This window comes from Rhineura floridana, chromosome 1, assembly GCF_030035675.1.
Source record: "Rhineura floridana isolate rRhiFlo1 chromosome 1, rRhiFlo1.hap2, whole genome shotgun sequence".
NCBI classification, from domain to species: domain Eukaryota; kingdom Metazoa; phylum Chordata; class Lepidosauria; order Squamata; family Rhineuridae; genus Rhineura; species Rhineura floridana.
Genome location: NC_084480.1, coordinates 121921828 through 121993544, shown reverse-complemented (window position 1 = coordinate 121993544; position 71717 = coordinate 121921828). Strand labels below are relative to the sequence as shown.

The following is a 71717-nucleotide window of genomic DNA, read 5'->3' as shown; positions in this document are numbered from 1 at the left end:
TTGATAATCCTTGAACAAGTTCAATGTCCTCATTATCAACATTGAAGTTACACAAATCTTCTGTTGTCATTACTTTAGTCTTCTTGCTGATCAGCTGTAGTTGTGTTTTCCTTTTTAACTTTCATCAGCATTCATTTCAGATCATTACTGGTTTCCACTAGTAGTATGGTATCGTCTGCATATCTTAAATTATTGATATTTCTTCCTCCAATTTTCACACCTCCTTCATCTTGGTCCAATCCCACTTTCCATATGATATGTTCTGCATGTAGATTAAACAAATAGGGTGATAAAATACACCCATCCTTTCCAATGGGGAACCATTTGGTTTCCCCATCAGCTATAGCTCTCATTATCTAACCCAGGAGTGAGGAAACGTTGGACCACTACATGTTAATGAACTACAACTCCCATCAGTCCTAGCAAGCATGACCAATTTCCATGGATGATGGAAGACGTAGTTCAGCAACATCCAGAGGCCCAAATGTTCTCCACACCTGGATTAACCATTTAGAAGCCATTACAGTGTGTAAGTAGTATATAAATTATTGAAATCATCGTCATCCCAAACCATTGGCTATGCTGGCTGGAGCTGATTGGAGTTCTAATCTAAAATATCTGTAGGGCACCAGACTGGGCAAGGCTGCTGTAGACCTAAAAAAGGACATCCATAGGTTAGGATGATACTGCCCCACATGTAATAGAATAGTCCGGCATTCTGGACACCCTGGGGTCCTTTTGGGAGGAAGGGCAGGATACAAATTAAATTAAATTAACCATTAGCTCTAAATTATACAGCCACAAGTGTGGCTGTATACTATAGCCAGTATGGATATTTGACATTCCACAATGTTAAATGGAAAATGATCCCCATGCCATTCTGCTGCTTCCCATAAGCTCATTTCAAAATGAAACCTTACAAAACTTATAGTCCTGAACTCAGAAACACTTGCTTAAGTTTTCATTGCAATACACAAAACAGTCAAAGAGAATCGAGAGTTCAGAGTATAAAAGAAGAGGGGGGAAATTCAGACCCCTGTTGGACTTTCTTCTGTCAGTGGTCTCATAATTTGTTGAAATTAATTAAAAAGCCATGTTCACAGAGTACCTGTAATCCTATTACTGACCTTGCTCCATACTCTGACCTTCATCTTATGCAGTTTAAAAGGTTTTTAAATGCCTGATCGAGTTTTAATTAATTTAAGAAATTTAGCATTGAACTGAATGATAATGTTGGGCATGCTCAGTAAGAACCAACTGTCACTGTTCTAAAAGCCAGACTCATAGCTGTTTGGCTTGGCTATAATCAGGTGGCCATACCCTCACCAGACTTTTATTTCACTTTAGACACTCATGGCTTCCCCCCCAAAAAAAATCCTGGGAAGTGTAGTTTATGAAGGGTGCTGAGAGGAGACTCTTATTCCACTGACAGAGCTCCAGTGGCCAGAGGGGTTTAATAGTCAGCTGCTCCGACTGAAGGTCTGTGAGGGGAACAGGGCATCTCCTAGCAACTCTCAGCAACCTTCACAAACTACACCTCCCAGGATTCTTTGGGGGAAGCCATGACTGTCTAAAGTGAAAAAAGGTCTGGTGTGGATGTGGCCAGGGACAGCTTTGGTTTAAATTTGGGTGGGAGGCTACATGTGCTTGCTGTAGAATGAAAAGGTGGGGAAAACCTGAAAAACAATGATACTGCTCATAATGTTTTCCTTTTGGAAAGGAAAGGGGCTTCCCCTCTGCCCAGAGCCCACCCAACCAATCTTCTCCCCCCCTCCCCCAAGACAGTTTCACCTATCCAAAGCGTGATTGTACAGGAGTAAATCCCACTGAACTCAAAAAGCATGCAAATGATGGAACCTGTTTTCCCTTCCTCCTCCTCCCTCCTATCCCCTCCCTTTTGCCCCTCCCCTTCCTTTGCCCCTCCTTCCCCATCCTCTCCCCCCTCGCTTCCCTCCCCCTCCTTCCCCTTCCTCCTTTCCTCTCCTGTTCCCACCCCCTCCCCCTCCTCCTCCATGGTCACCTTTACCTATTCTAAGCATGATTGCATGGCAGTAAATCATACTGAACTCAATAAGCATGCAAATGATCAAACCTGCCCTCCTCCTACCCTCCCCCTGCACTTCCTCCTCCTTTCCTCCCCATCTACCTGTAGTCAGTTTCACCTATCCTAAGCTTGATTGCAGGGGAGTAAATCCCACTGAATTCAATAAACATGCAAATCATCAATCCATTCTCACCAAACTTGCACAAGAACCCATTTCTTACCTCCCGGATTTAAAAGCAGAGAAATTCACTAATAATGGGGGGAGGGGAACCTTGCGGTTTAAGAACATACCAACAGCCAACAGATATTTCTATCAAACTTTAAAAAGTAGGGAAATTGGGCAGCTACAGTGAATGCACTAGGGGTGCAGGAGACCTGATCTCCTCTCTGAGCTATTGTACTGCACTAAACATTTGTAAAAATGCAAACACAATTTGGGTTGGTCTTTCACAGTCCAATCCATTTCCTGTGTAACTTGGAAGCATTTGGTAACATGTGCCTCTGAGCATATGGTGAGTGGTGGCAACAGCTGCAATCAGCCCAAATAACAGAAACAAGACATGTGTTTTAGCAGGGAGGAAGCAACATTATTAAAACAGTTTATATAGTTCAGATAGTCACTTTAAATATGTTTGCTTTACTTTGCAATTTTAGTGATGTTTCCTATAGTAAATTATTTTCTTTTGCTTCTGTTTCTGTGAATATGTGAAGTAAAGCAACACCTTGCAAAATTTACAATAAAAAAATGCCAAAAACAGTTGTGGAATAATGGCACTGACTGTTCTGCAGAATAGTCTCCAGTGGACATGAAGAGTGTCTCAGTTTGCACAAGATATAACAGTGGGAGGTGAAATATATTCTAGCAAATTTCTAGGTGTGCTCTATGTTTTTAATTGACCATGTTCACCTTTCCTTAAGTGCAGTGGTTTAAGCACAGCAGGCTGAAAACATGCATCTTGGGCAGGCCAAGTTTGTTTTTTCCAACAGCTAGAGTCAGTGCTGAAGTAGCAACATATTGTAATCAATCTGATTTTACATCAAACTGCAGTTTCAGATTCAACTGTTAATGCACCCAAAATAGAAATAGAACATAACCTTTTCAAAACACAAAAGGCTATCTTCATCATCACACAAGCACAATGGGACATTGGAGAATATGTTGTGGATATTGTTATAATTGCTATGTTTGTTTTGTTTTGTTTATTCTGTTATTATGTTATGTATATTGTTGGGATTTATTGTTTACTTATGTTTATTTAAAATGTGATGTATCATTTTTCCTTTTAATTGTACCAAATATGAATTGTATATTATATATTGTACATTGATTTTTATGTTGTAAACCGCCCAGAGAGCTTCGGCTATGGGGTGGTATAGAAATTTAATTAATAATAATAATAATAATATGATATTGACCAATAAAAAGGCTTTGAAATTAATAAAAATAGATTTGACACAGATTTCTAGGATGAATAATGAAAGAATTATAATTTCTAGGTTAGATTCTCTGTAGAAATAGTAGTAACACAGAAAAGAAGCAAAGTAAGAAGAACACCAACAAACATACAAAAATGTAATTCTCCATCTTCAGAGATGGCAGGCGTTGCCCCCACTCCCCATATGCTCAGAGGCACGTTACCAAATTCTTCCAAACTACACTGCAAGTGGATTGGACTGTGAAACACCAACCCAAATTGTGTTTGCATTTTGACAAATTTGTAGGGCAGTACAATAGCTCAGAGAGGAGGTCAGGTCTCCTGTTCCCCTGGTGCATTCACTATAGGTGAACAATTTCCCTGCTTTTTAAAAGTTTAATAGAAATATCTGTTGGCTATAGGTACATTCTTAAACTGCAATGATCTTTTTGCCTGTTAGTGAATATATATTTAGATGTAGCAGTAAATAATTATAAGGGCTCCTCCACACTGGTGGTTTTTTTGGTGGGTGTATTCTGCAACATGTCACTGATGCAATAATAGTGCATTAGTGGTGGATATATACTGGACTGTCTAGACATCATTCTGCTTTATTTGTTGCTCTGTGATGCTTCCTCAATCTTACTGAATTATGTATTGCCATCTTGAAAAGCATTCTCGCACCTCAACGACTTCACTTAAGAAATAGTAACAGTGCCTCTCACAAGCAGATTGGTGACTGAGTATGCTGTACACACAAAGGAACCCCTCATTGAGTACTAATCTACTAAGTACTGAACCATTCTGTCATGGAACTGCCTCTGAAGGCCTGCACCTGGTGTCAGGCCAAGGAGACGAAACTAGGGCTGCTGCTGGTATACCATCCACCCTGCTGCCCGGCAGCTTCTCTGACTGAGCTGGTGGAGGCCATCTCAGCTGTGGTATTACAGGAGCCCAGAATGATAGTCCTGGGTGATTTCTAGTGTTCCAGCTCAGGACTTCATGCCGTCCATGACAACCATGGGGCTGACTCAAGTTGTCACCAGCCCAACGCATATGGCAGGGCACACCCTCAACTTGGGTTTTGCTCCAGATGGAGGAAGGGGTGGTCTGGAGATTGAGGGGTGGATGTCACCACATTGACATGGTCAGACCACTTCCTGGTGAAGTTTAGACTTGTAGCTCTGATCCTTCCCTGCAGGGGTGGTGGACAGATTAAGATGGTCCACCTCCGGAGACTAATGGAATCCATTGCATTCCTGAATGCCCTGGGGGAGTTCCCAGTAGATAGAGCAGGTGATACTGTTGAAACCCTTGTCACGCTGTGGAACAGTGAGGCGCATCAGGCTCTTGACACGGTTGCCCCCAAGTGCCCTCTCCAGCATTGTGCAGCCTGGTTTGCACCTTAGTACACTAGTGAGTTAAGGGCAATGAAACAGGCTGGATGATAGCTAGAGCACAAGTGGCGAAAGACGTGCTGTGAGGCTGATTGGGCACGAGTAAAACATCATAACCGTGCCTACAGTGTGGCAGTGAGGGCAGCGAAGAAGGCCCACTTCTCTGCCTCCATCACATCCTCAAGTAGCCATCCGATGCAGCTTTTCCATATTGTCAGGGGTCTGTTGACATCAACTCCAGGAAATGGAGACTTAGACCCTTGGGAGGCCCACTGTGAATTGTCTGCAAGGCACTTTGAGGATAAAGTTGCTCACCTCCGTAGCAGTCTTGATGTCTCATCCACATCTACTGTAGTCCCAAATGATGTGTCCAGTGCAATATCTGCTGCAACTTCTTGGGAACGGTTTCAGTTGATGTGTCCTGATGACGTAGACAAGGTGCTTGCGATGATGCAGCCAGCAATGTGTCCTCTAGACCCTTGCCCTTCTTGGCTTATTAAACTTGCTGAGAGGGTTTGACTGAGTGGATCCAGGGTGTTGTTAATGCATCATTGTGGGAGGGAGTGGTTCCAGCTGCCCTGAAAGAGGCGGTGATCCAACCACTCCTGAAAAAGGCCACCCTGAACCCACTGGTCTGTGACAATTACCAACTGATCCCAAATACCCCCTTCTTAGGAAAAGCGATTGAGAGGGTTGTGGCACAGCAATTGCAAGTGCTCTTGGATGAAACAGATTATCTTGACCCATCCCAGTCTGGGTTGAGGCCTGGTTATGGGACTGAATTGGCCTTGGTCACCCTGATGGATAACCTTTATCAGAAGAAGGACAAGGGGAGTGCGACCCTGTTACTCTTACTTGATATCTCAGCGGCTTTTCATACCATTGACCATGGTATCCTTCTGGGCCAACTTGGTGGGATGGGTATTGGAGGCATTATTTTACAGTGGTTCCGATCGTATCTCCAAGGTCATTTTCAGAGAATAGCAATGGAAGATTGTCTTTCAGCCCCCTGGCAGTTGTGCTGGTGGGTGACGCAGGGTACCATCTTGTACCCCATGCTATTTAGCATCTATATGAAGCCCTTGGAAGAGGTCATCAGGAGATTTGGGGCAAGGTGTCAGAAGTACACTGATGATGCCCAGCTCTATTTCTCTGTAACATCTGAATCGAGAAAGGCTCTACAAGCCCTGCACCACTGCCTTGACTGGGTGGTGGGCTGGATGGGGGCCAATAAACTGAGTCTGAATCCTAGCAAGACGGAGGCGCTGTGGGTTGGTGGTTCCCGAGTTCAGATAACTGGTCAGTTGCCTGCTTTGGATGGGGTTGTACTCCCTCTGAAAGAGCAGGTCTGTAGTCTGAGGTGCTCCTGGATCCATCATTGTTGCTAGAGGCCCAGGTGACCTCAGTGGCTAGGAGTGCCTTTTACCAGCTTTGGCTGGTAAGACAGCTGTGGCTGTTTCTGGACCAGGATAGCCTGACCACTGTTGTCCAAGTACTGGTAACCTCCAGGCTGGATTACTGTAATGTGGTGTATGTGGTGCTGCCCTTTTGGTTGGTCCAGAAGCTGCAGCTGGTGCAAAATGTGGAGGCGAGACTACTCACTGGGGCAGGGTATCGCCAACATGTCACCCCGCTGCTGAAAGAATTGCACTGGCTGCCCATTTGCTACCAGGCCAAGTTCAAGGTTCTAGTTTTGGTGTACAAAGCCCTATACAGCTTGGGACTAGGATACCTGAAAGACCATCTTACCCCTTATATACCCAGTCGATCACTGCGTTCTGCAGGTGAGGGGCTCCTGCAGATTCCATCTTATAACATAGGAAACATAGGAAACGGACCTTTAGTGTGGCCACACTTACCCTGTGGAACTCCCTACCTTTAAATATTTGACAGGAGCCATCTCTGTTATCTTTTCAGTGCCTATTGAAGACCTTCCTCTTTCAACAAGCCTTTTAAGTTGAGACCTTATCGCAGTCTGCTTGTGTGTTGGAATTTTTAATATGCTTTTAAACCTTTTTTCAAAAAAACAATATGTTTTTAACATTTTTAAGTCTTCAAAGCTTTTTAAAATATATTTTAAAGTTATTTTGTTTTGATGTATTTTAATATCTGTTTTTATGAAGTTTTAAAGTGTTTTTAGTGCTTTTGTTTGCCATCCTAAGCTCCTGCTAGGAGGAAGGGTGGGATATAAATCAAATAATAAATACATAAATAAATAATCCCAAAAGTAGTGAAACCCCCACCATCCACTGAGATGGGCTATGGAAACACTTTACTCCTCTTATTAGTACTGCAGGGAAAGAGAAAAGGACAGTATTAAAACACAGGCGTGCACGCACACACACACACACACACACACACACACAGGATAAAGCCCCCAAATGGTGCTGAGATTTGGAGGAAACTCTAATCAAACGTAACTGTACACGTACTGCTTTCAAGTCGATTCTGCCTTATGGGAACCTTGTGAATAGGATTTTCATGGTAAGCAGTATTCAGAGGGGGTTTACCATTGCCTTTCTCTGAGGCTGAGAGGCAGTGACTGGCCCAAGGTCACCCAGTGAGCTTCATGGCTGTGTGGGGATTTGAACTGTGGTCTCCCAGGTCACAGTCCAACAACTTAACCACTACGCCACACGGGCTCTCTTAATCAAACATACAAAGTGCCAAACATGTTTTGGTGTCAGCTGTCCACAGGGGCAAAGAATATATCATTCATTAGAGTACCTCAACAAAGCATCACATTTCAAAGGTTGGCTAAACAATTACCTTTCACGTACTTCCTTGTAGGATAAGAGCCAGACAACATGCAGGACAACAAACAGAGGGTGCAGGTGGAAATGCGCACAGGAAAACATACTCCCTGCTACAGCGGTTTGCAAGCAACATGCCTCCTCTTCTCCAACAGGCAAAGTTACCATCTATCTGGTAAGAAAAAAAAGAAAAAGAAAGACTAGCCTGATCTGTTGCTATGCCTTTAGCAGAGGTTTGATCTGAGAGTTCAGTAGTCAGCTTTTCAAGGCATGCAGTGCAATGTTGTTATCTGCCAGCTGCTCAATGCAGAGCCAGCCACAGTTAAAGTGCCAGGTATACAACATGCTTCAAATGTTGGCAAACATTACAAGGGAAATTCCACATGTAGGCGGGCATTGACAAGGACACCAGGTGAGTACATCCCCAAAGGAAGAGCAAGGGGCTAGGCTGAGACAGAATGGAAAGCACCCACAAGATAACACAGCACTCAACAACTCCTGATGAGCATCTGTTGCAATGGCTACCCATTACTCGACAGAGATTATCTGTATGTTTATCCTGTCTTCAAAAGCACCTGGAGACATGCACAGAGGCAAGCAATGATACCCACCTCCTTTGCTAGATGAACCACACACACATACATGCACACACCCGATGCTTGGCAGCAGTGACCAGTAGGAAGCTAGCTGATCTTATGTGGGGCTGCCATCTCTATCATTACTACTTTCAGAGCACCAGAGACTCGCCCGCACAGTGGTGGAGAATCTGTGGCCCTCCAGATCTTGCTGTGCTACAACCACCATCATCCCTGGTCATTGGCCATTCGGGATGGGGTCGATGAGTGCTGGAGTCCAGCAACATCTAGAGGGCCACAGTTTCCCCATCCCAGTTCTATCAAGCCTCTGATGCCTCTGAAAGCAGTCATATTGACAGTATAGAGGAAGCCATTCTAGGTACCCTGTTAGTCTGCTGAGGTCAGTCATTCCTCTGTAACGAACTCAGAACTCTCTCAATTACTAATTATGTTAAATAAAAGTTCTGGTTGTTTCAGCTGTCTTCCCATATAATATTTTGTAAGCATTCACGCATAGCATGATGCAGTAAGGAAGGGCAGCAGTGCCTCTGCCACTGCCACCACCGCCCACTCGAGGCACCCAGTGGTGGCAGCACACGTCGTGCAAGTTGGGTGGTAGCAGCGTGTGAGGCACCCAAATCAGGCGGCGGCACACAAGGCACCCAGCGGTGGCATGCATCGCGTGGCATGAGTCAGGGGGTTGGACTTGATGGCCTTATAGGCCCCTTCCAACTCTACTATTCTATGATTCGATGAGTCTCCCGGTGCCCGGTGGCAGTGACAGCAACGGTGCCTGAGGCACCTGGTAGTGGTGGCATCTGTGGTGAGCAGGTGAACAAGCGAGTGGGGCTGGTGACCCATGGGGGAGGGAGAGAGGGCTGGCAGGTGACCCTGGGGGGAGGGGGAGTGCTGGCAACCCATGGAGGTGCACTGGCAACAGTAGGCGAGGTTGGCAAGCAAAGCGAGTGGGGGTGGAGCCTCTAGTATATCTATACTAATGTGGGTTTAGCAGAAATGGACTTCCTTGCTTCTTACTCATCTAAGTACCTTCACATAACCCACAACACCTGCATGTCTGCATTTTATCCATCTTATCTGGTGCAAGGGTGGGGAACCTCTAAGCTAACAGGTATTGGTGGACTATAGCCTGGACTATTGGACCTGCTGGCTGGGGCTGATGGGAGCTGGAGGCCAGCAACATCTGGAGGCCTACAACACCTCTGTTCTAGTATAGCCTTTCCCAACCTTTGGGTCCCCAGATGTTGTTGGACTACATTATCCCCAGCCAGTGTGGCCAATAGTCAGAAATGATGGGGATTGTAGTCCAGCAACATCTGGGGGCCCAAAGGTTAGGAAAGGCTGCTCTAGTAGCTTGCTGCAGTAAGAGTAAGGGAACACCAAACCCCACCCAACCCCTTTTCCTCCAGTGGGGGTAATGAACCATGCAGTTGGTCTGTATTTATTCATTTATATCCCACCTTTCCTCTGAGGAGCTGAAGGTGGCATACATGTTTCTCCCCCTTTCCATTCTATCCTCATAACAACTGTTGTGAGAAAATAATGTTCGTTTCTTGCTCTGGTCAAAACAAGATGCTAACAGCAGTTTAGGATAAAAACTTTAAAAATAGTTTATTTTAAAAAAGCAGCACTCACACCAGCAATTCAGAGTGAGTGCGGTAGACCCAGACTGTCTTGTTCCCCCGATATTTATACCCCTCAGTAAACAACTTACAGGAAGCTTACAGTAGGAACTCCATAGGTAATATTACAGTGTGTTACATTGAACTGGTCCCACCAGTGTATTCCCTGAGTCATGCTTCCGGCCATAGTGCATGATCAGCTTATATTACTAAGATGGCGGATGCAGGGCATCGGTTGCAAACTGGACGTGCTAAGTTATAACAGATGCCATCCTAAAGGTGGTGCTATACAGTAAAAGAAATTAACCCTTAACACAACCCTATTAGATAAATTAGGCTGAGAGACTGTGAACGGCCCAAGGTCATCTAGTGAGCTTCATGGCCGAGTGAGGATTTGAACCCTGGTCCAACCACTCTAACCACTTCGTCACACTGGCTTTGTATGAAGTGAGGGGGACACTAAGGAGGTCTGCTGGGGCAATAACCAGCCGTCGCTGGTACTGTAATCCACCAAACAAACATGGGGAGAGGTACAGCTAAATGGGATGAAGGGGACATGGTGAAAATTAAAAGCAGCCAAGCCAGTCTGTCTCTCGCTCTGGTCATTTGTGAAAACAACAGACAGCAGTCCAGGAGTAAAACTACAAAAGGCCCAACTGAACATTGGGAATAGATGGAATAATTCTTGCCCTAGCTGACACAAGAGACAGGCAAGTTTGATTTTATTTGGTTACATCTTACAGACAAAGGCAGAAGCTTTGAGTAAAAAAACCTCAAGGCCTTGTCTGTTCTCCTGGAAGAAGATGAAGCGTGTAGTTCAGGGAGCATAGTTTCTGCTAGCTTCTGAACCCTGACAAAGGCTGTATATTCATAGAACTCTAGAAACTGACTACACAGCATAAGGTAGGAATGATTCTGCAGCATATCATGGGGCAAGTCCAGGCTTGCCCTGAGAGGGTTCCCTGTTATGGAACTTACATCTAGGCAAGCCTAGGCTTGTCTAGCTAATAGTACTCAGTGTCTGAAATGAAAAGGGTGACAAGTAATCTTGTCCCTTAGAAATCAATGTATCTAATCAGATTCAGATGTACAGAGGATTATATGTAATTCCTACAAATATCAAGTCATAATCTTAAATCTCAACACACAGGCATTATTCCCATACTGGAAGCCAAACCCTTCTCTCCTGGAGAGTCGAGGGGCTCTCTGTGCATGTTTTCTACACCACGCGTTGTGGAGCTGTCCTTCTGTCTTGTGACCTTGGCATTTCCTGTAGAAAATGGGCGGCTGTCTGCAGAATGCCTTCATTTGTGCTTCTAGGGGATTCAGGAGGGATGTTGTGATTAGTGGGTGGGGACAACATTGCTAGGAACTCTGCAGGTGTGGCTGTTTTGCTTTGTTTGCTCTTTTTTCTCCTACTGTTATTGTGCTTTTGAAGTTGCAGCCGGGAAAAGTATCAGAGTACTTATATTAGTGTAAGCACTTGTGAAGCTCTGGCTTTTTGAATCTAAACAGTAAGACTGGCCTGCCCAGTTTTTTAAAGCAGACTCCCTAAAAATGTAAGATGTGACCATAATAAACAAGTCTTTGGAATCAGATGCATCGCAGATCAAGAAGCCAAGATGGGCTGTAACTCCTTATGGCAAAGGGTGACTAACTCGTAAACCTCCAGATGTTGCTGGATCACAACAGCCATCATCCCTGACTTGTGGCTATGCTGGCTGGGGATGATGGGAGCTGGGGCTATGGGTTAGCTGAGGGGGCCATACACCAGTGGTGGGTGGAGCAACAGGTATGACACCTTTGTACAGTAGGCTACAATCTACTACACAAAAGTCAGAAGATTCTACATACAGCCACACTCCACACAAACATCTCTCCATCCATGCAGGCAAGAGGCATTATCATAGTTCACAGAGACATTACAGCCAGGTAAAAGCACTTGAGGAGGCCGTTGAAGGGTGTAGCTTAGGGAGGGGGGGCATGGATGGGCATCACCTGGGAAGAGTCCTCATGAGGATCAGATAAAAAGGCCTGGAGGGCCACATTTGATCCCTGAGCTTGGGGTTGCCCAACTCAGGCTTATTCATCTGGAGGACCACAGTTTAGCCACCTTGGTCCCACACATTCAAGACAGTATCACAGCACTAAAACAATACAGTACAAAACAGACTAGCCCCAAAGCAGAACTTAGTCCTCCTTGAGTATACGCCCATGACAAAAACTCCTTGAGGCTTACTAATGCACTTACTAGTGCCTACATGCCCTTGAACACAATGGGACTAACTTCTGAGTAAACATGTCATAATGGGGTCACCCATGTGGTGCCCATGGACACAAAGTCTCCCTTGAGGACTTCCCCTCTGAAGCTTCTGAGCTTCCTCTTCTACTCACTGCCCCCTTTGCCATGAAGCGGCAAGAATGGTTCCCTTTTTTTCTCCCTTGAAAAGTAAATAGAGCTGAAGAAGGACATTAGAAAAGAGACACTCTTTCACACATCTTCTTTCAGCTCTGTGGTTTTGTGGGGGAGGGGAACTCCATGTAAAATCGTGCAAATTCAAGAGGATCTATTTTAGTTCTACTGCATCAAACCTTTTCTTAGACCCCATGGAAAATCAAAGGGTGTAAGAGAGATCTACGACAAACATTTAAAGCATATTTAATGTATTGGCATTGTGGGAATACAACTCGAACTGGGTTGGGGTTTGCATGTTTGAAGGGAGATAAAGAGGAGACCTCCAGGTTCCTAGGTTATACCTGTCCTTTGTTCTTCTGCTAATCTTCCTTCCTGAAAACTGATACCACTTAGGAATGCTGAACACACTTTCCAGCTCCGCCTTCCTATTCTTCATCTCTGGAGGAGAGAAGGCATATTCGACCAAAACAATGAGATTAAAGACCGTGCCTGGTCTTTGCACCTCCATAGCTAGTTAGCTAGAACTACAAAACTCTTTACTGTCAACTATATACTCTCTTAAATAAACAAGCTTTTCTTATTTTACCAGAACGTACACCCTCAGTGATTGTATGCAGAGTAAAAATCTGCTCCTACAGATAGACAGTGCAGTGTAGTAGTTAGAGTGTTGGCATAGAACCTGGGCAACCAGGGTTCGAATCCCCACTGAGCCATTTGACTCACTGGGTGACCTTGGACTCGTCATTGCCTCTCAACTTAACCGACTTCACAGGGGTTTTGTGGGGATTAAATGAGGAGGGGGAGACCCATGTACCACGAACTGCTTGGAAGTGGGATAGAAATGCAGTTAATAATAACAACAACGTCACACACTTGTTCACCATTTCTCTGGGTTATTGCTCATCAGCTGAGCAGTACTTAATAGTACCAACATAATGCACTCTTAAATCACATGGTTTCCCCATGGCTGGGAACCATTGTTTACCCTTCACAGAGCTACAATTCCCAGAACTACACTTCCCAAGATTCTTTGCGTTACATGAAGCAAGCGGAGGGAATACCACACATGGTCCTCTCAAAATTCCAAATGCGCCCACGGGCCGAATAATGACAACCCTTGAATTGTATGGGAATTGTTTTGTATGTAGAAAAAAATTAACCTAGCAAGGAGCCAGGCTTTCTGCTAGTTTGCTTCCAGCGGGGAGAAAGAGGCATACAAGAGAAGTAGGGTGCCTAATAAGTGTACAAAGAGACCCTGAGGCTGGCGAGTTCCACCGAGAGACCGTTCAGCAGCCGAGGGCGTTTTCCGAGTGACCGAAGATTCATAGCGGAAATTCAAGGGTAGTGTTGTGGTCTCTGTTGTGCGCATGCGCTCCGGCTGCTACGTTCCGTCCTCTTAAGCGTGTTTTCCTTCTCGTGACATTTGGCTACCGAGCGGGGGAGCCAGCGATCGGGCACCAGAACGCGTACAGACCTGCAAGCGGTGGTGGAGGACGAGCGGAGACTCTTAACGCAGCGAAGAGCTCCTCTAACTGAGAAAAGGGTGCCCGCGCTCTGCGCCCAAGCGGGGAAAGTCCATCGAGAATCGAGAAAAGAATGAAACCAAAAGAGAAGAGGAAAGAGTGGAGAGATACCAACGAGTGAAACCGCCGGGCAGGAGAAGGGCCACGGGCGAAGGAGACAAGATCGCCGTCTGGTCGCGCGCCGCTCGGGCGTACTTTGGATCCCTCCCTTCCTCCATCTGAGCATCTGGCTCCTAGACGGGGTTCGGAGCCTCCAGCGCCCAAGGGCTGCAGGGACTGGAGGAACAGATGCTTCCCTCCCCAGGAGTGCTGCTGGCATTGGTGAGAATGGATCCTGCTGCTGGCTGGAGCGCCGAACGAGGTGGGGACAACAGCAGGACACACCAGCTGGCAAACGCAGCTGCCCGGGGAGACTTGGAGGCCGTGGGCAGGCTGCTGGACAGCGGGGCAGATCCCAATGCGGTGAATTTCTTCGGCAGGACCCCGATCCAGGTAAGGCCTTCCAGGGTGCATAAGGAGGAACGTCAGAGACTTAGGTGGGTGCGAGAGACCGAAAAGGGGCCGCGTTGAGGTTTTAACGGCGAGGTATAGAGACTCTGCGCGGAGTGAGTACCGATCGGGGGCTAAGGTTGCAGTCCAATACACACTTACCTGGGAGTAAGTCCCATTGAACACAATGGAGCTTACTTCTCAGTAGACATGTTTTGGACTGCAGCCTATGACAGCTTCCTCATTTTTGGAGATCTGGCTTTGACAGTCCATAGTCAGGCAGCATCCAGAGGCAGACCCGAGCCGAGCCAGAGTTCATTTCGATTTTGGCTTCAGTTCTGTACATACTTAGCTGGAAGTATAAATGCACGGACCCGGCCCAAAGTATTCTTACTGGGGAGCTCCGCTTGATTTCAATGGAACTTACTTTTGCGGCTCAGCCTAGGACTGACCCTACGCATTCTGTCCTTCCAAACGCTTTAATAGGGGACTGACAGTCACACACTCTTACCTCACACACACCCCAAAAAATCCCAAGTGGAGTTTGGAGCAAAGCTGCTGCACAAATGCGTGAGAAGCCTGGATTACATCCAGGTCCGAAGTGGCTTTGGGTGTGCTCACTGCCTTAGCGAGCGAGCAAGCCATTTAGTTGCCGGGGGTGATATGGGGGCGGGGGAGGCACTTTTCGCTCACCCCTGTTGCCGACAGTGCTGAATGGATCCCTCGAAAGTTAGAAAAGTTACTCTGATGAACCCAAAGGGGGAAAAACTGGGTCCATCCCCACGCCCACGCTTAGATCAACCTTGGCCAACGACTAAAGCGATAAGCAAAGGATGAGAGCAGAAAGATCCGAGCAACCGCAAAAATAAAAAAAATCGGAGCAACCGAGGACAGTGCCAGACCCTTCTCTTCCCCCCTCCACAATATATATAATGATACATTCTATACCAGCCTCCAGTCTCTTGAAACCCCTTTCTGAGGCCCGGCTCCTCAGCCGCTTCAGTGCAAGCATTCAAAGCACATTCCCCCCCCCTAAAGAATCCGGGGAACCGTCGTTTACCTCGCCGAGCTACCATTCCCAGCATCCTTAACAAACTACAGTTCCCAGAATTCTTGGGGGGAAGCCACGTGTTTTAAATGTATGGGGTGTCCGCAGCCACCGGGGCGGGGAATTGCTGCAAGCCCAAAACAACTTGAGACATTAGACTAAAATCTAGAATTCATCGTCAACTTCAGTCATATTCATATCATCTTACTTAATCTCAGGGCGTTGTTTAACAACGGGGAAAGCTGGCTTCAACAGAGAGCTGGGGCCAAATCTCTCGAAAACGGCCTTCCTTTTTTGTCCCCGGTGGTATTGTAACGTTTTGCCCCCATAATTGGAGGCTGAGGGGTCAAGTTCAGATTTACTGATCCCAGCGCCTTGGAGTTGCTGAGAGCTACTTCAAGCGCGGCTCTCTGTCCAGAACGAACGAGCAGAACGGAACAGAGATCGTGTATTAAGGTGTGCAGTTCTGCGCAGAAGTAGATTCCATCGAGTAAGCGGCTATAGGATTGCAGGCTTACTGCACTACAGTCTAAGGCCCGATCCTTATATCCCGGTAGCCCGATTCTAACCTCTTCGAGGTGAACTCCTCAGAAAGTATGCGTTACAAACAACATTGAGGACTCCTCAGAATAAAGGGAGGGTGTTACTGAGTTGTTCATTGCGATAATAACTGAAAGGAACCTGGATCGGTATAGGAGCAGCTGGTTGGTCAAACTCCCGCTCAGAACAAGCTGTTCCCAAAAGGAGAGGTTCCGCGTTTCCTCTTCTTTCTGATCCGCTGCAGAGCGTTGTTAGGGAAGGCTATATATTTGAAAGAGTGTCCCGTTTCCTCCCGTCCGCTTGACCCCTTCCCTGGAGTCTTAGGCCTGTCTACTCAGAAGTAAGTCTTGCATTCAATTGGGACTATTTATTCCCAGGCAAGCGTGGGCGGAACTGCAGCCTAAAAGTCTTTCCCTGGAAGAACTGGGATTTGACCTTTAATCCTAAATCGACCCCATTCAACGCAGTGGCACTTTCTTTCTTTTGCAAAGGGCTGGGCCGTTAAAAGTGCCTCATTGCACTTGGATCATGTCCTGTCTTTTTCTCTCCGTTTTTATAGGATGCTTCGTAATGATTTCACCAGTGTTCTCATAAGAAAGGAAGAAAATCCATAGTAGATAGCACTGGGGCGAGGGAGGGCAGTTCTATGTTACTAGATAGAGAACTATAAATATTACAGAAAGGAGATCATAGAAATGTGGGGAAGGGCGGTAGCTCAGTGGCAGAGCATTTACTTGGCACCAGAAAGGTCCCAGGTTCAATTCCTGGCATCTCCAGGCAGCGCTGGATCTAGAAAGCTGTTATTATACATTTATAAAGCAGAGTTCACCTTTCATCTTTTGTCATCCCCTACTTCCTCTGTCTTCTGGCAAGAGCTATGTCGGTCAGCACTGCATGAGAAATAACTACAAATATTTTCAGCTGAACCCTTTGCATCACATGCACCAATTTCACAGTTACAGCACAATCTTATACATGTCTATTCATGTATCATTGTCTACTCAGAAGTAAGTCCCATTGTCTTATAGTGCAATCCTGGATATGTCTGCTCGGGTGTAAGCCCCACTGACGCCAACAGGACATACTCTCAAGGAACCCTGTACAGGGCTGCAGCCTTACTTAGGTTGCAGTCCTAATCCTGCCTACCTGGGAGCAATTCAGTAGGACTGACTTCTGAGGACATAGGATTCTCATTTGCTGGAAAGCTGGTAGCAAGACATGTGGAAATTGGCACTAATGGAGAAATTCACCCACAAACTTAGGGTACTGAGAAAGGGAAATGAAGCAGATAAGGTTTATGGAGCATGAAAAGGCTGGTCCAGGCCATATTAAAAATCAGAAAGATGGCAACTGCAAGCCTCTGGCCGCCCACAAGCACCTTTGACTGCCTACACTGGGTTGGATTCTGTAGAACAAAAAAGGATAAACCTTTGGCTTGAACCTGCACCCTCACCTGATATTTATCTATTCTGTATCTCTCTTATCTTTTACCTTTGTTTTTCCCCCTGTTAATACTATTCTCATTGTTGAATATACTGTGGATGCTCTGTGTATCTGTGTTAAAAACCAAATAAAAACACCTTTAAAAAAAAAAAAGACTGCACCATTTGCCACATAAACAGGTACAGATAGGATAGCAGCTTAAGGGTGCTTACATCCGCTGTTTTAATGCCAGTTAACTCCAGTATGAGATGAGTGAAGAAATCATAGTACCCCATTAAAATTTCCAGTCATAGAATGTGCTCTTTGTTATAAAACAAAGGTTTTGTTTTTGTTTTTAAAATCCTTCCTGGCTTGAAGTTGGGGGGTCTACCCTCTGTGCTAAAGTGGATTTGTTAGAAGACCAATGGGGCAACAGCCGTCTGGGACAAGATATCAGCTAAATGTTTTCTGCCCTTCCCCCTCCCCCTTTGGCTGCAAACTCTGAGCCCAATTCACTACCTGTGATGTGCCAATTCAATAAATAACTTTTTCCCCCTTGCTAACGCTTTGCTTCATATATATTATCTATGTCAGAGCTTAGAAAAGTTATTTTTTGAACTACAACTCCCATCAGCCTCAGCCAGTATGGCCACTGGATTGGGCTGATGGGAGTTGTAGTTCAAAAAAATAACTTTTCCAAGCTCTGATCTATGTAGATATGATCCTGACAGCCTCCCCTTAAGGCAAATTAGGCAACACTAGCTCTGACTGGGCTGGTGCTGAGTGGAACTTTCTCCCCTGTAAAAAGTGCATAGGACCGCTGCTTTCACTTGCAGTCCTAGCCACACTCTCATGGGAGCAAAGCCGCCGACGCCCGCCCCGCCTGACGTCTTTAAACACAGTGGGGCTTATTTTCTAGCGGATATAGAGATAAGGTGGCGCTCTTAAACCGTTTTAAACTGGTCTGCACGCAGTTGGCAGGCAGGATTGTTAGTCTCTGTCACCGTTTGTTTATTCATTTAAAATAAACAGACTTTTTTGAATTGTGCCAGTTTACCACAATCAACTCTATACAATTCCGTGTTTGAAGCGGGCCGGGGAACCCATCGCCTTCTAAATGTTGCTGGACTTGTCATCATCATCCCCCATCATCACCCCCATCATCCCTGACCATTGGCCCTGCTGGCTGGGTGTTGAAAGTCCAGCACCACCTGCAGGGCTACAGATTCCCCATCCCCGGTGTAAAGTCTGTGCTGCAGGGGGGAAAGGGGTCTTCAGGGTTCCTCCCTCCCTTCCTCGCCTCTCATTGTTTCCTTTGGGAACAAGAAGCGCAGGCAACCAGTCGCGATTTTTTGTTTTTAAGTGCGCCTCCTTTAGAAACAATATCCCGTTGCTGACGCCTCTTGGCCGTTTGATTGGCACTTCCTTAATAGGTCTGAATGAAAAGGACAGCCCTAATGTTTCCAAAACCACGCCTCCAAACACACACTCAAAGTCTGAGCCACATTTCAGCCTGATGCGTCGGTGTAAAAGCGATTAAATCCATCTACTCCTCCGAGACTGCGAACAACACACGCACGCGCGCACACACATATATCCCTTTAGGGTCCAAGGCAAAATTCTGTTCAAGTTCAGATTTTATTTGGATCCCTCCAGCCTCCCACTCCCCTCCGAGATGGCCGCGTCATTCTTCTAACCCTGAAGACAAACTTATTGTTTTTCTTCTTAAAAAAAAACAGTGTCCAACAACAACAAAAGAAAACCACCCTCTGCAGATCCAGGCCTTCGGTAAACATTTATTTTTATAACACTATAAATGTCAGCATCTGGCCTTGATAAGAGCCGCTTTGCGCTCCGGTTCTCGCTCGCCCTGTTGCTTATTTGCTTGGTTTTCTCCTTGGCTTCGTCTCCTTCATTTTCCTTTCCCCAGCAGGGTCGCTTCCCTCACTGTAGCCTATCCGCGGCTTCGCAGAGTGTTTGGGGCGTCACTGGTCGCTGCAGTCTCCTCGGGGGCATCCTCAACCAAAGCAGACGAGTCAAACTTATGAGTGCCTCGGGATACAGAGAACCTCCTGGCTCCTGTTATCTGAATGATGTCAGGGAAAGAAAAATCAGCTTTAAAAAAAATGGGTCACGCTTCCAAATAAAAATAATACTCATGGTACATCTAACAAACATAATCACTATCATCGTGTTTTATTTGGAAGCCCGTCCCATCATGATCATGAATGAATGAATGAATGAATAAATTTATTTCGGTCATAGACCAGCCAGTATAATGTAAACACCAAATACAGAATAGATTTTACAATAAAACCACTAAATGAAACATATAATATATAAAACATGTAATATATATATATATATATATATATATATATATAAAAGAAGCCAACAATTAGACTATTTGATCTATGTCTAAGATCTTCTTCTTTTACATCATGATCATTTGGGGACTAGCTTTCAAATAAACAAGGGGTGATATACAAAGTTAGTCATACTCTAACTTAGCCAAACGTCACCTTTTTTAAAAAAACAAATGGTCATGATCATTAATATATTACTATTTCGTAAAACAGAACCCTTGAAGGAAATGTGCTTTCTGGGCTGATTTGCATTGAGAAGGTTGCATGAATAAGGCCTTCTCTGGGGTAGCTCCCTAGTTCAGGATTCGAAGGGGGACACACAAAAAAACTCTCCACCAAAGGAGATCTGGTCTACCCTCTCCCTCAAAGAAATGCAGCAGGTCTTTCCTTTTCTGCTGCTGCTGGGTCGGAATTTTGGTTAATTTATCCACAATTCATTTTATCTATACCGATGAGCACTTGAGCAATGATAGGACACTCAGAAGTCATCTACCTTGTACTAATTGTGTTTCGAAAGTGGTTTCTTCCCAACTAAATGTGCGCATAACCATGTCGACGGAGAAGTCAATCCTACTGCATTCAGTGAGGCTTACGCCCAGGTAAGTGAGGTTAGGGCTGCGACCTTAGTGGTCGAAAAGAAAGGCACTGTTTAAAATAACGCGAGGAAAAAGATTCTCGGGAGGAGAGAGGGGTCTCACTTTCAGGAGCTCTTCAACGAGGCCAAACACCCCAGACAGAGAGAAAAGGCCAACTCCACCACTATGCAGAAAACCAACCGCTGGCGTTGAGGGGTAGGGAATCCGTAGGAACGATCTGGTCCTACTCGCTGTGAACGCTGTTTCGCCGCTCCTGGAATAGCTGCCTTTGAGCATCCGATCTGACTTCGGTATGAAACGCGGCAGCCGCTCTCCACGGGCCCGTAGGCAGCCTAAAGGTTCGGAGAGGGGGAGGCACATAAAAAAAGTCGAGGGCAGGGAAAAAAAACATTAATAATTTAATTCTTTTTGATTAAAAAATAGAGGGGGCAAAAAAATGTTAGGACAGCGGGCCCCCTAGCTTCCCAGTTCGAGCCCCTCTATCGGGGGTGCGGGGTGGAGGTGAGGAGACAACCGCTGCTCGAAGTCTCCAGTCCCAGGCGTTTCCGTTTCTGGAGCGACCCTCAAGACGACTTCTTCGAAGGCCGCAGGATTCCTTCGGCGTCCCGGGGCTTTTGGCCAGGTCGCCTAGAACTGAACCTCAAGTTTTCCGAGATGTTTGTAGGCTACTTCGCCTCGCGTTAAGACCAAGCGCTCGCTCCCGTCGGACGGCTGACAGTCCAGCAAGCATGGCCAGTAGCCAAGGATGACGGCCGTTGTGGTTCGGCAACGTCTGGAGAGCCAGGGATTCCCCACACCTGGGCTCCTTGTTTTATTTTATATTGACGTTTCAGAGACCGAAGGGCTCCGCGTTGCTTTAAAAAGTCAAATTTGTATTGTCGGTTTGTTTTATATATATATATATTATAATGCTGTAAACCGTTTAGAAACTTCTTTGAAGGGTGAATCGGTATATAAGTCACCTCAATAAATAAATATTTTCTCAACTTTTACTTTTTCACAGAGCACATTTTTAAGTTCAGATCAGTTATGTAGGGCAGAGTAATTCAGGGAACAGTACACAGGTCTCGAAAACAAGGAGTCCCTGAATAATCCTGGAATAAGAATGATTATGAATTAATCCAGAGTGACTCCGATTAAGCTCAGGATCTTGGCTATTCCCGCCAAACCTGGCAGCTTCAAAGGGGCAGGCTGAAGCTAGCTCTACCGCTGCTTGACTTGGCTTTCCTCTTCTTCAGGTTATGATGATGGGAAGCCCCAGGGTGGCTCAGCTGCTGCTGCAAAGAGGAGCGGATCCCAATCGGCCGGACCCCTCCACCAGCACATCACCAGCTCATGACGCGGCCCGCGAGGGCTTCCTGGATACGCTACAGGTGCTTCAGCAATGGGGCGCTCGCTTCGACGTGCGGGATCAGTGGGGCCGTCGCCCGCTAGACCTGGCTGAAGAAAGCGGCCAGATCCACGTGGTCAGTTACCTTCGAGAGGTGTCTGGTTGAAACGCTTTGACTTGGGATCCAGGTTGGTCCGGATCCCTAAAAGGACAATGCAGAGAATGTCTTCTAGGCGGGGAACTTCGAATGCAAATAGCACTAGGCAGGGGTGAAACCCTGGGTTTGGCCTATTACAGTATGGTTCTTAAACCCGCAGGCCAGAGTCAAGCTGGATGGAACTGAAGGAACATAGACTATGGGCAGATCCAAACCATATATTTAAAGCACATGAGCTCCCTCCTCAAAGAATTCTGGGACTTGGTTTCCCTTAACAGAGCTACAAATTATCAGCATCCTTAAACTGCTGTTCCCAGTGTTTTTTTGGGGAAGTCACCAGCTTAAATGGTGTGGACCCACCCCAAACCTGTGCCTACTGGACTATTCAATACTACTTCACCTACAGGTGGAGGGTTATACATTTGCCTCCTTCCCCTGTAAAAAAACCATTGCACATGGAGAACTGTGTGTCATAATCTCACTCCTACCCATGTTAGTTTTCTATGTACAAGGATTAAAAAAAGAAAGAAAATTGAGGTGACAGTCCAGGGATTGGGGATCTGTGACCCTCCAGAACTTGCTGGGCTACAACTATCATCCTTGGCCATTGTCCACAGATGATAGGGCTGATGGGTACTAAAGTCCAACAACATCTCCAGGGTCTCAGGTTCCCCATCCCATGTTAGTCACACATGCAACACCCATACCCGCACTACATTTGCAAGCCCTGGCCTGGTCATTCCCGATGAACCTGCATTGCTTCTCTTTTTAAAAAAGAATTTTAATTTATTGTTCTTCTGGGGTGTGAAAGGTTTCATGGTTGAAGTGTAGATAGTACTTCGAAATATAGTATTGGGAAGAATGAAGGTGCCAACCTGTGATCTCCTGACAAAATGCACTCCATTGATGTTACATTGGTGTTCATTTGCACCAACGTGTACAGACAGCAGCTGTTACTTGAAGGTTTTAAGGGAACAATTAATGGTGGAAGGAAAGGATGAAGGATGGCCTTTGCAAGATAATTGTGAGGCTAATGCTCATAAACCCCCTTTTTCCCCTTGCATTTTTTTTGCCTCTGCAATTTGCTCAAGACCTCAAACTGATGCTTTCCCACTCTTTCCCTATTAACATCATGTGACAGATTTTCAAGGAAGCAACGTCTGGATGAATGTGAAAGAAAGTGTTAACTATAAAGTTTGGGCAGTCCTAGACAGAAATTTAATATTGCAAACACATCACTGGCAACAGCTTGTGTGTATTTTTTCAAAACTTATTTGATTTTTCCTTGAAAGGAATTGGAGGGAGGGGGTAAATATAGGCTGTCATTCTGATGCCAACAACATTGTGTGACCAGTATGAAAAGTATGCATTCGTGAGGTGCAGCCATGCCACAACACACCCTTTTGGAAGCACCCTTGGTTAAGCTGCCTGAACCAGGAGGCTGTAATTTGTTTTATTTATGTTTGTATCCCTCCTGGGGTTTAGGCAGATAACATTATAAAAACAATGTAAAATCCAGAGAAAGTTCAAGACACCTAAGTTCCACTGAAGTAAGGGATCATAAGCACATTCAGTCCCCACTGATTTAATGAAGACTGGTGCACACCTAACTTTCAGGGAGTTGTGTCTATGAAAGACAACATTTTAATAACCTGTATTGTCTCCTCTGAAAGGAATTTAGGCCAACAGCTATTTTGGAATATCTTTTGATTCAGGAAACATATGCAAGGCAGTAAATGCTATCCTAGGTACCTCCTAGTCTGGAGCTAAGTTCTCAGCTGCATGCATTTCAAAGTAACGCTCCACAAAAGGTTGTGGTGCTGTCCCACAAAAACCCTTAAGGTGTAAGTGATGTTTGGAGGATGTTTAAGTATTATACCAGCCTGGTAGGAGTATGTTTTCTATAGTAAGAACTACCACTGTACATTCTGCCTGCTGAATAAGAGAATAAGGTTTTTTCTGCCTCCTTACTTAGAGAACACACTTTATTATGAAGATGCAGTGGGAAACAGTGAGTTCTTCCTTCCCAGGTGATAATCTAAAGAACATTTCAAATAGATGACTGGCAGATTCCAGAATCTGGACAGCCATTGGCAGGGCCTTGGAGATTCAGACTTTTGGTAACTGATTCTTCTGGTTCAGTTCATTTACAGCAAGTGTTGGGAACCTTCAGTTCTCCAGATGTTGCTGAAAGACAACTCCCATCATCATTGGCCATGCTTCCTGGGGCCAGTGGAAGAGGCATAGTTCAGCAACATCTGGAAGGCCAATGGTTTCTCATGCCTGATTTCCAGCTTGCAAGTTGTTAGCTAACCACGATGACACCATTTTCTGCAACATCAGAAAGGTCAGACTAATATGTGCTCCTGCTCTTCAGAGTTTAGTTGGAAAGGACACAATTGGTAGAGAGGAATCAAGTACAAACAGTCTGATCAGTATATAATCAAGGGATAATCTTCTACATGAAGGAACGGTTGGATCAGGGAGTCCAATTGTGATGAAGTTTACAGCCATACCTATCTGAGTCCACTGAATTGACTGGGACTGCTGAAGGACACATAAAGTGAAGCCATCAAGTACTTGGATTAGTTAGTATTCTTAGCCTGTGACATATGATCCTTGTGTTATGCTGCTTTATCCAAGTTTTACTGCTGTTTACTATTCATGTGTGTATTTAAATTAAAATATCAGTTTTGAAAACCCTCAAACAGTGTACCAAAGAGGTGAACTATACCAACCAGATCATCATATGTGGCACTATGTTAGACTATGGACCACCCTCACAAGAATCCTAATTGGTTTTTATCCAGACCTGTTCCTTTCAAGCAGCCAGGCAAATAAATTCAGGGTGGAATAACAACTATAAAATCAATTATATTAGTTAACAAAGAAGTTTATTAATTAAATGCAGAACAGAAAGGCAACAAGATTACCCAGCTGTTAACCTGTTTAGCTACAGCTTCACTTTTTGCTGTTAAAAGAAACCCTCCAATTTTCAGAACAGCTAACCAGAGATCACACACAAGCTTCACAATACACCTAAAAGTTTAGTATGTTAAATTTGCAGTATGGATCAGCATCCCCATGGCAGGGCTTTCACTCACCAGACATGTTGCTCAGTGCCCTTCACAGCATGAAGTCTTGTCATCATGGCATGACTTCCTCTGCTCCCATTTCACATCATAACTGGCTGCTAGTGGGAAAAGGACAACTCAACACACAATGCACAACATTCATGCACAGAGCAAGACACACAGGTTATCAAAAAGGGCTACGCCTGCAGTATAGGAAGCATGCCATGGGGTGCCGATATAATATGTAGCCCAGGGGTTCCTTAACATTTTCCCCCCATCACACCACTTGAAAATTGCTGAGGGTCTTCACAGACCACTTAATAGTTTTTCTGCCTGTTGTAGCAATTGTAATTCCATAGAATTACAATCCAATTCAACAGAGGGGAAATTCCAGTGCATTTGATAAAGTGTTACTCTACTTTGCTTGGGGTGGAGGCTCATTTCATCACTCAGCCCAATCTTTGGGGTGGAATGAGCTACAAGCATTAATTAAAACTAAGGGTTGTATCTAACTACATTATACTCAGATGAGTCCCATTGAAATCTGTTGGAAGTGGGGCAAGAGCAACTCCTGTTTGGGTTCTGTTTGCATTCCAGAAGGAAATTAGAGTTAGGGTCCTCCAGCTGGCTAGGCTTGCCTACCTTTACCTGTGCTCTTCTCTACCCAATTTCCTTCCATTGTAAACTGATACTCTCAGGGAAACTGACCTCACTTCTGACCCTCCTTCCTGTTTACCTCTTCTTCAACTCTCCAAGGAGAGAGGAGACATCTGTCTTTGTTCTCTTTCCTGAACCATGAGGGCAATATCCAAGTCTGGGCACTGCACCTCCAACTTAGTAAGAATTAGGTATGCCTTTCCCATCTACTGTATATTTCTATAAATAAAAAGGCTTTTCGTATTTTACTGAGTCTTATGTCTCAGTGATTTAAATGCAGGGTAAAAGCCTGCTTCTTAGGTAAATACACACACTGGGACATGCAGCTCAGAATGCTGAATTAATCTGCATATGCATAACAAAATCAATGGACCTAATTATGTCTGTTAATTTCAATGGGTCTACTTCAAGAAGAATTAATATTGGATACAATCCTATGTCTCAAAAGAAAACCCTCCCTCTGATTTAAAAAAAAATTCTAAGGGAGATTTTCTTCCTCTATCCAGACAATGGGCCAAGCCTACGGGCTTTAGGTTTAACTTCAGTTCCAGCATCTTAATATCTGCCAAATGAGATTAGTCATCTTATTCTTTAGGTTATATCAAGTAGATGGGTAGCCACTCTCAGTCTATGTGCAAAAGAATATTAGTGTGTCATGAGAGATAAAATTAAGTAAAGACTTCTGTTCAGAGCTTGGAAGTAACTAGTTACAAGTAACGAATTACTTGTAATTCATTACTTTTTTGAGTAACGAGTGGGTAATTCCTTTACATTTTGATTGTAATAGAAATAGGAGTAGGTTTTCTACTTTTGTGGAGTAATTGTAACGTTTCCAGAATTACTTTTGGGCATTACTTGGGGGGGGAGCAGGGGAAGTCTTCTGCTCCTCTGATTTGTGGGTGAAAATCATGTGCCTCAAACTGGGCTTCTGTGCAGTGTCACTCTTTCCTCATGCTTTGTGGGTGGGTAGAAGGCGACGAGGGAGGAGGTGGAGAGTGAGATGTGGGTGGAGTGGAGAAAACAATTGTGGGGGGAAATGGACAGTGGTGGAGAAGAATGAAGGGAGAAAGGAGCCGGAGGGCAAGAACATGAATACAGGAGGAGAAGGAGGCAGCAGCAGTATGGAGATAAAGAACTGTGGAGGTGAAAGATGACAACATGTTTTGGCACACAAAGTGGCAACTGTGCTGCATTTGCAGTATTTTAACTTTTTTGCATCTCAGGAGAAAATGTTTGCTTGATTGAGTGTCCCTTAGTTTGTGGCAGGGCAGGGTTTGGGAGGTGGTTAAGTGAGAGAGATTATGCTTGCTGGCTGAGTGGGGGGGTTGCACTTGGTTTGACGTGCAAAGATCTGAGTACAGTAGGGCCCCACTCATACAGCGAGTTACATTCCAGACCCCCGCTGTAAAGCGAAAACCACTGTAAAGCGGAACCCATTGAATAGAATGGCATGCGATGCCCGAAAACCACCATGAAAGCGGAACAAGCGCTGTATGAGTGGTGCTTTAGTTTAATTGCATCTAATTGAGGCCGCTGTATTAGCAAATCTCTGTAAAGCAAAGCGCCGTAAAGCGGCGCCCTACTGTAGTGGCCTCTGCCTCCCTCCCTACCACCCTTACCAGCAGAGAGACCACCAGTGCTATCTTATAATAAAAATAATTATTCTACTACCGCTGTATGTGTTTGTTTATTTTTAATGTTGTTTCAGGCTACTTAGATGTACAGCAGCCAAGACCAGCACCTTGTAGGCTTTTTTAAAAAAGTAACTGATATGTAATTGTAGTGATTACTTTGGAGGAAAAGTAAAGTAATCAGTTACTTTCAGAGCAATTGAATTGTAACAGTAATTACTACTGTTGGGGGGGGCATGTAACTGTAACTGTTACTTTTTAAAAGTAATCTTCCAAGCTCTGTAATCTTCCAAGCTCTGCTTCTGTTAGTTACTGGCACCCATCCACAAGAAGAAGAGTCCTGTTGAATCAGAGTCCTGCTGAATCAGACCAAAAGGCCTAATGTCCAGCATTCAGCTCCCACAATGGCCAACCAGATACCTATGGGCCCCCCACAAGCAGGATATAAGCAAAATATCCTTCTCCTGCTATTGTTCCCCAGCAAGTGGTATTCAGAGACATATTGCCTCCACTACCAGAGGTGGCATATACAGCCATCATGGCTTGTAACCATTTCAGCATATTTTCGCTATTCTGCCTCCTCCTCAGCATTTCCACATGCAGAGGCACTGGATGCAACAGAGTGATCAAACCACCACAAAAAAGAAGCACAACAGGGGGAGGATGAGTAGAGTAGGTTACCTCTCAAATGCTAGCCTTTTACACTGTCCTTTTTTAAAAAAAGCCTTTCAACCAGTAATCTAGTTAGGTAATTTTAGCTTCTGGATTTAAATAGTTTCACAGGGCGGTATCCTCTTTGTGTGATAATGTGTGTTACTTCACTTACCTCAAAACATGCCAGCCCTGCAGCATTTGGGGGAGTCCTTCTTACTCATTCTGCTGAATGGCACCCTGGACATCTGCTCCAAAGTCCTGTCCGAATGCTACCATTGTGCTCAACATGCTTGATGCTACCCCCCCCATCTTTATCGCTGTGGGTGAGAGGACTAGAGCATGAGGAATACACACCATGAAGTGATCATGCATCAATTATACAAATTAATAATCCTGAAGGGAAGCTCCCAGATCTCTGAAAAGTCAACAATTCATTTTTGAAATCTGCCTTTTCCGCCTGACAAAGCACCAGTGGAGGCCAGTCCATTAGGGCACTGGCCCACCAACCCCAATCAGCCCCCACCTGTCTGTCTTCTTACTTACAACCAGTCATGTGGCAACTCTGCCTGCCATTGGCTCTGGCTCCACCTACTGCTGATCTCCTTGCCACCAGTCACAATGCTGCCACTGCAAAGTATATACATGGCAGTGCCGTGCCTCTGTCTCTCCCTTCTAGAAATCTCTCCTTCAAACCTAACTTTTCTGCCAGACCTTCGGCTTTAATACTTTCATCCTTGTTCCAACTGTAGCAAACACTGAAAAGCATGTAACTCTTCGGGGCAAAAAAGAAAAAGAGTCAGACAGATCCCTTCTTTAAGGAAGCATTTTCTTACACTCATCCCTGGTACCCTGGTCTCTTCCTTTTTGTTGCATTGCCCCATAATCTATTTCAGGGGCTCCCAAAGTGTGGTCCATGGACCACCAGTGGTATTTCAGCTTCCTTTAGGTGATCCACGGCATGTCTGAAAAAATACAATTAAAAACCATATAGCACCTAGCACAGTGCATTACAATTGCTACAACAAGCAGAAAAATAATTAAGTGGTCCACCCAGACCCTTAGCAGTTTTCAAGTGGTCCATGGGGAGAAAAGTTTAGGGACCATTGGTCTATTGCAGATTGAAAGCTTGGGGTAGGTGGGAAACCTGCCTATTTTCCCCTAAAAATCTGTAAACCACCATGTACATAAATGCTGCTATAATAAACCACTAGTCTCAGATTCCAAATAGATTTTAATATTAATCTGAGCACTTTCCAACCAGCTAGCCCCAATGTAGTCTGAGAAATAAAGCCACGTAGGGTTCAGTTCAGACACCAGGATTTTCTCCCAGTGAGTCATATACCAAAGACCAAGTACAGATCAAAAGGTACAGTCTACTTCCCTGACCTAAGGTAGGATCCTCTATACTCCAAACTATTTTCAGACAGTATGTCATGCATACCAAGAGATAATAGAAGTAATTGGCGGTGGCTTTGGAGGCACATCTGCCAGAGCTGAAAACCAAATTTTAAAATTGACAAAGTTAATTTGAACATTCAGACTTTGACCTCAAAATATAATCAACATCTGAAGCGTGTTTGCTTTGCTTTTGTCTCCCATTTAAAGGGATATTTCCTAATCTGTACTTATTTCACTCAGTCATTGTCAAAATCGGTAATTTAACACAATTGCATGCCAGCTATCCACTACAGAATGCTATTGCACATCACTTACTATTTATTAATTTAATCATATACACACTGTCCCTTTCTCCCAAAGACCTCAGGGCAGTGTCCATAGGATTCTCCATTTTATCCTCACTGCAACAGATGGCAATTTATCCAAGACCAGAATTTGCCATTTCTAACCAAGGCAGGCTTCCAGTTCTGCATGCTCCCAACCCCCAATAACCTGATATCACACAGATTAAAAGCAATAAACTGGGATATAATATATAACAGACACAAAGTTCATTTATTTAGATAATGTATAGATGCTTATCAAATTTAAATAAATTCTCAAAGGGGAGAAATTCATTCAGTACCAATAAATCAGCTCCCAGCTGACTTAACTATAAAAAATTAAAATCCTGCTTAACTGCCAATCTAACAGCACAATCCATTGTGCATTCACCCTAACATTGCAATCCTCTACCCACTCACTTGGGAGTGAGCACCATTTAACACAGTGGGACTTACTTCTGAGTAAGCATGCATTTAATTGTACTATAATCAGCCAAGCTCCTAGGTGGATGTCCTATTGTAAAGAATTTCATAAACATGGAACCACCACCATTGAGAAGGTACTACTTGTTCAGGATATTCTTACCTCCAATAGGACTGGCACCCATAAAAAGTCTTATCATTAGGCCCTAAACACAACCTTTTCCAACTTTTGGGTCCCTGTCTGCTGCTGGACTACAATTCCCATCATTCCTGACCATTGGCTATGCTGGCTGGGGTAGATGGAAGTTGTAGTCCAACAACATCTGGGGACCCAAAGATTGGGAAAGGCTGCCCTAGAGAGATACATACGAGAATGCCCTGGTTTAACTACCACAGGTGAATGCCAAACTATTTGGCAAAGAATATCTCATATAGAAGCACTCAGAGACTGTGGCTTTCTTCAGTATAGGTTAAGTCTACAATCCATTACACACTTACCCAGGGAATAAACTCCATTGAAAACAATGGGACTTGCATCTGAGTCAGCATAAGGTTGCATTGTATAGCAGCCATTGTGAGAAATGACTTGCAACATCTGAGGAGAGTTAAAGAGAAGACCTCTTGAAGGATAATGCCATTGATCCCTGCTCAGAATGCTACTGTTCTGGAATGCATCACAAACTGCAAGACAACTCCGAAATAGAAGAATTAGATCTCCCTGTTGAAGGCCTAACTGCCCAGCATTACATGCTTGATCCTGGTAGTGGTAGCCAGACTGCACTGGGACGATGATAATTTCAATACTCCCTCATATTGTCTTAACCCATAAATTACCAGAACCAATCATGGCAGGTAGAACAAAAGTGAGACATTCCCACCCCCAACTTCAATGCTGTGTTCATAGTATTCCTGCTTTTCCCAAGAAGAGACAGATACTTTAAGAGTAAACTACCACATACCAGATATCATATACTTCCATCTCATCTCACATGGTACATGGTGGATACATTTCATGCAAGGAGTGGACAAAGAGTGTTCCTTCTACCCACAGCAAGTTTCCAAACCCATCCGCCCCCCCCTTGCTTGTGTGTGCTCTGCTTATATGTCTTCTTTTCTAGTGGCAAAAGCACTGCAGATAGACTATGAATGACTTACTAGATTAATTCAAAAGCAGGAGTAACCGAAATGAAACATGGCCTACTGGTAAAGGAAATGGTGTCAGGCTGAGTGAGGCCTTCATTCAGCAGGAGAGCTAACATGGCTGACTATTTGTCAGCTGGTGTATACATATCATATGATTGCTTCCTTGTGTGTAGCTCAAAGTCTCACTCTCACTCTCTGTGCACCTATGAAACGTCTGCAGCCAGTCTGGGATCACAGACACTGTCCTAACTAACACAAGAGAGCATCAAGTTCTGCTTTACAGTTTTATTTAAATAAGTACTGAGATATAATCATCAGTGGAACTCACAGAGCTTCAGCTTGAGAGTCTATTTGTGCAGGAGACCTCAAGCTTGAAAATACATAATAAAGGATGAGAGTTCTTATGAGCATGAGCAGAATCTGTCTCTCACACAAGAGTTTTGCAGGCAGGGCCCTTTTTGTTTTGCTTCTCTAATTCTGCAAAGTACAAATACTGCAATATTTATTATTTCTAAAGCTCCATTCAAAGCACAGTACAATCCTTGAATTCAAGACAGGTTGATATGATACGAAGAAGGAGGGAAAGTAAAAAGGACATGTGAGTAAAGATGGTACAGGTGGGTAGAGGAATGAGCAGAAAGAAAGTTTAGGAGTGCAGCCGGCCAATCTTGTTTAAAGTCCTGTTCAGGCACCTAAACTGACAGGCAAAGCAAAACATCCCACAGATAAGAGAAAGAGCAACTTAGAGTTTGTTTCTGAAGAAAAAGAATCACTAGCACCCATAATCTGGGATCAGCAGGGAAATATCTTACATATCGTTGGTTACAGCTTCTGAAGGCCCAGGGTCCTACCCCTCTCATTGTAATAATTTCAAGTATTTAGAATATACTGCGTCAGAGTTGACAGCCGAAAGGGCCCTTAAGTCATTTCTAGTCTGAAAATCCTGTTTTCACTCATTGCTGTTTTGAAAAAAATCCCTATTGTGTACCGATCTGTGGTTTGGTTAATATAATTATTAGTTAGTGCTACATTGTAATAGTAACAGAAGGAAGGGCGGGTTCTCCATCATGAAGGAAATTTATTCCGTAGCAGTCATTGCCCTTGTTGATAATACATGTTGTATAAAAAGAATAGTATTATAAGGACGCACCCAGCTGGTTATACACGAGGAACAGGAAGTCCCTCTGCCTAATTCTAACACAAAGACGATCTGACTGACACCATACCAAAAGGATCTGGCTGTTCTAGAGTTTCACCCTGAACTGTAACTGACCAGAGCAGCGAAAACATAGGAGGAGCGTGGGCTTTCGTTAGCCTGGCTTTCCTCCTAATCAACTTGCAAAAACAGCAGCCTTTTTTTTTTTTTTTAAGATCTACGGAACCTTACGGCACCCGCTCTCTCCTTTCCTTAAACAAGGCTGGGAAGAATCGCTCTATGCAGCTGAGAAGACCTGGCGATCCTCCTGCGAGCTGCTCGGTCGACCCCGTCTCTTCAGACTGTTGCAGGTAGGTAGCGCGGCTTACTATCGAGACGAGGCTAACCCTCAGATGGATTGCCCGCTGGCCGGCCAGCGAAAAAGTCGCCGGTCAGAGAGATCTGTAACAAGCGCTTGTGAGCTTACCATCATAAACCTTAACAAGAAAACAAACCTGGAACAGATTCGGCTCTTTGGCGAGATGATCCGCCGTCTCTTCTGAGTGAGGCACACGCCCACTGGAGGCTCAGCCGGCATGCGCTGACGCGTTGTGATGGAAACACGGCTTGGCAGGCTGGCTTCAAACCGAAAATTAAAGCGAGCAGAGCGCCGCTTGTATCTCTCTGCTCAGCAACCGTCCTCGCGGATCCTGCCCCAAAGCGGCATTTTTCGCCTCAAACGCCTTGCAGTTCGTCTCTGAGAGTGGTCAATGACCCAAACCCGGGAAGCTCGAAGCAGCTTCTTCTGCCGCGCCCCCAGCTTATTGACAGCGGCGTCTCTACTCAGGCAGCCCCGCGATGCGGAAATGCCTCGCAAGCCGATAAGTTATAATGTGTCTCGTTCCGCGCGCAGCTGCCCGCTATTTGTAGCCCTTCGCCGATTGGCCCGGTCGCAGCCAGCCTTCCCTGTCCTATTGGAGGACGGGTTTGGTCAAAGAGTAGACCGCCTCTCGCCCGCACTGTCACTCGCCATGCGTGACTGTTTCCAATCAAATTGGGCAAACAGTAGAATCGCCGAAAGGCTTCGTTTTAAAGCAAACAAAAACTAAGAGTGGCTTCCTGATTGGCTGCATGCTTTAGTCAGATGTTTTTTTTCGCTTTTTGACTTTGCAAATTAAAACAGAGCTGGCCCGTCGCCGATCATAAACAGAGAATGGAGGGGGAGGGGAATTTTGAAGAAGGGGGAGGGGTGTAGACGGATCTCCTTCGCTTTTCCCTTCCACTTGCCATTGACATGGAATGGTATAAACCAGCTTGAGGACAGAGTGGGGGGGCGGAAAAAGAATAACTTTGTGTGTGTGAGAGACTTTGGGCAACGCGAGACCTTTTGGCAGAGTGCCACGGAGCTGAACCTGTTTGTGTAAGACTCTGGAGCCGCGAACTCCCCCTCCTCTGCCCCGGATGCCGTAACGATCACATATCCCGGGCGTCAAAGCGGCTCACCACGAGGTCTCCGCTCTGACCCCGAACAATTTGGCGGGGTGGGGGGGAGCGACAGAAGGCATGGGCATCCGAATCAAGTGCGCCGTCCGATGCGCCAGGCCCAGGAAGCTCCCGCGTCTCCTGAAGCCCATTTTGGTGAAGCTCATCCGGGATATCCTGAGGAACCCTCAGAGGAGCAGGCCTCTCCACCATTCGTTGGTGCTGATTGTGCGGAAGAAATGCTGCAACCCAGCCGAGCTTGGGCCCCCAGCCGAAAGCAGGTAAGGGAAAACCGACACCGTTTCGGCGATCCACCTCCATCCCGCCGGCTCGGCCTTTCGAACCCCTTTGGCACACAGTCGCTTTGAATCACTCCCGGGTACAGAGTCTGTAGGACGCCTTTTCCTAGGGAAGATGACATGGAAGCTCCCAGGAAATTATCATCGGCCAGGCTCCTTTCCCGAGGTGATGATCGCATTGTTTGAGCCCGTTGCATTTATTTTGTCTCTGATCGCAGGAGCTTGTCTGTTTTACACAGGTGACACCTTTAATTTGAAAATAACTGTACTGTATTTCCTCGTCGTGAGACGTGAAAGGAGATGACTTATCAGTAATTGTTCAGCTTTGTGTTTATTAAGGCTAATCTTTTAGTGAAATACCCGTGGGTATGCATGTGTGTGTGTGCCTATCTATATAGATAGATACACACACACTTACGTGTAGAAGGATATATATATATAAATATGTCATGTATGTTATAGAGAGAGAGAAAAGAGATGGCAATATATATATGTGTGTAGAGAGAAGGGGGTACATTTCGGTGAAAGATTAGACCTAAAGAGAAAACAAATTACAGATTGATCCACAGACAGACAGAGATATGGCATTAAATTCTACAAACTTAAATTGAGGCTAATCATTTTGGGAGGAGAATCTCACAGAAACTTCCCACCGTCACCAAGAATTCATATCGGGAAATCGCTATGAAACAATACAAGTAGGAATGACTAAGGGGAGAAATGAGATTACTGACTATTTGCATAATATTTCAATGCAAAAAAAAATAGACTGTGCCTCGCTATTTGTTTGTTTGTTTATTTATTGCATGCGTGCTTTCCTAGGCCTCAAGAATCTGGCCTGCTTCTTTATTTTCGGTTCCTAGATTAGGTAGGCCTTTGCATGTTAAAGGAGCCTGGCACATTCTGTAATTCTCGGTAGTCGTCGTTGGGCGCCACTAAATTTCGCCTCCTGGGATAATCACAATCATTAGCTACTATTCTAGAGGCTTTTTTTTTTTTTGGTAACATAATATTATAGGGCTCTGAAGGCAGAAAACCAAGCGAGCGGAGAAACCGTCCAGAGTTGAAAGTGGCTCTAAATTCTCACTGGGCAGCTGGAGAAATCCTTTTTGAAATCTAGCGTGTATCTGGACTCCATTTTCGAGATGTCCGGAATAGACTCTTCCTCCCCCCCATTCCTTTCTCACTGGTCAGAATTATTAATGCTATTAAATATAAACACCGTGCATTCTTTTCTAAAGAGTCCATTTTAATACTTGTTGACTTCCACTTTTAAAAGCTCGTTGTGGGGGGCAAGGAGGGGGAGCCCATACTGTCCAATCTGGGGTCCAAAATATAATATTAGGAAGAGTTTTGTTTGTTTTTTAACTAAAGATTTGGCATTCTTTCTGCGTGGTAACATCTGGGCGTTGGCAGTTCTAATACATTTCCTAGAACTAAACAAAATGTTGTCCTCGCCTGGAGTGTGAGGGCTCCTTCTGACCATGACCTGTGAAACAAGCGGCAGGCAATATATTGAGGTTAGTTGCTCTGGAAAGATGATCTTCGAAATTCACAGCTAGTAGCATGAAACTCTGGGATCGGAATGGAAAGATAAATTGAAAAATGCAACCAGAGGGCTTAACCGAGTCCCGCTTAGACAGAAACCGCCCAGTGTAACTGACAAGAGTTTATCACTAACACGGGATTTCAAGAAAGAATGATCAGAGTCTTTTATGAGGACTTCTTTTTTTCTTTTTGCTTTGTATTTCTATTCTAAGTTTAAAGGAGGCACCATAGATGTTCCTTGAACAGCAGTAAGATTTATAGGTATGGATAGATACATTTTACAGTCTCAAGCCCCCACCATGCCTCGTCTTTATAACTGCACTCCTTTCGGGTAACTCTTCAATAACCTTTTATTCCGTCTACAACTTCTCAACATAGTAAATCCCCAACCCCACCTTAAATAAACACACACACACTTTCTCATGCATTCACATAAAAATAGTTGTAATCGTTATGATCTTTTGCGGAGATTTCCTCCTGCAACTTTATGGGCCCGAGCCTGCCAAATAGGCTTATTTTTGGCAGTACCTATGGGCAAGGGCAAGGCAAAATTAAGTCCTTTTACCCAGTTTGGTATGTAGATTTAAAAAACAACAACAGCCTGTCACATTCCACTGACGTCATTGTGCTAAGAATTGCAAGCTAAAGATCAAAACAAAAGGCAGAAAATATTTAGCTGATAGTTTGCGTCAAGTGAATTTTATCACTTTTGTCGTATTTACCTTCTGGCAATTGCCATTTCGGAACAGTGCAGATTTCCCAGGATCAACACACTCACTTCTGTAACACATTTTATTTTAACACGAGGCGGCTATGTTCTCTTCCAACCCCTGCTAGAATTAGCGGGCACCAAAACACCAGATTTCCAGCCTATTTCCTATACATATCTACTCAGAAGTCAGTGCTATTGAGTCAATTGAGGGTCAGTAGTGTAGTGGCAAATTCAGAAGTGCAAGGTCCCTTCATGATAGGTACAGCCACGCCCCCCTCTTTTTTTTCTGCTGGTTTAAGAATGGAATTCTTGTTAATGCTTTCTCCCACAACAACAGACGTCCCTGTAAGCCAATAAGCACAAAAGAGGAAAGTGTTATCTACTGAAAATAATCTTCTCAATGGCTCACTCACCTCCCTTTCAGGCTGACTGATTTCAATCAGCAGCAAAGACAAGGAAGCATGTTAGAGAACTCTTCTCACACACTTTCATGCTGATTGGCTCATAGGATGCTGGAGATATAGGGACCCTGCTCCTAAAACAGTAAAGAGTCTGAGGCTCCCTGAAAACGGACGACTACATCACTGATTGGGGTTTACCTATGCTGATCATGCTACAATGCAATTGTTGGAAGTGGGGCAAGAGCAACTCCTGTTTTGTTCTTTTGTTTATGTTCCAGAAGGAAGATAGAGCTAGGGTCCTCCAGATGGATAGGCTTGATTACCTTTACCTGACTGACTTCCTTCCCTTGCAGACTGATATGCTTAGGGAAGCTTATCTGCCCCTCCTGCTTCCACCCTTTCCCTTCTTCTTCAACCGTCCGAGAGAGGAGAGACACTTTTGTCTCCCTCCTGAGCCATGAGGGCAACTCCCAAACCTGCGTGTTGTGCCTCCAACTTAAGTTAGACCTGGGTATGCCTTTCCTATCTACTATGTATTTCTATAAATAAAAATAGTGTTTCTTATTTTACTAGCCTCAGTGATCGAAATGCAGGGTAAAAGCCTGCTACTTAGGAAAACGCACACACTGGCACACATGCATCTCAGGCAGTTGACAATCTCTGCTAATATCTATACAAATTTACATAACACCAATTGCATCCCACGCCTGTGCACGCTTCCTTGGAAGTAAGTCCCACTGTATTTAATGGACCTGAGATTGCAGTCCTATGCACACTTACCCGGGAGTAAGAGCCGTAGAATATCATAGGCCTTACCTCGGAGTAAACACAGAGGAGTGCATTAAGTGTCATGAGCTTGTTCATTGCCTTTGCTGCAATAGATGGACAGGGGTTTTCCTTTGGAATATAATGGATTCCTGCTAAAACTGTTTGGATTCTTAGAATTATGACTATGGTAATCTTATGAGTAATAACGTTGGATGCATACCAGATAAATTGAAGAGAACCAAACGCGGCAGTGCGTCGTTTGGTACACTTCTGTCCGCTCAATTGTCTGTAGATTGAGGCGCGCCTAACCCCGCAGGAATCTTGGACCCCGCCCCGTTTTATTGTTTTACTTTTGCATTTATATGCCGCCTTTCCTCCAAGGAGCTCCCCCTCTCCATTTTATCCTCACAGGTTGGACTGAGAGACAATGACTGGCCCAAGATCACCCATTGAGCTTCATGGCGCAATGGGAATTTGAACCCTGGTCTCCTCGATCACAGTTCAACACTCTTAACGACTTTGCCACACTGGACCTGATCCACGGATTTAGGCAGCAATGATCCCACTGTGTTCAATGGCATTCACTCCCTAAGGTTGGATTGGCCCCCTGTGCACTCTTACTGAGAAGTAAGGCAAGCAGTTTTAACCCAACTTTCCTGGGAGTAAGCATCATTGAATTCTAAAGGGCTTACGTAAGAGTAAGAGTAAGGTTAGGATTGCACTAAGTGCCCCTGATGCCTTCTGAGTAGGCATGCAGAGGATTGGGCTGCCTCGCCTCCGCATTCCAACTGAGGGGGGAAATAGCAACAGGATTGGTTTTGATGGATCAGCTGGTTCAAGTAGCCTGCTTAATAGTCCCGATCCAAAGTTGCGTGTTGATGCGCGCAAGTATCTGCTCTCCAAGAGTGTTTGGAGGACACGCCCTGTTTGAAACAAACACCCCCTCCCCCAAATTCACTTCAACGGGGGATCGGATCTGGTGGAGAGTGGGTTTCCCTTCTGACGTGAAAGGGTGATGCTCTTTGCCGGTCTCAGAGGGATGGGTCCGTGCGCCAATGCATAGCTCAGGTATCTAGAAGAATCCAGGGGAGTGGGGCAGAGCATTTGGGGTGGGGAGAAGGAGAGGGGAAGAAGGAGTCCGACGTATCCGCAGATCTAGCCACAGGGTCAAATAAAGGCCTTTGTCGAAGTATGTAATACTCCTGTGGATTCGGTATGGGGGGAGGGACGGCGGCGTGGCGCACACACGCGCCCTTCCCGAGGGAACTCTCCAATCCCCTTTCGCCCCGCCCACTTTCATCCTACTACACCTTCATGGGGAGGCGAAAGGGTGATGTTAAGACCGAGGCCGGTGGCCTTCCCCAAATTTTTATCGTGACTTCTCCTCTTAGCAAAGGATTATCTCACACGTGGTTGAAAACAGGAACTTGGATATTACAGAAATGAAGTTGCAGCCAAACGAGGTAGTGTTGCCAGCTCCTGAATTCTCTCTCTCTCACACTCACACACACTCACACTTTAAAGGAAGTTGTGCAATCCTGTCTGTTGCAAGCAAGATGTCCTCCCTCCTTGCATTCAAGAGATTCAAAATGGAGCACAGTTCTTCTTTATTCGAGTTATTTTATTTGAAAAATAAAAATAGAGTTGTTGAGAGTGGGTATGGCATAAATCTTGGGGCAACCAACTATCAAAGGGGAAAGAAGGTCCCCTTCTTAGCCGTGTAGTGAGTGGATTTTACTTCTAGAATAATTATTCATCTGATTGTTTGTTTGTTAAATGTCTGTTCCACACCTTCTTCCAGAGGAGGGCAGGGTAGCAATGTGTTAAATTGGTTCACTAATGCAGTGGTATGCCTCAGTTTCCCTGCCTGTAAATGGGGGAGGGGAGGGGAGAGATGAAATATTTCAACCCAGCCAGCCTGCCTGACTGAGGAACTTAGGAAGATAGTGGAACCACCCCATTTTCAGCTCCTGCAAATCCCCCACATACGACTTTTCCTGATGTTACTTCCACGTGAATATGCAAAATGTCAGCTCTCCCTCTCTCTATGGTAGTCTTGTTAAGGTCAATTGCACGGGGCCGTGGTGGAATTAATCGCCGAAGGACTGTTGGAAGTGGGGCAAGAGCAACTCCTGTTTTGTTGTTTTGTTTAAGCTCCAGAGGGAAGATAGGGCTAGGGTCCTCCAGATGGATAGGCTTTGTTTACCTTTTACCTGTGATGCTCTGACTGACTTCCTTCTGTCGCTAGACTGTGACGCCTTTAGGGAAGCTTACCTGCCCCTCCTCCTTCTGCCCTTTTCTACTTCTTTGTCCTTCCATTCCTTTGTCTCTCTCTCTCTCCGAGCATGGGGCTGACTCCCACAGCTGGGCGTTATGCCTCCAACTTAGCTAGTTAGTTAGAACTAGGTATGCCTTTTCTATCTACTATGTATTTCTATAAATAAAGTAGCTTTTCTTATTTTACCAAGTCTCCAGTCTCAGTGATGCTGATGCAGGGTAAAAGCCTGCTTTCTTAGGCAAATGCACGCACACGCTGGCACACTCGCATTTCCACATCTGCTGTTACTCTCTGCTGCTGTGGCGCTACTTTTAAACGAAATTAAGCAACACAACTACACACAGCGCAACAAGGACCAGATCCAGAAAATCGAAGGAGCCCACTTATCTCTTCCTGCAGCAAAGGGACCCCCAACCCAATGAGTGGGAAAGAAGGGGTGTGCTTCGCCCTGCAAAGGAACTAACTAAACATACACTAGATCAGTGCACTGCAATACAGAGATTCTGCCTGACCTCTCTAATTCAGAGCACAGTGACAATGATCCAGCACAAATGTATAGAATCAGTGATACTGTTATGTAAATTTGTATAAATGAGCAGAGATCCTCAATGGTCTGAGGTGTGTGTGTGCCAGTGTGTCCGTTTACTTAAGTGGCAGGCTTTTACCCTGCATTAGGATCACTGAGACTTAAGACTTAGTAAAATAAGAAAAGCTACTTTATTTATAGAAATACATAGTAGATAGGAAACACATACCTCGTTCTAACTAACTAAGTTGGAGGTGCAACACCCAGGTTTGGGAGTTGCCCTCATGGCTCAGGAGGGAGAGAGCAGAGACAAAGGTGTCTCCTCTCTCTTGAACAGTCGAAGAAGATAACAGAGGAAAGGGCAGAAGGAGGAGGGGCAGATAAGCTTCCCTAAGCATATCAGTCTGTGACAGTAGGAAGTCAGTCAGAGCGTCACAGGTAAAGGTAGTCAAGCCTAGCCATCTGGAGAACCCTAACTCTGTCTTGTTGTGGTGCTAAATTAGTTAAGCAGAGACTAACAGTGGTCTGATATGTGAGTGTGCCAGTGTGTGCACGTTTACCCATGAAAGCAGGTTTTTACCCTGCATTAGGATCACTGTCGGAGAAGAAAAGAGGAAGGAGGAGGGGCAGGTAAGCTTCCTTGAAGACATACCAGTCTAGTGACAGAAGGAAGTCAGTCAGAGCATCACAGGTAAAGGTAATCAAGCCTAGCCATCTGGAGGACCTTAATTCTATCTCCCTTCTGGAGCTTTAACAAAAGAACAAAACAGGAGTTGCGTCTGCAGTCATCACTTCTGTTGGACAATACTCCATCTTGAGTAGTCCTCTGTGGTAGGTATCTCTAATGAAATGGTGCTTCACATCTATGTGCTTGGTCCGTGAACTCATCCCTTCTGACTCCATGAGTCTGATGCATCCTTGGTTGTCCTCATGCATCACAACAGGCCCAGGTATAGAGATTCCTAAATCTTTGAACAGTTCAAGCAGCCACATTAACTGTCTGCTTGCTTCAGAAGCTGACACATACTCTGCTTCTGTGGAAGGGATTGCTACAGTCTCTTGTTTCTTGCTTGCCCAGCTGATCACTGAATTTCCATAGTAGAAGATGTTTCCACTTGTGGATTTTCAATCTGTAGTGTCTTCAGTCCATTCAGCATCTGCATATCCCACTAGTTTGGGATCTCGGGTAGCTGCTAACTTCAGTTTCCTGGTTGCAGTGCGTGACGCCCTTCCCTGGCTCTCCCTGTCAGGTTCCTACCTGCTCGTGGCTACTGCCTGTCACTAGGCACCACCAGGGACTCCACCAGTCTGGACTGTCCTTTTTTATGGTTTCTCTCTCCGCTCCAGCATAGATCTCACCAGATCCCCCTGCTAGGCAGCACCACCAGTCACGTTCTACAACCAATGTTCCCAGAGACCTTGCCTGAGTCTCTCTATCCGGTTACATTCGTGACTGCGTGCCTATGCTGTTCCCAACCCCCTTGTATCAATGCAGATAACTCATAACTCAGGGTTGCTCTAGATACTTATGAATGTTATAATCTCCTCTTCACCGCTGCCACCATTTGCTACTGTTTCCCTTCAGCCTTGGTTATTACCTTACCCTCCCTTCTGGTCTCTGAAACCCCAGCCAAGGATCAGGCCTTCGGTAAACCAAATAGTATTTATTAAATAACATTAATAACAAGATAACTTTGATAATGATCTACAAGCTTATGGTTTCATCCATTACTGTGATATTTGACTTATTACTAATCCGAACTCCACCTCCCTCCTTCTCCACACTCTCCTGACAAACACCAACTCACACCCACCTCCCAACTCCACCAAAACAACCCACTCACGTCCACCCAGATTCAACTGTCATCCTTCCATTTATACTCTCAGCCATCCAAACACTCAGCCAATCATCCAGCATTCTACTGCTCATTTACTCCCCCCTCCTCTTTCATTCCACTTACCACATATCTTCTATACAAACAGCACTTACCATATATACATTAATACAGGAACATCACACAGTGCCCTTTAGATATCTCACCACTCTATTTATTGCTTCCCAGTCATTTTTGGTTGGCGAGCTGGTTTTTCTGCACAAGTATCCCACTACTAACACCACATCTAGCCTGCTAACAGCGCTGATATACAGAAGTTTTCCAATGGCTTGTCTGTAGCTCTCATGGTCTTCCCATGGTTGTTTGTTCTGGTCTGGTTTCAGGTATCCTGCTTCCATTGGAGTAGGTGCTGGATGTGCATACTTCAGTCCTAGACTCTCGAGAAGGACTTGGATCTTTTGTTTTTAATTCAGCAAGAAGGATGCATCATCTTCTCTTTCAATTTGTATTCCAAGGTAGTGAGTGACATCACCCAGGCACTTCACTTCAACCTCCTTGTGGAGATGACTTACTAGCTGTTGCTTGTCCATTGGGTCTTGATAAGCCAACAGTAGATCATCAACATAAATCAGTAAGTAAGTCCATCTATTGTTCTTGAATCTGCTGTACAAGCATGGCTCTGCTCTGCCTTGTACAAAACCTTCTTTAAGAGCATTTTGCTTAGTTTCTAATTCCAGGCTCTGGCAGCCTGTTTAAGTCCATAGATGGATTTTTGAAGTTTACACACTAGGGGTTCCTTTCCTGGAACTTCAAACCCTGGTGGTTGCTGCATGTAGATTTCTTCTTCTATTTCTCCATGCAAGAATGCTGTTTTTATATCCATGTGCTCCACCTGCATTTTCTTGTTGGCAGCAACACTCAGAAGAGTTCTGATAGTTGAGTATTTGACTACAGGAGCAAATGTTTCATGGTAGTTTTGTCCATATTTTTGAGAGTATCCTTTGGCTTCTAGTCTTGCCTTGTGTCTCTCAACATTTCCTTCAGCATCTGACTTCTTTTTGAATACCCACTTGCAGCCTACAGCTTTCCTTCCTTGAGGAAGCTTGGTCAGTGTCTAAGTTTTATTTTTGTGTAGAGATTCCAGCTCTTCCTTGGCTGGCTGCCTCCACCTCTCAGCTTCAGCTTTGGATAAGGCTTCAATCTCTTTCCAGGTCTCTGGTTCTGGAAGTTCATCTCTCACGGGGTAAGCAAATCTGTCTGGTGGTACACCTCTCTTGGTGCGTTCAGAGCGTCTGGGTGCTGGCGCTTCGGCTGCCCCTTCTGGCTCTGATGCCTCTTGTGGCTCAGACTCCTCACCTTTCTCTGCAGGTATAATAGTTATACCTTTTGTTGTGGAAGAATAACTCAGCTTTTTCTTGCATTTCGCTGTCATCTCTTTGGTGTGGTGCCCCTTCTGGTCGGTGTGCGCACTTTCCTTCATCAAAATGGACAGCTCTGCATACTTCAACTTTGCCAGTTTTGGGATCTATTACTCAGTATCCCTTCTGCGTTGAAGAATATCCAATGCATATTACTTCCCTGGCAGTGTTGTCAAGTTTTGATATCTTTTGTTTGGGGCTGTGCACAAAGGCCTTGCACCCAAATACACAAAGGTGAGACATGCTTTGTATCCTATCATGCCATAATTCAAATGACGTTTTGTTGGTTGCAGATGCAGGAAGTTCGTTCTGCAAGTAGGTGGCAGTAACCGCAGCTTCTCCACACTTCTTTGGTAACTGCATCCTCCAACAAGGAATGAATCATTTGTCCAAGGGTCCTGTTCATTCTCTCTGTGACGCCATTCTGCTCTGGGTTGTACACAACTGTAGTCTGGTGCTCTATGCCTTCCTCACAGAGAAAGTCTTGCATAGCCCTGGACACATATTCCCCTCCATTGTCAGATCGTATGATCTGTGGCTTTCTGCCAAATTTGTTGGACACAATTCTGACATAGTCCTTCAATTTTTGAAGTACTTGACTTCTCTCTTTTAGCAGGTACATTGTAGCATACCTGGAGCAGTCATCTATAAATGTCAGCATGTATAAATTTCCACCCTGGGATGGCACTTTCATTGACCCACAAAGATCTGTGTGAATTAATTCTAGAGGCTTCAAAAAGTTTTCCTCTTACTTAGAAAATTTTGGTTTCACACTCTTGGTCTTAATACAGCATTCACATGTCTGTGTACAATTGTACTGTCCCATTTTAATGCCTCTTGCGAAATTCTCCTTTTCTAGAGCAGTAACTCTAGCTAAGCTGGCATGTCCCATTCTTCTATGCCAAATATGCAAACATGCAGAATTACTGGTTTCCTTGACCACATTTGTATGCATAGTGTCAATGTATTCTAATTGTAAAAGTCCATATTTCAATTTTACAGTGCAACAAATTTCTCCTTCATCTAGGACATGGCAAAATTCTCCACTCATATAAAGTTCACCTCCCAATTCCATTATTTAGCACATTAAATTGCCTTTAAAATCTGGAACATATAGGCAGTTTTTAAGTTCAAGCAGTCTGTGGCCATCTGGCATTTTGCAAAGCAATTCTATTGTACCAATTCCTTGACAAATGAATATTTGTCCAGATGCTGTCAATACGTTTTGCTTGTGACTTTAAAAACTTTTAAACAGGTTTTTATCAATTACAAGATGTGAGGTGGATACTGAATCAATTAAAAACCTGTGTTTGCAATAATCTTTCCTCTCATCAGACGCATGGTAACTAGAAGCCTCTGTTTTTGGCTTTTCAGTCTGCCTTTGTTTAAAGTCAGGCCTTGCTCCTGTCTGCCGCCTATCACATTCCTTTTGAAGATGATTGGAGAGCCGCATTTAAAACAGAACTTCCATCTGTGTTTGTCTGTGCCCTTTTTTGGATTCGGGAGATGACTCATGTCGCTACCCTTTGTTTGTTTGTTTCTCCCCATAGTAAAGCTTGCTTGCTCCGACAGAATTTCTTGTTCCTGTCTTTCTTTAAAATCTTGGTCTTTTAAATATGATATAATCTGACTCATGTTTTGGTCAGAATTTTCTAGCACACAGCAAACTAATTTGTGACACTGATGAAGAGAGCTCAAGTGTAGTGCTTTCTTCATATCATCATCTAGATCTTTCCCACATCTCTCAAGTTTAGCCAGGAGTTCTGTAAAATTTTAAACATGCACATTCAGGCTGCCTCTTTCAGCAGTCCCCTTCAGAGAAAACAACTCCTTGTAAAGATACATTATGTGGTTCTTTGATTTCCTATCATATACTTCTTGTAGTTTCTGCCACATTTGTTTTACATTGTTAGTTCCTACACAAACATTTAGTGCCTCATCTGATAGTGCAGAAATAAGCAGAGACTTCACTTTTGCATGCTTACGTCTCCAGGAAGCTGTGGCAGTCTCATCCTCCGCCGAGGGTTTAGGATCAGTCAGAATTCCATGCAAATCTTCCCCTTCTAGCAGAGCTGTGAACCGCAAATTCCGCAAGGCATAACTATATTTTTCAAGCCTCGGGATGCTTCTCTCAAGCGTTGATATTTCAGCCATGCTTTCCTATCATTTGTTCTGCTTTTCTTTCAAACTTAAAGTCTCCTTTGTAAATCACACACAGCACTTAGCCTTTTATAGCTTCTAGGCACAACTTGCAATTCAACTTAGGTTGGTGGGCCCATAACCCTTGTTGTGGTGCCAAATTAGTTAAGCAGGGAGTAACAGCGGTCTGTAATGCGAGTGTGCCAGTGTGTGTGTGCGTTTACTTAAGAAAGCAGGCTTTTACCCTGCATTAGGATCACTGAGACTTAAGAATTAGTAAGAGAAGAACTGACCTCATGGCTAGGAGAGAGAGAGCAGAGACAAAGGTGTCTCCTCTCTCCCGGACAGTCAGAGAAGATAAGAGAGGGCGGAAGGAGGAGGGGCAGAAAAGCTTCCCTTAAGACATATCAGTCTAATGCAGCCTTTTTCAACTAGTATGCCTCCAGATGTTGTTGGACTACAACTCCCATCAGCCTCAGCCAGCATTGCCAATTGTCAGGAAAGATGGGAGTTGTGGCCCAACAACATCTGGAGGCACACTGGTTGGGAAAGGCTGGTCTAATGGAAGGAAGGAAGTCAGAGCATCACAGGTAAAGGTAATCAAGCCTAGCCATCTGGAGGACCCTAACTCTATCTCCCTTCTGGAACATAAACAAAAGAACAAAACAGGAGTTGCTCTTGCCCCACTTCCAACACCCCTTCTCAATGAGTGTTTGGTTCAGCCCATGAGATTCATCTTGTCTCACAGCTTGCAATGTCTGACTTTGCCCAACGCCTTCATGACAGCGTCTGCAGTCATGTCTTCTGTTGGACAATACTCCATCTTGAGTAGTCCTCTGTGGTAGGTATCTCTAATGAATGGTGCTTCACATCTATGTGCTTGGTCCGTGAACTCATCCCTTCTGACTCCATGAGTCTGATGCATCCTTGGTTGTCCTCATGCATCACAACAGGCCCAGGTATAGAGATGACTAACTCTTTGAACAGTTTAAGCAGCCTTTACATATCCCACTAGTTCGGGGTCTCTGCTAGCTGCTAGCTTCAGTTTCATGATTGTAGTGCCCTTTACATATCTTGCCACTCTCTTTATTGCTTCCCAGTCGTTCTTGGTTGGTGAGGTGGTTTTTCTGCACAAGTATCCCACTGCTACCACCACATCTGGCCTGGTAACAGTACTGATATACAGTGACGTCACTAGGGTTGATGTCACCCAGTGCAGCCCGCAGCACCTTCTCCCTGTGACTGCAAGCGATTGCGCACGCGCTCAGCCAAACAACATGGCCCGGGAGCATGCCGCTGCCTCGCTGCCACTGCTTCCACCTTCTAACAGCCGAGGAAGGCAGCCGGCGTGGCACGCGAAGGCTCTCGGTGCCTAGGTGGTGCCTGGGGGGGCGGCTCTGGTGGTGTCACCCGGTGCAGTCCGCACCTGCCACACTGCCCTAGTGACGCCCCTGCTGATATACAGAAGTTTTCTGGTGGCTTGTCTTGTATCTCTCAATGTTTCCTTTAGCATCTGGATTTTTCTTGAATTTCCTCTTGTAGCCTACAGCTTTCCTTTCTTGAGGAAGCTTGATCAGTGTCCAAGTTTTACTTTTGTGTAGAGATTCCAGCTCTTCTTTGGCTGGCTGCCTCCACCTCTTAGCTTCAGCTTTGGGTAAGGCTTCAATCTCTTTCCAGGTCTCTGGTTCTGAAAGTTCATCTCTCACAAGGTAAGCAAATCTGTCTGGTGGTACACCTCTCTTGGTGCATTCAGAGCATCTAGGTGCTGGCACTTCGGCTGCCCCTTCTGGCTCTGTTGCCTCTTCTGATTCAGATTCCTTGCCTTCCTCTGCAGGTGTATCATTGTTATACCTTCTGTTGTGGAAGAATAACTCAGCTTCTTCTTCCTTTTTGCTGTCATCTGTTTGGCGTGGCGCCCCTTCTGGTTGCTGTGTGCACTTTCCTTCATCAAAGTGGACAGGTCTGTATACTCCAACTTTGCTGGTTTTGGGATCTATTACTCGATATCCCTTCTGTATTGAAGAATATCCAATGAATATTACTTCCCTGCCAGTATTGGCAGGCTTTGACCTCTTTTGTTTGGGACTGTGCACAAAGGCCTTGCACCCAAATACATGAAGGTGAGATGCAGTTGGTGTCCGATCATGCCATAGCTCAAATGGTGTTTTGTTGGTTGTAGATGCAGGAAGTCAGTTCTGCAGGTAGGTGGCAGTAACCGCTGCTTCTCCCCAGTACTTCTGTGGTAACTGTGCATCTTCCAACAAGGAATGATAATCTCTCCAAGAGTCCAGTTCATGTGTCCCGCAACCTCAGTTTGTTCTGAGTTGTAAATAACTGTAATCTGGTGCTCTATGCCTTCCTCACAAAGAAAGTCTTGCATAGCCCTGGACACATATTCCCCTCCATTGTCAGATCTTATGATCTGTGGTTTTCTGCCATATTTGTTGGACATAATTCTGACATAGTCCTTCAATTTTTGAAGTACTTGACTTCTCTCTTTTAGCAGGTACATTGTAGTATACCTCGAGTAGTCATCTATAAATGTCAGCATGTAAAAATTTCCACCCTGAGATGGCCCACAAAGGTCAGTGTGAATTAATTCTAGAGGCTTCAAAAAGTTTTCCTCTCACTTAGGAAATTTTGGTTTCACACTCTTGGTCTTTATACAGCACTCACATCTTTCTGTAAATTTGCATTGTCCCATTTTAATGCCTCTAGCCAAATTTTCTTTCTCTAGAGTACTTACTCTGGCTAAGCTGGCAAGTCCCATTCTTCTATGCCAACTATGCAAACATGCAGAATTGCAGGTTTCCTTGACCATATCTGCATGCATAGTTTCAAGATATTGTAAATGTAAATGTCCATTTTTCAATTTTGCAGTGCGTCATATTTCTCCTTCATCTAGAACATGGCAAAATTCTCCACTCATATAAAGTTCCCCTCCCAGTTCCATTATTCTAGTAGCACTTATTAAGTTGTCTTTAAAATCTGGAACATATTGGCAGTTTTTACTGACAGTTCAAGCTGTCTTTCTCCTTTTGGCGTTTTGCAAGGCAATTGCACCGTGTCTATTCCTTGAGAATGGAACATATCTCCAGAAGCAGTTTTTACTTCCTGTGTATGGTTTTTAAAATCTTAAACAATTTTTTATTTTTTATTAGGTGGGTTGTACAGCATGAATCAATTAAAAATCTGGTTTTATAGTCATCTTTCCTTTCATCAGATACATGGTAACTAGAATCTTTCACTTTAGTCTGCCCAGTGGTTTTTCTCCTTTCAGAACGCCTTTGTTTAAAGTCAGGCTTTTCTCCTGTCTGACTCCCTTTGAAGGTGATTGGGAGGTCTGCATGTGAAAACATTATTTTGCTTATCGGTGCCCTCCTGTGGTTTCAGGCAATGACTCATCCCCCTACTTTGTCTTTGTTTGCTGTTCCTGCTCACAGTAAGATTTGCCTTCTCAGACAGAGTTTGACCCTGTCTCTTCAAAATCCTGGTCCTTCAAATATGATATAATCTGGCTCATACTCTGGTCTGTCTGTTCTAGCACACAAGCAGTTAATCTATGATGCTCGTGGAGAGAGCTCAGGAGCAATGCTTTTTGCATCTCATCGTTAAATTTTCTTCCACAACTCTCCAGTTCACAGAGCAGTCCTGTGAATCTTTCTAGATGTGTATTGAGACTGTCTGCCTCTCTGAGTAAACAATTCCTTGTAAAGATACATTACATGATTTTTAGACTTTCGGTCATGTATTCCTTCTAGCTTTTCCCACATATCTTTCGCTTTCTTACATCCCATATAAACATTTAGTGCCTCAACTGATAATGCAGAAATAAGAGATTTCACATTTGCATGCTTACATCTCCACTTTCATCTTCTGCCAAGGGTTCAGGATCAGTTAATACTTCATACAGGTTCTCCCCATCCAGGAGTGCAGTCATTCGAAGACTCCAAACCACATAATTGTCCTTCTCCAGCCTCGGGACATTTCTCTTAAGGGTTGATTCTTCAGCCATGGCTTTCCTATCTTTTGTTATGCTTTTTTTCACTCTAGCCTTGTCTCCTTTTTCAATCTCTTTGTAAATCACAGTATTTAGCCATTTTAGCTTTTAGGCACAACTTGCAATTCACCTTGGTTTACTGGGCCACCATAACCCTTTGTTATGTAAATTTGTATAAATGAACAGAGATTGTCAATGGTCTGAGATGCATGTGTGCCAGTGCATGCATTTACCTAAGTGGCAGGATTTTCCTTCATTAGGATCACTTAGACTTAAGACTTAGTAAAGTAAGAAAAGCTACTTTATCTATAGAAATACATAGTAGATAGGAAACACATACCTAGTTCTAACTAACTAAGTTGGAGGCGCAACACCCAGGTTTGGGAGTTGCCCTCATGGCTCAGGAGGGAGAGAGCAGAGACAAAGGTGTCTCCTCTCTCTTGAACAGTCGAAGAAGATAAGAGAGGAATGGGCGGAAGGAGGAGGGGCAGATAAGCTTCCCTAAGCATATCAGTCTGTGACAGTAGGAAGTCAATCAGAGCATCACAGGTAAAGGTAGTCAAGCCTAGCCATCTGGAGGACCCTAACTCTGTCTTGTTGTGGTGCTAAATTAGTTAAGCAGAGAGTAACAGCCGTCTTAAATGCGAGTGTGTCAGTGTGTGTGTGCGTTTACCTATGAAGGCAGGCTTTTACCCTGCATTAGGATCACTGTCGGAGAAGAGGAAGGAGGAGGGGCAGGTAAGCTTCCTTGAAGACATAACAGTCTAGCAACAGAAGGAAGTCAGTCAGAACATCACAGGTAAAGGTAATCAAGCCTATCCATCAGGAGGACCCTATCTCCCTTCTGGAACATAAACAAAAGAACAAAACCGGAGTTGCTCTTGCCCCACTTCCAACAGATACTTGTCCCATGTGACTTGGATCCTGACACCCTGATCCAAAAACCATCACTTGAAAACAAGTCCTCCTGTGGTGCTAATTTCCAAGTAACTGACATGGTACTGGGTTTGAATGAGTGGGGTTTTAAACCAGTGGCATTTACTAATGAACTAACATTGCTGGGATTGGGCTCTAGAAGTCCTTGTATTTGCTCAGAACTGAGCCCCACTGAATTGGATGGGGGGTTATTTCTAGGGGTGTGTGTACAGAGGGCAACTAGGTTTTGCATCCTGTCACTGTAACTCTCCAGGACATTAAACAGCACTTTTAGGCCCCCAAAAAAGGTCTGCAGGCATGATCCAACCAAGTGTCCATGGTAAGTCCTGTTTGAGTTAAATGGGGCAGAAACTTATGTTAACCTCTTTAGCTCTCGTGTTGAAATCAATGAGACTTTAACGGGTTTGCTTTGGGCTGTTACTTTCTTGTCCCAGGAAACTAGCAAGGCCAACCAATTTTTGAATGGAGGCCATGTTTCCTGAATCTTCCAATTGCATTAGGCCAGGAGACTCATTGTCCTCTCTCTAAAATCAACCATATAGGGAAGCTCCTGCCACAATCAACCAGCAGATATCCTTAAACTTTGTTTATTTTATTTTATCTTTAAAAACACAACCTTACTTGGCTTGAGAGAGGCCTAGCACTTCAGTTCACATGTATCTCTTCAGGGAGGTTGTCTATAAACCAAGTAACATTCATAAAGCTCTTTCCGGGCGTAACCCGTTCATTTCCACAACCCAGTTCTGGAATTTGCAGTCAGGAGATGTGGGGATGGGTGCTGGATTACATGAGAATGAGGTGAATTCCTGGCAGCATATCAAGGCGGGCCTATTAATCATCATAACCCAATGGGATCGTAAGGCTAGTTCAGAGGCTGCTGAACTGCAGGTGCTGCTGGGGCAGGCAGATAAAGGATGGCTGTTTCTTGAGGAAGGGCCGGAGCTCAGCAGGAGAGTATCTGCCTTGCCTGCAGAAGGCCCCAGTCCAATCACTGGCATCTCCAGCTAGGGCTGGGAGAGACTGCTAGAGAGACGCTAATCAGCAATCAGCGTAGACTATACTGAGCTAGGTGGGTTAATGATCTAACTCACTACAAGGCAGCTTCCTATGTTCTTTCGTGACCTGCTTCTGGGCTTGCTGGAAACATGTGGCTGGCCACTGTTGGGAACTGGTGCCTCCTGCTTTGATAGCTACAGAGTTCTTATATTTTTCATCTTCTTATTACATAGGTTTTCATTTATTACTACTAAAATGGGCATGGGACCAGCCCCGCAATGCTGAAGTATGGAGTGCTCTTGTTCAAGGTGTGAGCCAGCCACACCCTTTTGTAAGATACTTCATTCCATCCCCTCCTCCTCTCCTTTTTCTCCTCCTCCTCCCCTCTTCAATAAGCAGGCAGCATGCCCTTGCCAATGAGTATGGTCATTCTTCATTGGGGGAGTTTTCTCTGTCTGGAAATTCTCTCCCCCCCCATATCTATCTATAAAATATTATTTGGCAGCTGTACAAACCTTGGGATTTCCCCAATCCTGCTGCTCTGCCTTGTGCGTGGATAGTGCCCTTTTGACTACACGCTCGGCAAATATATATTTGCTCTTTGTATGCACTGTTGTGCTGTGTGTAATGTGTGTGCTTAATTTCATTTAAAGCAACACCACAGCAGCAGAGAGTAACAGCAGATGTGGAAATGCGAGTGTGCCAGCGTGTGCGTGCATTTGCCTAAGAAAGCAGGCTTTTACCCTGCATCAGCATCACTGAGACTTGAGAATAAAATAAGGAAAGCTACTTTATTTATAGAAATACATAGTAGATAGAAAAGGCATACCTAGTTCTAACTCACTAAGTTGGAGGCATAACGCCCAGGTGTAGGGGTTAGCCTCATGGCTTGGAGAGAGAAGAGATAAAGGGATGTCTCCTCTCTCCTGGACAGTGGGAGGACAAAGGAGTGGAAAGGGCGGAAGGAGGAGGGGCAAGTAAGCTTCCCTAAAGACGTAACAGTCTAGGGACAGGAGGAAGTCAATCAGAGCATCACAGGTAAAGGTAAACAAGCCTATCCATCTGGAGGACCCTAGCTCTATCTTCCCTCTGGAGCACAGACAAAAGAACAAAACAGGAGTTGCTCTTGCCTCACTTCCAACATGCACAACAATCATATTCGGGCCACTTCCTCCAGGGAGCAGAAGGACCCCGCAAGCCTCTCCCCCTCCCCCATTGACAGATGAGCATTTCGAATGTGGCTTTCTAAAACTCCACCATAACTATCATTGCCTGGTTTTCAGCAGATCAGGTTCCCACCTCGGTCATAACTAACTATTGGGGGGGGGTCCTTTTTTGCTTATTTTTTAAGCACCCGGATTGTCAACGAGGCAGATGTGGTTCAAAGGCGTCCTGTGTGTGAGAGAGAGAACCGCAAATGCCCCTTGCCAAAGGGGAGCCACTCATCTTGTGCAATGGGCTCGGATTCACTTGGCGCAGGAGGTGGCCCTCCCCTCGACATAGGCCGGCTGCCAATTCCTGCAACCCTCCGCAGCATTCTAGTGCCCGGCTGGGTAGCCGAGGATCAGGAGCGGCCCTCGACCCAAAGGCGAGGGCCCCTTCGAACAAGGGCGCCTGCGTTGAGGTGAGGCCTACGCTAAAAGAAACGGCAGCTCCTCTCATGCTGAGCCCCCAGGCACCCGGCGTCTCCTTCGCTTGGGACTTAGAACACAAACAGCTCCCATCATTTTAATACATTTACTTCCGAGGAAGGACGAATAATTCCTTTAGAGCAACCTGCCCTCGGAAACCAGCGGCGCTGTTGACAGCCGTAGTGCCCCTCGCCTTAGGTGCGGTGGAGCGCCGTTGGAGGGACAAGAGGGACTGGAAACGCAAAGGAACACACAAACAAGATAAAAAAACCCTTTAGGATATAGAAATGGGGTGTTTCTCAAGGGTCACTGCGGGGCGTGCGTGTATACACATGTATGTATGCACACACGTAGGTGCACCACAGCGATCCCTGAGGAAACACAGGACTGATCCATCACTGTGTATACGCGTGATTGTGTGTGTATATTCGGAGTGTGACTACGTTAGATATCCTTCATTTGCATAATCTCGGTTTCTTTGGTCAAAGCAGAACTATTTCGATGCAGCAGGGCTCTGTCTCACCGTTAAACGGGGGGGGGCAGAAGGCCTCGAAGTGTGTTATTAGTCACAGGTATTCTTAAAAGGTGAGGCAGTTTTGAGAAATTACCTGACAAGTTGCTGAGTCGCTGGCCACACAAACACTCGCAAAGAAGGAAAGAAAAAAAATATTAGCAACTTCTCGGATGCAGAAAAGTGCTATTTCTTCAGAGTCGCACTGCTGCCGCTGTTCCTCTTAATGAGAACAACCACCATTGATTGACCTTTTTGAGGGTGTGAAATCGCTTGGAGATATTTTGTGGGAAGCAATTCATAAATAAAACTTTGGAAACCCCCTCCAGCCGAAAACTGGGTCATTAAAGTCACAGCCGGTCAAATTTATTTGCTAAAACACACGCACAAAAATGATCACAAACATCAAACACTATTGAGGTCGATTTTAGCAGAAGGGGTCCGCAGCGCACTGGACCCCACGTTGTGCCATGATTTTTTTATCTGATCCTTTGGGCTGCTAAAGCAAACGCCGAAACCTTCTATGTAGAGTACATATCCCTACCTATCAGCAGGTATCACATTTTCTCCCTGCTGTTCGAGGAAAAAGCTCTCTAGAGTTCATACTAATAATTAAAGTCACAGCTGTAATTTTATATATGTCTGCTCAGAAGTAAGCTTCACTGAGGTCTGTGGGACTGACTCCCAGGTAAGTGCAAATCGAATCCAGCCTTTTAAAAGGCGCGTTTCAATCACTCGGTATAGAGAAGCCTGGAGATGCTTTTTCCACGATGAAGTTTGGGGGCAGAGACATTTTTTTAAAAAAGCACTAGTGGAGGCCAATAAGAACTAGGGGACTTCCGTTTCACTTGTAAATTTGATGATGATGATTTCCTTGCCGCTCAAGCAGATGTTCATAGTCTCTCTGTCTTCTTCCCATTTTATCCCCACAACCTTCCTAGATAGGTTAGATTGAAAAGCAGCCGTCACGCACTAGACTTAATGGCTAGGGATCTGAACCTCTGGCCACGACGGTCACTCGATACGCGTCACCATCACGCCGGTGCTGCTTCTGGTTCGAGTGAGTGGCTTCATTATTCGGTACAGAATCTTTCTCGTCCACTTCCATCCCCCCAACAGAGAGAATCGGCAAGGAAAAGGACAGGAGTAAGCACTAAATCAGGGGCGAGGAGACTTTTGCCTTCCAGGTGTTGCTGAACTACACTTCCCATCATCCCTGGTCATTGGCCATACTGGCTGTGGTTCAGCAATATCTGGAGGTCTTCAGGTTCCCCATCCCTGCGTTGTCGGGCTCCTACGCACATTTATTCTGAAGTAAATCGCCCTGCGTTCAATGTAACTGACTTCCGATTGTGCTGTACGACAGTTGCCTTACGTTGCTTTACTTGAGAGTTCAGTCCCACAGCTTTCAATTGGGTTTTCTCCTTCTTAATTATGCATAGGATTGCAGCCCGTGGGCGAGATTCCTACGGACACAGATGGAAGGGAAGGGCAAGTTCATCACCCCTTTTTTGTTCTCTTTTCTGGCAGGAGTTTTTAGTTTTGGGGTAGGGCACAAGGAAATTCAGTGGATGCCCATACTTGCATCTCCGTCCTGGAAAAATCAACAGCACCGAACTGAATTTCTGCCTCTCTTTGAAATTGACATGCCACAATCCAGCAAGCTCGGCCCATTTAATTTGAATTTACTTCCAGTGTTAGGAGCTTGTCTCCCTGTACCTATAAATCTACAAAAATATTTGTTTAAAAGAGGGTTGAAGAGACATCTGGGGTTTTTTGAAGGGGGGGGGCTCCAGTCAAAGAAAGCTGGATATAGTGATTCACTGACCAAGTTCACAAGGTAAGGTATACTCTCTTTAAAACTTTGTTGATTCCCTTCGGAAAGCAGATACTGAATTCTGCCTCGCATAATCCCTGGCGGCCATAGATCAGTGTTCCTTTGCAATTCACAGTCAACTACTTGGGAATCAATCAACTACTAAAAGGAGACTTTTTAAGATAATTCCCTCCCATACACCATGTCATCTAATAAAAATTAGAACAGAAGAAAGGATGCCCCTTCATTCAGGTCTCATAATCACTGAAGAAAAAAGAAAAAACACATACTTCAGCCTACTTAAAGAAGCAATGCTGCTGTCCTAACCCCACTTATTTAGGAGTAAGCCCCATTGAATTCAAAATGAGTAGATATAGTTAGGATTGCACTATAAGTAAAGTTACTTCATTATTATTCTCCAATTACCTTTATTTATTTACTTTTTCACTTACAAAGGTAAGTAAGCTGCAGACTTATTATACAGACACGAGAGTGGCTGCATACTATAGCCAGCATGGATTTTTCACATTCCACAATGTTAAATTTAAAATACCCCCATGCTATTCTGATGCTTCCCATAAGCTCATTTCAAAACAAAACCTTACAAACGTATAGTCCTGAACTCAGAAACGCTTGCTTAACAACCCTCTCAATTTTCATGGTGCTACACAAAAAAGTCAGAAAGAATCGAGAGTTCAAACTCTAAAGAGAGAGAGAGAAAACCCAGACCCCTTTTGGACTTTTTTCTTTCAGAGTTCTCATAATCTGCTGAAATTCATTAAAAATCAGCCACCGAGGACGTGTAATCCTGTTACTGACCTTGCCCTATACCCTGATATTCATCTTCTGCAGTTTAAATGTTAAAAAAGAAAAGGAAGACTCACAGCTGCTTGGCTTGCTAATCAGGGGGCCACACCCACACCAGACTTTGATTTCACATGGGACAGTCATGGCTTTCCTCAGAGAATCCTAGGAAGTGTAGTTTGTGAAGGGTGCTGAGAGGAGACTCCTATTCTCCTGACAGAGGTCCAGTGGCCAAAATGCAATTTGGATTGGTCTTTCACAGTCCAATCTATTTCCTGTGTAGCTTGGAAACATTTGGTAATGTGCCTCTGAGCATATGGGGAGTGGTGACAACACCTGCAATCAGCCCAAATAATAGAAACAAGACATGTGCTGTGCTGAGCTTGTTTTAGCAGGGAGGAAGCAACATTAAGACAGTTGACATAGTTCAGATAGTCACTTTAAATATGTCTGATTTACTTTGCAATTTTAGTGAAGTTTCCTATAGGAAATCATTTTCTTTTGCTTCTGTTTCTGTGAATATGTGAAGTACAGCAACACTTCACAAAATTTACACTAAAAAAACTCCAAAAATAATTGTGGAATAATGGTACTGACTATTCTGCAGAATAGTCTCCAGTGGATATCAGGAGTGTCTCAGTTTGCATAAGATAAAACAGTGGGAGGTGAAATATATTCTAGCAAAATACTAGGTGTGCTCTATGTTTTTACTTGACCATGCTCACCTTGCCTTAAATGAAGTGATTTAAACATAGCAGGCTGAAAACATGTATCTTGGGCAGGCTAACTTTGTTTTTTTCCAACAACTAGAGTCAGTGCTGAAGTAGCAACATATTGTAATCAGCCTGATTTTACACCAAACTGCAGTTTCAGATTCAACTGTTAATGCACCCAAAGTAGAAATAGAACATAACCTCCAATTTGAAACACAAAAGGCTATCTTCACCATCATATGACACTGACCAGTAAAAAGGCTTTGAAATTAATAAAAATAAATTTGACACAGGTTTCTAGGATGAATAATGAGAGAAATAAAATTTTCTAGGTTAGTTTCTCTGTAGAAACAATAGTAATGTTGGAAGTGGGGCAAGAGCAACTCCTGTTTTGTTCTTTTGTTTAAGCTCCAGAAGGAAGATAGAGCTAGGGTCCTCTAGATGGATAGGCTATGTTTACCTTTTACCTGTGATGCTCTGACTGACTTCCTTCTGTCTCTAGACTGTGATGCCTTTAGGGAAGCTTACCTGCCCCTTCTTCTGCCCTTTCCATTCCTTTTTTCTCTAGCTGACCAGGAAAGAGGAGACTCCCTTTGTCTCTCTCTCTCCCAGCATGGGACTGACTCCCACACCTGGGTGTTATGACTCCAACTTAGCTAGTTAGTTAGAACTAGGTATGCCTTTTCTATCTACAATGTATTTCTATAATAAAGTAGCTTTTCTTATTTTACTAAGTCTCAGTGATGCTGATGCAGGGTAAAAGGCTGCTTTCTTAGGCAAACGCATGCACGCACACGTTGGCACACTCGCATTTCAACGTCTGCTGTTGTGGTGCTGCTTTTAAACAAAATTAAGCAACACAACTACACACAGCGCAACAAGTAACACAGTAATGAAGGAATGTAAGAAGAACACCAGCAAACATACAAAAATGTAATTCTCCATCTTTGGAGGTGGCAGGTATTACTGCCACTCACCATATGCTCAGAGGCACATGTTATCAAATTCTTCCAAGCTTCACAGGAGGTGGATTGGACTGTGAAAGACCAGCCCAAATGGTGTTTGCATTTTTACAAATTTGTAGGGCAGTCCAATATCTCTGAGGGGAGGTCAAGTCTCCTGCTCCCCTGGTGCATTCACTCTAGCTGCCCAATTTCCCTGCTTTTTAAAGTTTGATAGAAATATCTGTGGGTTATAGGTACGTTCTTAAACTGCAAGGTTTTTTGCCAATTAGTGAATATATATATATATATATTTGCTTGGGAATTAGTCCCACTTAACTCAGTGAGACGTACTTCTGAGTAAACATAGGATCCCGCTGTTACTATATTGATATACCACCTCCTCCAATAATATTATTTGCTGGGTAGCTTACAAACCTAAAATGCAATCAAAATACAATAGTGCAAAATAATTTGCAGCCTAAATATTTTCAGGAAAGAGCAGAAGGACATCAGATTATTAGAAAAATGACACAGTACATAAAAGACTGGTTCAAAAAAATTAATAACAGATATTTTTAACAGGCCAGGGAAAAGTGAACAAGTTATAATCTGGTGCCAGAATGCCTATATAGAAGGTGCCAGGTGAACCTCTCTAAGGAGAGTATTGCACAACCAGGGTGCCACCACTGAAAATGCAATTTCCCTGGTAGCCACCCCTTGGTGGGACACCCAGGTCTCAAACTTTGGGAAGGACTATGCAAGGAAAGGGGATAGTTCAGGTATCCTCATCCCAACCCACTAAAGGCTTGAAAGGTTGAAACCAGTGGTTTGAATTGGTCCTAAAATTAACTGGTAATCAGTGCAGCTGAACACACTGGTGTAGTATGATCAGATCACCCAACCCTAGTTAGCAACTCCGCTGCCCTGTTTTGGACAAACTGCAGTGTGGGATTGTGATTAAAGAGGGTCAAAAAGCCCCTGAGGTTGGAAATCTCCACTGTTGGATGAGGTATGTCTTTCAATACCAACTGCTGGGGTACACAAGTAAAGAGAGCTCTGTTCCACTCATGTCCTGCATGCAGGCTTCCCATAAGCATCTAGCTGCCCACTGTGAGGACCTTTGGTTTGATCCTGCCGGACTCTTCTTGGGTTCTTCATTCTATGCATGCTTTTATTATTATTTATTTGATTTCCTGCCCTTCTTGCATGCAGAAGGTCACAGGTTCAATCCCCAGCATCTCCAGGTAGGGCTGGGAGAGAATCCTGCCTGAAACTCTGGAGAGCTTCTGCCAGTCAGTGTAGACAAGACTAAGCTTGATGGGTTTGACTCTGTAAGGCAGCTTCCTCTGTACCTAAGTTTCCAAGGCAATAAAGAACAATCCATTAAAACAGAACAAACCAATACATTACAAATACACTATGAAAACCATAAAACCACCAACACTGTAAAAGAAACTCCAGCAGCAAAAAATATGAGTCATGACATCAGCTGCACAATATATTTATTAGGTAAGTCCTTTGAACCCTGTGGAAGTTACTTCTAAGCAACAAGCCATATGATTTAAGATATGACTTTGTCTTGAAGGAGCTCTCCAGGGCAAAGACTCTCAACTCTAGGACTTGGGTCCAAGAAGATGGGACTCTGAGTTGGGTGGCCTCTGAGCATGTCTAAAATGGCTTTACTATACCAATGAGCTGCCAGAACCAGTCTCTACGCTTGTGGGATGAGGAAGAAAGGATTAGGAGGGAATCTGACTTCCACTCATGCTCCCTGCATCTGCTTATAACAATAAAAAATCGAGCTGGGACTTCTTTTCAGCCTGTAAGGGCTGCACAAGGAGCGAGAGGAAGGCTGCAATCGTGCGCACGTGGAACTCAGCGGGGCTTCCTTCAGAGGCGACATTTATTCGACTGCGCTGGAAGGGGAGGAGAATAGAAAAGGAAAAGCCACCTCCACTTTGTCGGAGGGGGAGAGCACGTGAACTTTAACGGATCACGTTTCAGAGCAGCAATAGTCAACCTATTTACATAGATCCCGCATTTTCCACAAACGTGTCTGTGCACGTTTTTTAAAACAGCAATTTAAACACTGCGGCACAATAACCATGATGCGTAACAAAAAAAATATATATCACGGCAACCTAACACTAAAACGTCAAAAAGTTCATTGAGTATATAAATTAATTTAAGTGAATACAAAGATCACCAAGAGATGAAGTGACAATACCTAATATGGTCCCATCCCAAACTAGCCCCATAAGAGCTGCCATTAAGAGCTGCCATTGGTACTTAGCAAACCCCTCCCCTTCTTAATACTTCGACGAGAAAGTTGCCTCGCGGTAGGAGAGCTTCTGGGGCTAGAGGATGGTGCCAGGCAGATGAAAAGAAGCTACGCCCCTTTCTAAATAAAAGTTCGGGAACCACAAGTGAACTGCTGGGTTGTCAGGCAGAGGCGGAGGACTAGTTCCCACATCCAATCAGATCAGTATGCAAATAAGAGGGGACGGGAAGGCTGAGTGTGGGTTGAGCTGCAGCACTGAAGCCGTTAAGCGTTTGCTTTTCTAGCGCTGCCATTAAAGGAGCTCTTGAGATGGAGGCGGCGGCTAATGGAATCGAGCAGGCTAACTCGCTAACCGGCGCGGCCGCGGTAGGGAACTTGGCAGTTTTGCGTAGGTTGCTGGACGATGGAGTGGATCCCAATGGGATGAACTGCTATAGCAGGAGCGCGATTCAGGTAGAAAAAGAGAGCGAGAGAGACTGCTGTGACTAGTTGCCTGTGCTTACCAATCTTAAAAGCGTGCAAACCATCTCTTCCAACTAAATGCAGGCGGGCTTCTCGCGAGTAAGGGGCCTCAGAGAGGTCGTAATAAAACTTTCTTGAAAGGTCGGCGTGGCTGAGACAATGGACACTCGTCGTGGTTTTCGCTTCGACGTATCAAAGCAATGTATCGTCTGCTTAAAAAAAAAATCCTAGAAAAGTTGGGGGAAATTCGTGTTAAGGCTTTAAACAAACCGTTAAAATTAAAAAAAGTTCCTTGCCATCATGAGGGCAGATTCATTAGCCCTAGACTAAACTTTCTCTTAGAGTTAAAAACAGACGCATGTTTTATTATTATTTATAACAGGTTTTTTCATACACACCAAAAACAAACAAAAGAACTCGCTCCCAATTCTGAATATCTGGCCTTTGAAGAATAGCTTCCAAAATATATTTATGCTTCAAGGAACTTTCCCCCTTTAACAGTTATACTGACTTCAATTTCCGAGGGGAGATTTTTTTTCTCCTTCAACGAATCTCCATATTACATAGCAATGACCAACTTGTATTTAGGTTCCGTTTAAAATGAGTGTTTTCTTTGATTTCAGCACATTGCTTTGGGACGGTGTCCTTGAGAAATCAATAGGGCTTCGAACTGTCGAAGCGAACCGAGTCTGAGATTTTTGTCACAAGCCGTTATGACTGCACTGCTCCGATCGCGGCGGTTGCGCAATGCGCTGATTCATGTGCAGGCATTCTGATAGACCTCCATTTTGCTAACCTGCCAGCTTATTTTACGGATCTCTGAAGTATTTTCCTCTTTCGAACACATCGAAGGGCTGCTTAAAATAATCGGTGCTGCCTGAAGAAGGAAAAATCTGTGATGCAGCAAAATACTCTTGCCCACCTTCCGAAATGGCTGTCTTTCCTCGGGATAGCGGCTGGGGTTTCTTATAGCTTAATTAGAAACTCTCAGGGATTTCTGTAGAGCTTATTTTTGTAAAACTTATTTCTGTGTGAATCTGTTGGAGGGACACTTTTCCAAAACAAAAAACAAAAAACGGACGGCAGTGTGTGTATGTGGAGGGGAGGCTCAGAATTACCAGCAAGATTTAAAAATTGAATAAAATTATTTGTCTATTGTTAAACCTGTAAAATAATCAGAAACATAACTGCTCCTAAGACACAAGATAACCAGAAAGGGGAGTGGGCTGCCTATCTGTCCTTCCTATCCAACACCCTGTGTTGAAGATCTAACTCTTAGGCTGCAGTCCTATACAGGAGTAATGCCTATTGAGCTCAGTGGAACTTACTTCTGAGTAGACATGGCTAGGATTGCGCTGTTAATTAGCTTTTCTTCATGATGTGGTTTTTTATTAGCCGTCTTTGACAACGCTAGGCCATACCTACCTACTCAAAAGTAAATTCCTTTGATTAAGGCTGCGATCTTAATCCCACATACCTGGGAGTAAGCCCTATTGAACTCAATGAGACTCAATTTATGAGAAGACAAGGTAAGGAGTGGGCTGTAAGTAGCGTAGAGACGTACTATTTGCTCGTAACAGTTCCTGAAATTTCAGCTTCCAGGGTAGGAAATTCTTCCTACAGATACTTCAGTGTGATATCTTTCAAATCCAGCAAAAGGTTTGACAACATCATCTAGATTCGTCTATAATTCTGTTTGGGGAAGGGTGGTAGCTCGGTGGCAGAGCACATGGTTTGCATACAAAAGGTCCCAGGTTCAGTCTGCGAAGAGTTTCTGCCAATCAGCGTAGACAGTACTGAGCAAGAGCAACCCAAGCTGTGTAGGCAATAATCCTTACAATGCAAACTGTCCCGCTGCACAGCCCAGCTGAGTTCTAACGGGGTTTAAAATGTGGATTAGAATGCAGATGTGTAGGGGTACCTAACTATCTATATTGGACGGTGACAGTTTTAACATGGAGACTTTAGCTGAGCTCTGCCAATTGAACACCAATCTTTTCGATTCTTCCCATTTTTAGTTTTGTTTTGCTATCAATATTTAGAAGTACCTAGACGCGGGAAAGGACTGGAAGTAGATCATCCACAGCTGAGCATTCTTGAGCCTCATCAGCAACGATGAAAGAATTAAGACAGTATTTCAATTTCTTCGATTGACTCTGTGCGGAAGAGTGTTCGAATAATTTTTTTTGGGGGGGGGGAAGGAGGTCTATGAATTGTTACTAAGTCATTGGCAACCCACTCCATCCACCATTATATTTAGAATTCTAGAGGGGGCAAGTGCCCGCCCCCGCAAACATCCGTGTGTGTGTGTGTGTGTCTTAATTTCAGTTTGATTACCCTGTCAGTATAAGTAAGTTACTAAAATTACTACTGTAACACTATTTATAAAGAAAAGTGCCACGTATCAGAAAAGTGCCGTTGTATAAATCTATGGTGCGACCGCATTTGGAATACTGTGTACAGTTCTGGTCGCCCCATCTCAGAAAGGATATTATAAAATTGGAAAAGGTTCAGAAGAGGGCAACCAGAATGATCAAGGGGATGGAGCGACTCCCTTACGAGGAAAGGTTGCAGCATTTGGGGCTTTTTAGTTTAGAGAAAAGGCAGGTCAGAGGAGACATGATAGAAGTGTATAAAATTATGCATGGCATTGAGAAAGTGGATAGAGAAAAGTTCTTCTCCCTCTCTCATAATACTAGAACTCGTGGACATTCAAAGAAGCTGAATGTTGGAAGATTCAGGACAGACAAAAGGAAGTACTTCTTTACTCAGCGCATAGTTAAACTATGGAATTTGCTCCCACAAGATGCAGTAATGGCCACCAGCTTGGATGGCTTTAAAAGAAGATTAGACAAATTCATGGAGGACAGGGCTATCAATGGCTACTAGCCATGATGGCTGTGCTCTGCCACCCTAGTCGGAGGCAGCATGCTTCTGAAAACCAGTTGCCGGAAGCCTCAGGAGGGGAGAGTGTTCTTGCACTCGGGTCCTGCTTGCGGGCTTCCCCCAGGCACCTGGTTGGCCACTGTGAGAACAGGATGCTGGACTAGATGGGCCACTGGCCTGATCCAGCAGGCTCTTCTTATGTTCTTCTTATGTTCTTAGTTATTAAACTGAACTGGATAATTATTGTTGTTTCACAGCATTCAAGAGTACCATCCAAATTTTGAGCATGTTCGTTCAGAAGTAAGACTCGCTAGGACTCCCCTCCCTTTCCTTGAAGACTGTTGCTACAGTCCTCATCCCACTTCCCTGAGAGTATGTAGCACTGAATCCAGTAGGACTTACTTCTGAGTACACGTGGTTAGGATTGTGCTGAAATCTCGTTAAGGCTGCAGTCCTTCTACACTTGCCTGGGAGTAAGCCCCATTCTGCTCATTGATATTTGTTTCTGAGAAAATATATATTGGGTCCCTGTTAATTTCTGTATGAAGAAAAGATCGTGGCAAGTTTTCGGAAATGGAAGAATGTGGCATTTAATTTTCGTAGAAGTTAAACCTAATCCCTTGAAATCAGTGGGGCTGTAAATGCTCACCTTGAAATGGAGGGTGCATTAAAGCAGCATGGATGGAAGGTAAGTCCATTCGTGTTGCTTGCCTCGTCTTGTAATTTAATCACTCGAGACATAAGGGGCTTGGGTTGGAGAATTTTTCTTTATTTCTTTACAAAGACATAACAGCACAATAAAGGGCCAGCCCTAGCTACAGCCCGTGATGAGTACATGTTCAATGTGCCATACAAAGACCACCCTGTGCAATATGTTAAACATTCGATGTGTCTCATTTCGGTATCTTGTCAATGAGGTCCACTTCATCAAGAAACTGATTATCGCTCCAAGTTCCAGCCCTTAAGACCCCATACCGTTTTTGTCCTGTAGGTGGTTACGCAGAATTTCATGGGGGGGGGAGTTCCCCCCTTCAGTTTGTAACCCGCTTAAAATAACATTTGCAGTTAGTTGGTGGGCGTCTCACTGGCCTTTGGCCGTAATAAAACTGGATTGGATTGGTGGGCGTCTCCGCACCGCAAACACGCAGCATGATCCTATGCGTGTGTACTCGGATGTAAGTTCTTCGGAATTCACCGGGGCTTACTTCAAAATAAATATGTACAGTCTATGATTGCAGCCTCAGCCTTGCCCACACCTCTTGAGCTGAATCATTATGCCCTGCCAGAACCCGCCTTCTTTCATCTTTCCTCCTCGCTCTAAACACGTTTGGGCCCTCACTGAATGAATTCGCATCCACTCGCATCTTACAGGAAGTTTTATTCAATGAATTCTACAAACCAAAATGTAGGTAATTAACCTCGGAATAGCCTCTGTTCATTTCCGGGCATCAGTTCTAAAGACAGTAAACTAAGGCTGCAATCCAGTACACACTTACCTGGGAGTAAGTCACAGTGGAGCTTACTTCTGAGTAGACATGGATTGGATTGCAGCCTACTATTTTCTCTGCTTACTCTGAAGTAATCCAATTGAAATCGGTGGGATTTCCCATCCTATACACAGTGGGGAGGAGGAGATCTCATTACACTCGATGACGTCTGATTTCCGACTAAACATGCATAGGATCGGAATGCATTCTTACAATATTCATAGTATTATGAATAACATTTTACACGTGTCTCAAGGCGATTTATAAACATAGGAATATATGTTAAGGCTGAACATCTATTGAGTTTCTGTGCTTCACGTGATCGTCACCATTCGTATTATTGTGTAAGGTAGGTCAGTATTAAGAAATAATATCCTATCCTCATTTGTTATTGTCAAAATTCAGAATACTGTATCTTGTTTCAAGTTAACACAGTGAAAACGTCGTGGGCAGCTACTGTAGTTGCTCAGTAGTACCGAGCTGGTTCAGCAGTAAGGGAAGCATGAAAGAGTAACTCGTTAGGTAGGTAGACATGCCTAGAGTAGACCCATTCAACTAATAGGATTTAAGTGAGTGACTATGGCTACAATCCTAATCCTACCTACCTGGGAGTAAGCACCATTAATTTCAATAGGATTTACATGGTTAGGTTGGCAGTGTATATCTGGATCCACCCCTGGTACTGAATTGTTCTTTAATGCTTTTTCTCTTGCTCGGCCAGCTCCATTATTGTTGAATGCTATTGTTTTAATGGTAAGTCTGGATCTAACACTTAATAATGAGATAATGAATTTGGAGTTGCTCGATTAACTCCAGGATGGTGGAATTTAATCCAGATCATTAAAAAAAAAAGGAAATACCCAGAATAAGCCATCTGGTGGGTGGAACGGCCGCCCTAGAGGCTGGTGACGGCGCTTTTCCTTTCCTTCCCCTTCTCCACCAGGTCATGAAGATGGGGAGTCCCAGGGTGGCGGAGCTGCTGCTACAGAGAGGAGCTGATCCCAACCGGCCGGACCCATCGACGGGCTCCCTCCCGATTCACGATGCGGCCCGCGAGGGGTTTCTGGACACGCTGCAGGTGCTGCACTTAGGCGGAGCTCGAGTCGACCTGCCAGACAAGGAAGGCCGTCTCCCAGTTGACCGGGCTGAAGAGAATGGGCAGCACCACGTGGTCCGTTACCTCTCCTGCCTAATGAACGGGCAAGCCTAGAAGCGGGCAGAGGCGGCGCGGTGCCCCCTTAAGAAGTCCCCGGCAAGGGCATCCACCACTGCGCCGAGATTGTTACGGCTGCTGCTTCAAACCAGAAGCACTTAGTTTGCTTGGAGCTTGTTGCTCTATAAATAGAGCTCTTGGAGAAGTTGCTTTGTGTTTTCTTTCGCCTACACCGACACCCAATAGGGTCTCCTCTGCTCTACATAGTAGCATACCACTTGAAATAGCCGGAATTCCCGGGAAGAGGGGCCGATTGTTAAACCACTAGTTCCCAGGAATCTTTAGGAGAGGCCGTGGCTGTATAAAGTGGAATAGTACCGCTTTAAATGTATAGTGCAGATGGGGCCTAAGAGGGGTAAAAGCAAGATGTTCCAATTTTAAGGTGGGCAGTTTTTAGACCAAGACACAAAGTAGAGGATTTAGTGGAAGCTGACTTCTTCAGCCCTATCAGATTCTTTTATTTTTCTCAGTTTTTGCCATTTGTGTGTAGTTTTAATTTGGGGGTGGGGGTGGGGGTGGGCCACAGCAAAGCTCATCTCTCACTCGAACACTTTCTTTCACGGATCTCGCTTCCTGTACGGCATTTCTACACTAATAGATTCCGTTCAAAATGTTGCTGTGTGTTTGTGTGCTAAATTTAGTTTAAAGCAGCACAACTGCAGCAGAGAGTAAGAGCGGGTGTTGAAATGAGAGTGTGCCAGTGGGTGCATGTGTTTACCTAAGAAAGCAGGCTTTTACCCTGCATCAGCATAACTGAAACTTGAGACTTAGTAAAAATAAGAAAAGTTACTTTATTTATAGAAATACAAAGTAGATAGAAAGGCAAACCTAGTTCTAACTAACTAGCTAAGTTGGAAGTGCAATGCCCAGCTGTGCGAGTTGACCTTAAGGCTAGGAGAGAGAGCAGAGACAAAGGTGTCTCCTCTCTCCCGTACACTCGGAGAAGAAAGAAGTGGAAAGGGCAGAAGGAGGAGGGGCAGGTAAGCTTCCCTAAAGATGTAACAGCCTAGGAGCCAGAAGGAAGTCAGTCAGAGCATCACAGGTAAAGGTAAACAAGCCTATCCATCTGGAGGACCCTAACTCTGGGCTCATCCAGACGACTGCAAAATGTGTGACACGCTCGCTATGTGTGTTCATTATCTCCCTTCTGGAACATAGACAACAGAATAAAACAGGAGTTGTTCTTGCCCCACTTCCAACACAAAACAGCTCCATCTCGGGATTTAAACACTTTCAGAGGAGTTCATGCAGACCCACACACGAAGGTGATGATCTGCACACTCCCCAATAGTGATGCCCCTGTCACAACCCACCGCTAACCCGGTTAAAATATCTCGGGGGAAATCCGATTTATTCTGTTTTTAACCAACTCGATTTTCTCATACTTTCTAGAACGCATTATCTAGTTATCTAACAACCAGGACTTGAGCTAATTCAGTGCAGATTCTTCACCTGTTAACACATTGTAGGCTGCAGTCGTATGCATACATACCTGGGCGTAATCCCCACTGAAATCAATGGGGTTGCTTCTGAGTAGGCATGAATGGAATCGAACTGTTATCAGACTTTTATCTAAACTAAACCCCCCCCCACACACACTCACATTCCATCAGACTAGCCAGAATTGATCGTGATTAAAAATAATGCTATTTTTGTTTTTTACACTTTCTGCCCCTGAACTGAATGAGTCAATGAAAATGGAAAGGAAAGGGTGCTATTTATTCCTTGAGAACTGAATCAGGGCTAAACTAATGTGGTCCAAGGATTCTTCCCGCCATAGTGCCTGCGAGTGATCGAATCTCCCTATTGAAGGAGAAAAAAACACCTCACAATGCTGGCTGTAGAAGATTCTCATTCAAATAAAGCACTCAAGCGGGAATATTTTAGACTCTTAAAAAAGAATTTATGATTCAGCTTTTTAAACTAAATTTAAAAAATGCCCTCCATTTCCTCAGTTAATAACGTCTTTTCGCCTCTACGCTTTGACTAGAGAATAGAAAGGCGTTCCCAGGGGAGGAGGCGGAAGACGAGGAGTCTCCTCCCCCAAAAGGGGGCGTGCCGAGCCTAGGAGGTAGCAAATCAAGGAGGAGAAAGAAACGGCGCTCAAATGGACGGAGGGAGTGAGGCTGGCGAAGCCTGAGGAGGATTGGGCTGTGGAAAAATGAGTGAGACCATATTACCACAGTCGAGTCTATCAGAGTTATTTCCCTATTCTTCTTCCTCCTCCTCCTCCTCCCCCCGAGTTCCTAAGAGGGGCGCCTGTGTTTGCCTTGCTAAGGAGAGAGAAACTTTCGACGGAAAGTCGAGCGTGTCATTGGTCAGGAGAGTCTATCGTTGGTGGTGGTGACCGAGTAGCTTTGCTTCTGTTGGCCTGTGACTCCAGGATCATTTCTTGCAAGGGAGGAAGAACGCGCACGGTCTCTCCGCCAAGGGCGCGCGCGGCGTGGGTCGGCCTGTTTCGCTTCCCTTCCTCAAAAGGAGAGGCTGGGCTCGCGCCCGGCTGCGAAGAGGACCGCCGGCCGCTTCGGCCCAGGCCCTCATCCTCTGAATAGCCGCTCTGTAGGAAAATATAGCCCCACCCCCCTGCCCATGCAGAGCAAACGTCGGAAGGGTGGCAGGGCGGCAGGGCAGGGTGTCTTCCCGGGGAGAGGCTTCATGGGTTGCAGATCGCGTGGAAGCCCGTAGGAAGGCTCTCTCCGTTCATATGTTACTGGCGAAGTCCCTCTTCTTCCGTTAAAATGTTTGCGGGGGTACGCGGGGGTGGTTGTCTAATGGCCCTGCTCGTCCCTTACCTTGCTGTCTTTAGGTGGGGAGGGGGCTCGTGGCTCGAACCGGAGGATGGGTCATGGACGGCGGAGCGGTCTGAAAAATGAGGGCTCTTGCCACCCGGCCTCATACGTGTCTAATCGGGAGAAAGGCCAGTTCAGTTGAGTGACACTTCCCGGGTTCATGGATATAGGATTTCACAGCCCCGACAGGGTCAGCGAAGGAGATAAGATGCCAGTATTTTCTCTCCGCGAAGGAAGCATTAACTGGCGGAGTACAGTCAAGTGGTAACATCTGAAACAAACCTTTAGGAGGGAGAAAAGTTACTGCGTTTTCAAGAACCTGATTTGGACCAGTTTTTCCGTTGACTGTATTCTCACAATTTTTAAAATGGTGGAGGAGAAGAACTGGAATGAAATATTTTAGAAAAAGGATATATCTGTTGTACTGCAGTGTGATTTAAGGTGAGGAAGTGTTTACTTGATACTTCTTTAATGTTATGTAAAGGGACTAGCTTTGGGGGATGTATTTTAAACTTAAGTTGGTGGGGTGGTTCTTTTGTGTTTTTGGGTGCATTTTGTGGACGAGTACCTTTGGTATTTTTATTTCATCTTAACTAATCATGGTCCCCTCAGTCGCTCTGAGATGCCGTCTGCCTGTGTGAAGCGATACATGCATTGAAATAATGGAATCGAATGAGACTGGAAAGGATGAGGGGAGCTAGGCGAGCAAGGAGTCTAACTGCTACTGAGCAGGGTTGCCTTCATCCCAGAGAGAGGCAGAGCAGATGGGCAAGTTGGAGAAAAGTGTGGTCTGGGTAAAAGAGAAGGAGACAAGCTGCAGGTGTGTGTGTGTGAGGGGGGGGGAATGCAAAAGTTTTGCACATTTGAATTGAAACTTTTTTGTTGGAAGTGCGGCAAGAGGAACTCCTGTTTTGTTCTTTTGTTTATGTTCCAGAAGGGAGATAGAGCTAGGGTCGTCCAGATGGATAGGCTTGTTTACCTTTACCTGTGATGCTGTGACTGACTTCCTTCTGTTGCTTACCTGCCCCTCCTCCTGCCCTTTCCACTCTTTTTCTTCTCCGACTGGGAGAGAGGAGACATCCCTTTGTCTCTCCTCTCTCTCCAAACCATGGGGCTAACTCTTACACCTGGGTGTTACGGCTCCAACTTAGTTAGTTAGTTAGAACTAAGTATGCCTTTCTATCTACTATGTATTTCTATGCTTTTCTTATTTTACTAAGTCGCAAATCTCAGTGATCCTGATGCAGGGTAAAAGCCTGCTTTCTAAGGTAAATACACACACACGCTGGCACACTCACATTTCAACATCTGCTGTTACTCCCTGCTGCTGTTGTGCTGCTTTAAGCGAAATTAAGCACACAAATTACACACAGCAACATTTTAAAAAAATAAACCATAAGTAGTGGCATAGGTATTTGTGGGCGTACGGACCAGTCACTTAAGATGTATTTACTGAGTGATCTGTCTGTGTTAGCCAAACTAACCTCATGCACACAGATGTAATTCCCATTGAGGTCACTGGAACTTATTCCTGGGTGCATGTGCATAAAGTTGCAGCCTAAATTTCTGGAAGTCCTATAGGACAGGGGTAGGGAACTTGTGGACCCATAAAAATTAATGGACTACAACACCCATGATCCCTACCCAGTGGCTGTGCAGGATGGATCTTTGGAAGCAATGTTCAAATAATTCCCCTCAAATATGGAAAGCATAAACAACAGTAAGTCGTTCACTATATCATGGTTTATAATGTGGCTCAGCAGAGATAACAAACCATCCAAAAAGCCACTGTGGGTGGACATGTTCACCAGAGGTGTCAACAGGTTCCTGTTTGATCACATCCTGCTAAGCAAAAAACTTGCCTACCTGTGTATAAGTTTGAGGGAGCTCTTCTGCATGTTAGCAGAGATCATACTATTTTTGTGTTTGTCCTATGTAGTATGCACAAAGCATTGCTGGCAAATAGTAGCATGTATCACATTGGAAGATGAGCAGATGAACGAACTCCTGTTTATGTTGTGGATGACATTATTGTTAGAAGTGTGGCTACTACTACTCTCATTTGATTCTCTTTACTGTTGGAATGTATGAGGTTCAACTCCAACTTGTGGGTTGAGGCCGCATGGGGTTAAAAAGGGTAGCTAGAGAGGAGACCTCTTGGTTGCTAGGCTATACCTATCCCTTTGATCTCCTGCTGTCTCTCCCTTCCTGCTAGACTGATATGCAAAGGATGTTGATCCCAGTTCCTTCCTTCTTTCCAGTCTTCTTCTTGTCACTCCCTCTCCATCAGCATGAGGGTGAGTACTGGGCTCAGTGCTCATTGCTTCAACTTAGCTAGTTAACTAGATACAGGACTCTTTCCTATCAAATATGTACTTCCAGAATAAAGTAGTTATTTCTTATTTTAAAGCTTAAAGCCTCTGTCTGACTAATTTGCAGGGAAGGTAGAATCTTAGCAAAGATTCAAACACACACACATAAGCTAGCTCAAAAACTCTCCGTTCCGCTACGCAACTCTGCAGGGTCCTACAGGACATTGGGCCCAACGTCCTATATTTACATGGGGAAAGAGGTAGAGATATAGTCCTAGCTGGCTAGACTGCCACTGACCTGTACTTATCTTTTCTCCCTTCCTTCCGTGTAAACTGATACATCTCAGGGAGCTGTTTTCACCTCTGACTCACCTTCCTGTT

The 71717-nt window shown here is 44.6% G+C and overlaps 2 protein-coding genes across 3 annotated transcripts; both read left to right on the top strand.

Annotated features, from left to right (window-relative positions):
- The first annotated feature begins 13653 nt into the window (after nucleotides 1-13653).
- LOC133387025 (cyclin-dependent kinase 4 inhibitor B-like) lies at nucleotides 13654-27106 on the top strand. The gene is made up of 2 exons (XM_061630935.1): nucleotides 13654-14255; nucleotides 21463-27106. The coding sequence occupies exons 1-2, from the start codon at nucleotides 14052-14054 to the stop codon at nucleotides 21718-21720; spliced, it is 462 nt and encodes a 153-aa protein (XP_061486919.1). The 5' UTR covers nucleotides 13654-14051; the 3' UTR covers nucleotides 21721-27106.
- A 6253-nt stretch (nucleotides 27107-33359) lies between these two features.
- LOC133387019 (cyclin-dependent kinase 4 inhibitor B-like) lies at nucleotides 33360-66380 on the top strand. Of its 2 annotated transcripts, XM_061630912.1 has the most exons (3): nucleotides 33360-33912; nucleotides 47390-47515; nucleotides 65966-66380. In XM_061630912.1, the coding sequence occupies exons 1-3, from the start codon at nucleotides 33742-33744 to the stop codon at nucleotides 66230-66232; spliced, it is 564 nt and encodes a 187-aa protein (XP_061486896.1). In that variant the 5' UTR covers nucleotides 33360-33741; the 3' UTR covers nucleotides 66233-66380. The 2 variants fall into 2 exon arrangements, with proteins under 2 accessions (XP_061486896.1, XP_061486906.1); XM_061630922.1 differs by lacking the exon at nucleotides 47390-47515 and having other exon boundaries at nucleotides 33368-33912.
- Nucleotides 66381-71717: the final 5337 nt, after the last annotated feature.

Coding starts and splice junctions, on each gene's coding strand:
- LOC133387025 (XM_061630935.1), top strand. CDS start 14,052: ATGCTTCCCTCCCCAGGAGTGCTGCTGGCATTGGTGAGAATGGATCCT. Junction 14,256..21,462: donor TCGGCAGGACCCCGATCCAG/GTAAGGCCTTCC, acceptor CCTCTTCTTCAG/GTTATGATGATGGGAAGCCC.
- LOC133387019 (XM_061630912.1), top strand. CDS start 33,742: ATGCGCCAGGCCCAGGAAGCTCCCGCGTCTCCTGAAGCCCATTTTGGT. Junction 33,913..47,389: donor GGGCCCCCAGCCGAAAGCAG/GTAAGGGAAAAC, acceptor CTTCCTCTGCAG/GTGTATCATTGTTATACCTT. Junction 47,516..65,965: donor TCCTTCATCAAAGTGGACAG/GTCTGTATACTC, acceptor CTTCTCCACCAG/GTCATGAAGATGGGGAGTCC.